The 67,543-nt window shown below is 38.3% G+C and overlaps 2 protein-coding genes and 2 long non-coding RNA genes across 4 annotated transcripts; 1 reads left to right on the top strand and 3 right to left on the bottom strand.

The window, feature by feature from the left end:
* Window positions 1-6,796: 6,796 nt before the first annotated feature.
* On the bottom strand, window positions 6,797-8,347 carry LOC135324281 (uncharacterized). The gene is made up of 3 exons (XR_010385646.1): window positions 8,187-8,347; window positions 7,616-7,767; window positions 6,797-6,896 (listed from the first exon to the last, which is right to left on the bottom strand). It is a non-coding gene; the product is annotated as an uncharacterized LOC135324281 (long non-coding RNA).
* Window positions 8,348-8,375: 28 nt separating this feature from the next.
* Window positions 8,376-17,882, bottom strand: LOC135324470 (centrosome-associated protein CEP250-like). The gene is made up of 7 exons (XM_064500965.1): window positions 17,874-17,882; window positions 16,251-16,373; window positions 15,506-15,598; window positions 11,563-11,623; window positions 10,909-11,057; window positions 8,759-8,962; window positions 8,376-8,432 (listed from the first exon to the last, which is right to left on the bottom strand). The coding sequence occupies exons 1-7, from the start codon at window positions 17,880-17,882 to the stop codon at window positions 8,376-8,378; spliced, it is 696 nt and encodes a 231-aa protein (XP_064357035.1).
* Window positions 17,883-28,077: 10,195 nt separating this feature from the next.
* On the bottom strand, window positions 28,078-36,865 carry LOC135324224 (uncharacterized). The gene is made up of 3 exons (XR_010385577.1): window positions 36,626-36,865; window positions 31,648-31,752; window positions 28,078-31,484 (listed from the first exon to the last, which is right to left on the bottom strand). It is a non-coding gene; the product is annotated as an uncharacterized LOC135324224 (long non-coding RNA).
* Window positions 36,866-44,654: 7,789 nt separating this feature from the next.
* Window positions 44,655-62,421, top strand: LOC112981876 (annexin A1). The gene is made up of 13 exons (XM_026097866.2): window positions 44,655-44,810; window positions 48,336-48,414; window positions 50,576-50,669; window positions 51,473-51,567; window positions 53,184-53,297; window positions 53,927-54,017; window positions 55,119-55,198; window positions 56,160-56,216; window positions 57,657-57,750; window positions 58,346-58,441; window positions 59,581-59,639; window positions 60,528-60,650; window positions 62,058-62,421. The coding sequence occupies exons 2-13, from the start codon at window positions 48,349-48,351 to the stop codon at window positions 62,115-62,117; spliced, it is 1,029 nt and encodes a 342-aa protein (XP_025953651.2). The 5' UTR covers window positions 44,655-44,810; window positions 48,336-48,348; the 3' UTR covers window positions 62,118-62,421.
* Window positions 62,422-67,543: the final 5,122 nt, after the last annotated feature.

The following is a 67,543-nucleotide window of genomic DNA, read 5'->3' as shown; positions in this document are numbered from 1 at the left end:
TCCACCAGGAATATAACAGAAAACCTATCCAGAGCCCACGTGCAATCTCCTCAGGCAGCGAACGGCACTTCCGAGAGCAGGTTTCTGCGACGGGAAGAGGGAGCAGGGAGCTTTTCCTATGCAGACCTCCGACTGCTTTCCAGGCTGCCAAAATCAATAGTAGCTCTGTGAAGCACAAGTCTCTCCAGAATTCTTCCTCTCATTCAATTATTATCTTAAAAAATGTGGACTCTCATGGTCATGGGTCAGAATTGTGCCAGTTCTTCCTTTCCTTTGTTACTCGTATTACTCTGTCTTATTCTGTATAGAAGGGGGACAAGGCCCCAGCAGACTGATGTATGGAAAATAGGGTCTTGTTACAGAAAACATTCAAGAACATATCTTAGGATTAACATTTTTTTCTGTTTTCAGTATCAAATTAGCAATATTCAATATACAATGCCCCACTTATCCTTTGCCCTGAGCAGAATTGTAGGGTTTAGGAGTTAGCTGATTGCTATTGTTAGTTCATTTTCCACTGCTATAACATAGCTATGGTCTCCAAGAAACCAAAAAAAAAAAACCTCAGAAAGAAAAATGTGTCCTGTTTTATTGCCAAATGAATTAGACATCAACAATAAGGTCCCTTTTAGAAGCCGCCTTCTCTTATAGTAGCATAAGTTATTTCTTTCAAATGATGACTATTCTCTTAACTATGGCATTCATTTTTGTTTCTATGCAATTAAAAAGGTGACATTAGACTGTACAAGCTGTTGGAAAGCTGGAGGTGCAAGTATTGCATGTACACTGCAAGCCATGAGCTGGAAGAGAAGATAAGGGGAAGTTAGGGCTGGAGAGAAGGCCCTCTTTCATTTCTTCCACCAGCATCAGGCCAAGTGGGGCCAGACTTAAGGGAATCCCATCTCAGTAAAAAGCATCCAAATGGAGGCATGTGTTTCCACTAATAATTGTGACCATTTCAGCTGTGGTGATATGTATTTTAGGCACAGAGAAATACATCTTACTTGGAGATGGACAGAGTTCAAAGGCATTTTCTTTAGAACATGGAAAGGGGTGAAAACTCTGCTAGAAATTTGCCATTAATGTTTGAAAAATCAGAAGCCAAAGCCTTTACTTATTCTTGACTATCTGAAAAGCCTGTACCTGTGAGTTTTAGCACCAAGACAAAAATCTTGAATGTTCTCAGACAGTCACAATTTGATCACGCTGGTATTGGTATCCATGCCATTGCTAATCTTGGTTTTGCCCTGTCCTTTTGCAAAAGGTAAGAGCACAATGGTAAAAAGACAATAATAAGAATTAAAAAAAAACCCTTCTAAATTAAAACTCAAAAAACCAACATATTCTGTCAATCTAGCTGACTTTGCATCATTCTGTCACTGTCTTGCATTCCTACTGTGAAGCATGTATTTTGCCTTATGATCTTTTCCATCACACAATATGTAGGATAATATTAAAACACATAAGAAAAGACAAAATTTCAAAACTATACCCCCATAAACAAGGAATAGTTTTACAATGTGTGTAGGCAGAGAGCTGTAAAAGTGGGACCTGGATTCAAAGCAGAATTTGAATGGTTCCATTAAAACAGAATTTTATTTTATGTTGGTTTTCATGAATAGAGCAATATTTTTTTACTTTTGCTTAAGTGAGCATAATTGAAATGAATTTGTGTAATGATCTTGAAATTTCCATATTAGCTGAAAGTTAATTCAGCAGCATACCTCGCATGAGGGAGAAAGCACCTTTGTGAGCCTGAGAAGGTTTAATGGGAGAGCTGTGGATACCTGAAAAACGTGAAAGCATTGAGAATTGCACATAGGAACACTGCTTTTATCTTGCATATAATCTGCCTTATGCTGAAAAGAGGTACCAATCATGTCTGTAAAACACCCATATGTTGTAATTGCATAGTGTATGCCAAATTTCCCCTGGAATAGTGATATCCAAAGAAATAGAAAATGGTAATACCAGAGTTTCATCACTGCCTAAGTTAAAGAAGAAAGCCATCGTCAACGCAGACAAGCTAACTGTCTTAGGAAATTGTGTGTTTCAGGCAGGTATCCTGGAGAGCTCAGCAGCAGCCCCTGAACATAGTCTAGAGCAATAAACACTATGCCTCTTAAAGTTGAGAAGGAGCAGAAAGAGGCTGGTAAAATTCAAACTCAGCCTTCTATTTCTTTCAACCTCTCTTTCTAGTAAGAGAGCTAATACTGGGCTGTTCTAATGAAGCTCACCTGGGTTCCCTCTACACGTCTAGTCAATAAATCATCTATCCAAAAAGTGAGGTTGACTAGTGTATAGATTAATTAAAACCTTTAAATCTCCTGCCTAAACCAATATAAAATTCAAACATGTTTGGGAGCCAATGCTTTTCTGATTCAGAACTTCTTTCTCCATACAACTACTTTCATCATTCAAACTATAAATAATCAGCAAGTTTTGCAAACCTTTGCTAATAGTCTTCCATTCTGAAAAGATAAAAGGTTTTTTTGTTTTCAAATTGCATATAGTGAAGGATTTGTGGCTGTAACTATTAGAGCTATTTTTTCTGTCCTTCCTACTTGTTTGAGATAGATAGGATCTCATTTTCTGAAGATTGGTAAAACCAGTGCATGTGAAGATGGAAGAAGACTTACGCCATTTGCTTCAGGTAACCAAGCATTCCTTATCCATTAATTTTTGGGGAAGATCTTGAATCTTTTCTCCTCTTGGGCCATCGTCTATGGAAATACAGTTCCAGGAACATTATTCTGATATTTTTCTGCAGACTCCATACAGAAACAGCAATGCTGGATATTCAGCAGAGTTTTGTTCCCAGCCCTCATGCCTCCATCCTGTCTTCCAGTTACACCTCTTCCTGCTTCCATACCAACAAACAAGAGATGTGCACATAGGATTTTGCCTTTATGACTTTTAAACCAGTAATTTTCAAAGGCATAGAAAAACAGTCAAGGTCCCTATCCTACTAAAATTCAAAAGGCAATAAACTCCTAACTTTCATTTGTGCTCCTGTAAATCTGCCCTGAATTAGAAAGGTCAGGTTGTTTCCTGAACAAGGAAAGAACATTTCTCTTTACATGGAGTCTCAGGAAATCTGCCAAAGTAAACACAGAAAAACTGTGACTGCCTTTTATTTTACCAAGTAGCTTTGTACGACACAATCTGCATGCAGCAACATATTAAAAAAATGTTCAGGCAGATTAAATTGCCTATGCCTCTTCATTTCAGCTGTGATCAAATGGCAGAACCATTTTATTTCTGTTAGTAAAAACCATCGCAGAAAATGATTCACAGAATGGTGCTTAGCTGTGATTTCTGATATAACACTGCATATCTGGTGCTACCCTGGAGTCAATGGCTTTACCGTACAGTTACGAAATGTAAATGAGATCAATCCTTAGACTGGGGATCTCAGAGTTTTCCTCTGAGAAGGGTATCGTCATTACTTTTGCAGAAATATATCAAGATTGATTCTTTTCTTATCTAACTGCCATGAGTCAGGGCATGTTGTTGAGAAAATATTAATTGCACTTGCAAGAATAATTTTAGCAGGAATGTCTAAGGTACTTGAAGACATAGGCCCCACGTGTCTCAGATTAGAGTCAAGCCTATTACATGTGACAAAATGTCATGTGAAAGCTTTTTCAGATGAAAATTTATCCAAGATTTTTGTTTCTTTTTGGAATCATCTCAGAGACATTACTAATGCTCTAATAAGTGTAAGCAATAAAAGAGAACTGATGGGAAAGCTCCAGACTTATCAAAAGATAATATAATAAGTACTGGTAATGGCATCTTTTGAGCTGGTGGGTATTAATAAAGTCAATCAAACTTTTCAACCGTTACTCTTGGGAAGTTTCAGAGTATTTTAGAACAGGAGATTGAAAATTATTGCAGGGCATGGTAATTCAACCTCATTGTCTTCCCCGGAAGACATTAGACAGCACACTTGCCTACACTATGAGAGTTTTATTTTACATTTTGCTGCTGATTTTTTGGGCCGGGAGGATTTTGTTTTTCTTTCTTCAGGATCAAATATTTTATTATTGTGCCTATAGTGAATCTTTGTCAGACATTCAAATAGAATTTCATGAAGAAATTGGTATTATGTTTTAATCAAAAAGAACTCATTATTTTCATGAACTACATTAAATATTCCCACTTGATTGTTTGCAGGTCAAAAGACTGGATTTGTTAAGTGAGAGTTACATTATATGGAAGCTTTCCTAAAGAGTACTTACTTATTTTCTACAGCAAAGGCTTCTTCTCTGACAAGAGATGAAGCATTTTAAAATGAAGTTTCTAAATAATGGAGGTTTTCTAAATAATTATCATTCTTTTTTTCAGGACACCTGCATTTATTTTGGTTACCTTCTAATTCCTTTCTTCTTCTTCTCCTCCTTCTTTTTTTTTTTTATTTTTGTTTCTATGTGCCAGGGGAAGAGTAAAATAAAATAATCAGGGATTTCCAATGCCACTGTGATGTATCATAATCACCCTTTAGAAGGCCGGCCCTAGAGAAGATTTACAGATGAGAGAAGTTGACAGATTTCCTCTGAAATAAATGAGGCTTTTTCATTTTTATCAGCTGAGGATGATGTAAGTACCCTTTTTTCAGCTTTGCTATTTAAGACTTGATTCTGATCTTGCTCAGACTAAAGTGAAATTTTTCTTTTCTTTTTTTTTTTGTATTAGTTTCTTCTAAAACAGGAAACAGATTTGGAGCTAGTAGTGGAGAAAGACTTTTTTTTCCTGTTTAGTTTAAAAATAAAAATAAAGTGGGAAAGTGGGATGTGAGAGAAGTGAGATTATTGAAAAGATTAGATATGAGAAATTAGTGTGATTGATTAGTAGGATTTTCATTTTCCAGTTATTCTGATAGGATCTAGATATTCTGACTATCTCAGTCCTTCTGATAGTCAGACATGTGCTTGCATTTTGATTTCCGAAATTCCTTTAAATATCCAAAATCGGAAACAAACTGTCAATTCACTAATTTCAGTTAGTACATATTTACTTAATAGAACAATTCTTACCAAAACCAAATCAAGCTTGGATCAACTGACATTGTTTTCGTATTCTTATTTTTCTTATTTATGATATACTGGATAATTCAATGGATTCTAAAGTATTTAACAGCTATTACTTTAAATACTGTTTTGTGAATTTTTGTAATTAAATTTCATTCCCACTTTAATGTTGACATTAATAGTAAGTTAAAATCTATCATCTAATAAAGAAATGAATCCTTTTCTATATTTACTGCAGCATTAAACAAAGACATAAATCTAGCAATCTGAACAATTGCATGTTAAGCCATGAAACTGCTTCAGTAAACTTGCATAGGCATAGGATTAAATGGAGGAAGGGGCTAAATTATGAGTTTTGGGGTTAGACACCCTGAAAGGGTAGATAGGCTCATGTCAAAGGGTAAGGCTCATGTCAAACATTGTTCACCAATACAACCCTTTCACATGATAACTTTGTTTAAATGGTTAACAAAGCTAACAAGTAAAGTTAATAAAGAAACTATCTCTTGTTGGACACTAATGTCTTAATACAATTGAATATATTTCATTTCATTTCATTTCATTTCACTGTATGTAAAATATTCGATTGCTGTACACTAGACGCATTGATTACTGCACCAGAGATCAAAAAGTTCCTTTGACTTACAACAGAGATCTGGCTTGTTGCACAATTTTCATTGTGTAAAGTGGATTTAAAACTGCCCTTAGCTGTCTCACCACCAAATACATCAAAACTGTATCACTTCCTACCTGCTACAGATCAGTCTGCAGTCTATATATATATATATACATTATATATATATACAATATATATATATTGTATATATACAATAAATATATATATTGTACAATATATATTGTAATTCTTCTTATGCAGTTTCCACTCCAGAAGTACAGTGGAAAGCAGTTCTCTGTTCCAGGCTATCTACCAAGTGTCCACCTCTAAAATGGGGACCTTGCTCCAGGGCTGGTATCTCTCTTACTCTTCCTTTGTTTCATGAGCAACCTAAAAATAGCAGTTATATTATTAATAATTGCCAATGTAAATATTTTACAGTTCATATTCATTACTTAGGAGTGCAGAGTTTCTGTGCATTAACTCAGCATGACAATTGTTGTGCTAATGTCTGTGTAGGGGAGATAAGAATTTCAGGCAATTTGGGGGCTATTTGCTCTGAGATCCAACAGCAACAATATGTTAGGGACCTCATTGCACTGTGGTTCTCATTGTGTTGCTGAAGTACTTCTTTGGGTCACTGTCAGCAGGGAAAACTCAAATCACCTAGCTATTTCTTGTCTGCCTTATTCTTTGATGCAAAGAGATGAGACAATATTTTGTTTCTGGCCTACTACTTAAGTAGGAAATCTATGCATCCCAAACCTTTAGATACATGAACACTTTACCTCTACTTGTAAAAGGCATCAAAGGCCATCATGTGTAAAAAGATTTGTATGTAAATGAAAAAAATGCTTATAAAGAGGTATAAATAGAACATTAGAACCTTTACATACAGAAAAAGATACAAATCTATAATTTGCTAGTTAGGAAGGCTCTATTATTCTTAATGTAAATACTCTTGCTGGATGGTATATTATATAACTGCAGATCTCTGTATGTAATTCCTATTCAGATCTGCTTTTTGGAAAAAGGCACACATTTAGACACATCATAGGATATAACCCAGAGCAAATCTCAAATCCCGTAAGAACAGTTAGGAAAAGAAAGGCATTTTTCAATAGCTTCCTTAAAAACATGTCAGATGTCATTTTAGTATATTACCTTGATTTGTGATTTAATCTTCTTCATGACTTCGTCTGGAAGGTGGCTTGTCTTCTCAGAGCATGTATCTTTTCCTGGGTCTGCTGGGGGGTTCCAGTAAGTGCATAGTTATATAAGGTAAGTACTGTGTTATAACACAGTAACCTTCCTAGACCGAAAATGATCATTATTTCAAACAGAAGTTCACAGCCCTCCTCCTTTCCCTGCACAGCCTACCAAAGCCACGTTCTGTGTTGCAGAATCAGAAAAAAGCAAGCCAAATATCTGAAAAGGATTTCATGCTAGTCCTCTCAGAAGTGCAGAATGATTAAATTAATTAATTGTTAAACTGATGCAATGTATATGTCAAATGACTTTTGTATACAGTTTGAGGTGGCCTCTCTCCAAATCCTGCAGACCTATTTACTGTCAGATCTGGTGCACTCTCTGCCAAACCTGGGGGTATTCTGGGTCTGTCTATCTTGGACACCCACTGAGGTGTCCAGAAACGAGGTACAAAACACACCTTCTGTTTTTGAAAATGACAAAGCTACCAAATAAAAAAGCACAGTGGGGAGTAAATGCGGAAGCCATGCGTTAACAAACCATGACTCAGTCTTAAAGTTCATATAGCAATTCATTAAAACGCACATAACTGTAGCTGTTTCATGGGGTACTTTGTGGCATGGCTGCATATTTTCTCAGTCAAAAGATAAGCATGAATCTAAATGCCTTTTTACTGCTACACTGTGTTTCCTACTATTCAAAAGTCAGCTGGTTCAGGATAATTAAGCATCTCTGAATTGACAAGAGGGTTTCTCACCTGTCAAGGCTACATAAAGACAATCCCTTTTAATCCAGTTGGGGATTTCCCCTGTCTGGATACAATCAAACACAATCTTCTCTGTTTCAGCATATTCTAATTCAGACTTTGCTCTCCCAAGATTTCTGAAAAGCTTTGTCAAGAGCTGTGTCCTGTCATTGTTCAAAAAATGAAGAGTTTGTTAGGAACAAGTTACTTAAACCACAAGAAAGATGCAATTAGCCTAGAGTATGAGGAAGAAGCATCCTGTAAAAATGTAGGAAGAAAGATATGGTGATGTTGTAGCACAGGCTTGCCAAATAAGCTTATTTCAGTATATTTTATAATACATTGGATAAAACTTGTATAAGCCAGTTAAGCTGAGATGGTTTTCTGCTCTCTTGTAGGTGGTTCTTCTAAGTTCCCTGATTTATTTTTTCGTTCAATAAAGGTAGACTCTACTTTGATTTTTACTCATAACTATGCATGGAAATTATAATAGCATTTATTAAAATGTATTTTCTCTGTGTGAAAACAACCCATTACTTCCCTGCATTATTTCTATCTTTGCTTTATTAACTATCCAATATACCTTTTGTCATCCATAGGTTCATTTCCATAAAATACTTCATAGGAGAGAATGTCAGCCTGAGCATTATTAAAGGCTTCTTTCCGATCAATGCTTTCATCCTCGTTCTTCCTGATATGCTGACTGATGTACTGCTGTGCCTCAGGGACATCACAGTATATGTTGTGAACCTACCAGGGATCAAAAATTAGATCATATTTCCTGCAAAGCTGGTACATCTGTTTGTAATTCATGCGGTTCAGAAATCAACTGTAAAGACAGCAAAACGTGTATTTTTTCACAATGCCACTCTCATGATTCACTAATTTGTCTTTTAAAATAATGTCAATTAAGGAATGTGATGATTGGTCTAAACAGTTTTGTGTAGGCTGAATTTCAGTGGAGATTTATTGTTCTTCAGTTCCATGAGGTACTCTGAAAATTTCAACTATAGCCTTTAAATGAATGTAAACAAACACATCCATCACAAGTGTTCCTATTTTTTAAGATAATAATAATGATAATAGTAAGTAAAAAATAGACTTTTAGAAAACCTGGCAAATCATTTTCCCTCTTTGTAATGACTGACTACTTACTCTCTGGACAAGAGTTTTCAAGAATATTAGCACCGTGATTTGAGGTTTCATTGCTTTGTTATATCTTCTCTCACTTTGTAGAAGCTCAGTGACTTCTTTCTCTCGTTTATCCAAAGATTCTTGTATCTTTTGCAGCATGGCCTGCGCTTGCCAAAGATGTCCTTTATCCAGCAAGCATTCAGGCTTCACCTCTTCATCAGCTACCTAGGAGATAACAAGGATATATTTTATATGTATGCTAGACTTTCATTTCTTTCATATGAAATTTCCAAGATTTTAATGAGCGAGCTAGAGCAAAAAGGAGAAAAGCAAAAGGAATGTTGAAAAAGGTTCCAACATTTGGCATGTAGGCTTATAATTCAGAGAAGGAGATTTTTTAAAAGATTCTTGAAGTAAACTTTTTACTATCTCATATTACAATGAGGACAATGTTGCAATATCAGTGGGAGAATCAGAATTCAGAAACCATTGTGCAAAATGCAGGGTGTAAAAAAAACCATACTAAACCATACCAGATTACAAACTACAAAACCACACTAAACTAAAACCATGCTAATTAAAACTAAAAACACTATGGAATTTCTTTTAATTTCATAAATGAAAGCTTATAACTATAGCTCTTAAACAACATTCTACAATACCTGAGGTTTTATTGCTATCTCTATAGTCTTTATTCTTTTCACACATGATTTCCTATTTCTGAAATGAAACTGAGAAATCAGACTTCTATTATTTCATTGAAAAGATGTAAACAGTACAGCCTACTAAATAATCTAAAAATGAAGACCATAAATTTGTAGATGGCTATGCCAGAATCTACTCTCTCTAAGTTATAGACAAAGTAAGAAAAAAAAAAGTAGCATTTACAGAATTATCTTCCAAATGGAATAACTCCAATAAAAATTACTGTTCTTCTGCATTATAATAATGGATATAATAACAGGTTTAAATATAAATATAATATATATATTTATTATAAAACCCCATAACTAGAGAAACAATCATAGCTTAAAATGTCATAAATAAATCTCATATAAATCTTTAGTAATACTCAATTTGGTTAATTTCTCATTCATTGTACACTTAACACAGATAAACTGTCCATTGAATAACATGAATTACTTTATTTAAGTTGGCCTGATGTTTTGAAAATCTGTAAGGCAGTGCTAGGGCCCCTCTGTATGTGTTTTCTATTATGCCTATTTTTCTTCACCCATTTCAAATAGTGAATAGGTTTTACCTATACTACAGAGGAGCTGTTCTTAGACTAGCATATCAAATCAAATATTAACAAATGCAAGCAGTGAAATATTTGAAAATTTAGTTCATTATGAGAGTGGAAAGCCAGCATATTTCAGAGGCACCCTCATGAGATGGATGCATTTCCTTTGCACGGGCTAGAGGCATGCCTGTGATTAGCTAAGGAGCCTGTCTGCACGGCGAAGCTCACCTTCCCAAAAGTGGTACGTACTCGGCACTGAGGGCTGTGAAAGACCAGAGCGATCAGCCACAGAAGAACTTTCTCAGGGGGCAATTAGAGAGGCTGTAGCCCTGTAGTGGTCCATCTCCTAGAAATCCCTGAACTCGGCAAGTAAATAAACTCTGGTTTAAAGACACACCAAAATGGAAAATACTAAAACAAGAGATATATACCATCGTATATTCTGTATACTATGGCTAAAAGCTAGGTACTCCTGAAACACTTGCATAAATAAACCTCTCAGTAAAGAGTCTGATTAAGATGAGAAACCCATAGCCCTTTCATGTTATAACTCAGTTCATAGTATCTGAACCATAAATATTGATCTTTGCAGGAAAACATGGGTTAGAGGAGGGTTGAGAGGAAAAAAAAAGAAGCCACATTTTCAGAGATAGTATATTCCTGAATAACAATTATATTCCAAAATACAAAGCTTTACACATAGATTATGTTTCTGGATACAGGATAATGCCACTCCTCTAACATTCATTACTGTGGTGTTTTAATCATTCATCACCACCATTCCCAAGCCCCATATATATTTGCAGAAACACAATTTTTACTATCAAGTAGTTCACTAGGTTTTGCTAGTGTGAGTCAGTCTGATTGCCTTTGAAACATCTAGGATATTTCTAAAAACTACCAGTTACATTCCCAGTTTTGTACTCACCTGTTCTACATTTAATTCTAAAACCACTGACACATCTGCCTTTTCTGTTTCTGTCTTTTCAGATTTTTTCTGAAGAATTTTTATCTGTAAATTCACAAGGTCATGTACTTTGTCCACATGTAGACTGATGTTTTGAAGTTGCTGCAAAGCTAAATTGAAAACAATAGAAAAAAACAGGTAAGAACAGCTTAAGCATTTCTAATATGTAGTTGCTAGAACTCCAGTTAACCAAAAATTTCTCCATTTAGAAATCAAGAATTTACAATCAAATTTATATATTTATGATTTATAATAATCAAGAATTGTATTTATTTATTGAAACTCAAAGAATTTTAAAGGGACCATTTTTTGTCTTGTTTTAAAATTCTGAAGGGAAAGCTGAAGGCGCTAAAATAAATCAACTCAAAACTGACACTGACTGTAATATGCCAGCTACTCTAAGGAGTTTGGAGTCATGACAGACATTATCTCCAGCTCCAATATTCTTCTATTATCTGATCTTAAAACACAGTATTGCAATGCAAAAGTTTATATTGACTTCAGCTGGTATGCACCAGAGCATAAGAAAAGCAAACAGAAAAGAAGATAGGCAGACCAAGAAAGTCTAAAATGTGTCTGAAAATACCAAAAAAGTGTCTGGAATACCAAACTCACTCAGTGTGTGCTGGGTGTAAAGATGATCTAGGTCTTTAGACAAATTTTCTAGAATCCAAGTCTGCAAGACAAGAAGAGAACACAGTAGGAAATCAGTGTCATTGGTTTTCATTGTATTACCTAGAGGAGAATACCTGCAATAATTAACAAGTTAATATTGTGTAAGTTATGCCTAAAAGTTGCAACAAATGGGCTGTTGTGCCATAATAGGCTGCTACTAGAAAAGGAGTAAAAATAGGAGTAAAATAGAGACCACTCAGACTTTACTGTTTTTACTAGATCCTCTTCCAAGACATCCTGTGCTTATATTTTCTATAGCATTTGTCCACATCATTAGAATGAAAGAAGAGATTAAAAAATTACATGGAGACAGTCCTGAAATAGTTGGGGAACAAAAGTGTTTAGACACAGAGTCCTAAGTCAGCCCTGAAGGAAAGCTCGTGTGCTCCAAATCCTGCCTGTATTACTTCCTATAAAAGAAATAAAATGTCTAATAAAAGAAACTCCCTCTTTCTACAAGCCTCAGAACAAAGTATCCTCATCATTTGTCACTCTTTGTTGAAATGATTTTTTATTTTTTGCTACATTTCCTTGTTCTATAACAATTAGGTCAAAGGATTTGTAAAAACTGGGATTTTTGACTGCTTGCCAATCAGGAATTGGGCGTTGTTGTGGTAGACATTGTTGAAAATGCATGAAAAAAGAAAATCTTAACTTTAAATACTGTTGCTGTGCAGAACTTAATCAAAAGGTGGTGCTACATCATTAAACAAATACTGTTTCCTGAGCCCTTGCCTCTGAAAGGCTATGGAAATCTGCATGCAATTTCATAAATGCAAAAGAGAATCTGTCTCCGAGTCTTTTTTTCGGTTGTTAGCTAAGATGTCACTGAATAAATGCCTTGGAATAGTGCAATGACAATTGGTTGCTATAAAATAACGCTGAAGATTTGCAGAGAGAGTTACATGGGAAATAAAACAATGCTCAGAAAAAAATAGACACAGATCAGGCCATGCTCTTAGATTCTATCTATAATAAACAGCAAATTTCTTTCTTTTGTCGCAGTCACAAGAAATTGAGGTGAACTTCAGCTGTTTCCTACCTCAGAAGACAGGCTGCATTTGTGAAATAAAATGCACCTCAGGATTTAAGGGGAGAGCAATTCCTACCCCAAACCATCACCCAGCAGGTCAAATTAACCAAAACTTTTGCAGTGTACCCACAAAAATGAGTTTCACTAGAGGCTAAGTTATTTCTAGAGGTAAATTTCAACAGGTAAATTTATACAGGACTACACACGGGAAGATTTGGAAGGTCATGCTTTTTCAGTGTACATATAGAGCCAAATCTACCACTGCATAGAACTTCACAGCGTACATATCACTGATTTCATGTTAAAGATAAAACAGGTCATTGATATAATTTCGAATATAAATAATTTGAATATGTCTTTGGGTAAAACACTGAGCGCATGCCAGGCATACCAGTAAAGGATTATTGATATTAATCCTAGCAATCTATTTTATTCTTTATAAACATAATCCTTACTGAATGTTGCATAACATTGAGCACTACATAACTGCTGAACAAAACATAACCTTGTTGTTCTGCTCGCTGAAGTAAAAATGAAGGCTTACTCTGTTAAACTCTGTGCAGTTATATTAATGTAGTGAAAAAAGAGTCAGGACCCTGGATCTCTGCAAGGGAATTAACTGCCTCCAGGATGCATGCCAGTGATCTGGATCTATTCAGACCAAATAGACCCTCCCCTCTCTTTTTAAGTGTAACAGAATTGTTACAATCATAAATAAGAGAGTGTAACAGAATTGTTATGATCTTGCAATATGTAAAAATATATTTTTTATTTGGACCTAACTGTCTTTCTTCCCCCCTTTTTTCTCCCCCTCCCTCCCCAACAGTTCCTTCATTTCTGTCATAAAGAGGAACATCTGATAATGGCTCAATAGAGAACAAAGTTTAAGAATTACTAAATCGGCTGAAAATGCGGCTGCAGCACAACTTAGCCAAAATGAAGTGGAGGATGGAAATAATTGTGTTTTTGACCCACTACTGTGGCTACTCATTTTTAACTCTTGCTGCTTTCTTTTGCCACTCCTGCAGTCAACTCAGATCTTTAGTAAACTAAAGTTTGAACATGAGGACAAACGTCTTTACTGTGAGGGTGACAGAGCACTGGAACAGGTTGCCCAGAGAGGTTGTGGAGTCTCCTTCCTTGGAGATATTCAAAAGCTGACTGGACAGGATCCTGGGCAACATGTTCTAGGAGACCCTGCTTGAGCAGAGGGTTGGACTAGATGATCTCCAGAGGTCCCTTCCAACCTCAACCATTCTGTGATTCTGTGAGTCTGTAAAGTTGCATTGTTAGAAAGAAATTTTGCAAGCCCTGAGGAATTTTAGGCACATCCTTTTTTCCTAGTGACTACCATGCCAGACATTTTTACTGGTTAGGTTAATCGGCTGCATTGCGGTGTTGTAGTAGTTCAGATCAGGTGAAATTTTTGTTTATTTCTAAAATAAACCATTGAATCAAGACTAAACAATGTGCTTTAGTGCAATTTTAAAACTATTTAAAAGAAAGGAAATGTGAAATGAGAAGGAAAAATTACACTCTTATGATTTTTATCAGAAAAAAAAATCTAGTATGACAAAAAAATGTGTGGTATTTTCACTGGTGTTTAAAGGCCTCAATCTTCAAAAACTATTTGGGTGCTCTGAAATTAGAAGACAGGTGCCTAAGCAGCACAGGTGTGGCGGACCGATGAATGAATTTTTTGCCTTAAACATTTCTTGGTGCATGGGGTGCAGGCAGGCCACAACCCCGAACAAGCCATCTGTCCCTGGCGGAAACAGGACTGGGCTGCTGCGACCCCCGAGATGGTCTCCCTGCGACCACCCAGGACACACCGAGCCTGCACTGAACGAGACCGCAATCGGGCAGAGACTTTGGGATCTGGACTGTAAATTATTGTCCGTTTTTAGCACAACTTCTATAAAACCTGCTTGGCATGAGTGGCTGAATTTGCTGGAGCCTTAGGCCGCACTCCCTAGTACAGTGAGAAAGGGCCCCAGAGCTGGCGCAGGCGGGAAGGATAAGGGAGTTACCAGCAGTTTGCATTCCTGTGCACTGCTGAAACAGTGCTAATTGCTGGAGTTACCACCTTCTTTGTCAGGACCTTGAGAGACAATAGCAGAACCCGAGGAATGGAGACACACCTGTGGAAGAAACTGCAGCAGAAAACAGCCTGCCTAGGAACGACGATGAGATCCAATAAGGAGCAGGAGACCCCAGACCCAGAAAATTACTATTGGTCCAAACTACCGCGTGAGGGGTGGAGAGCTTAGATTGGAAGGTATAATTGTCCAGGGATTTCTTTGTTCGGGGTCCCTCTTCGGAGGTACCCAGCTTGAGCTTTGTGAAGAGGACCCACCTACCACCAGACGGGAGCCCCCCCACTGCTGAGACTCCCAAAGGAAGAGGACCAACGGGACGCCGCTGGATCCACGGGTGGTGATATCTTTTCTCTCTCTCCCTCTCTCTCTCCTCTCTTCTTCCCTCTCCTTTGTTGAATCTTGTTTGAAACGTGTGGCACGGGACTTGTCTAGCTAGCTGATCCTATTTGACCACATGCCTTATCTTTGTGTTAATAAATCTTAAACTGGTTGGCTGGTGTCGTTTCACCTTAATTCAGTCCAAGGGCATCACGAACTTGGTCCTTGGTCCCAAGGGGAGGGAGGTCGTCCTGAACGACTCCCTTCGGGCTGCGACAACAGGCAGCTCACTCCTAGCTGATTCAGAAATACATATTTAAAGGCAAATAGTGCAATTCCCAGGTTGCCCAGGCTCTTGGGAACTGTACCCATCAGAAATGCAAATAAGAATGCTGCTTTACTTCAAAAAGAAAACCAAACTAGCTTTATGTACCTTTTCTTCTTCCCATTTCTCTGTTTGTTGATTTATTTGGTGAAGAAGGTCTTCCTTTTCTTGGCTCATTTGTCTGTTTCTTTCCCTCAGACTCTGAAAGTGGTAGAACATGGCAAAAGGATCAGAATTTCTAGGCCAGGGCTTCGTTTTGCAAAAAGGTCATTATATTTTTTTCTGTGCCATACATTTTGAGAAGTCATATTGAGTGGACCAGGCTGATAAGTCCTGAGGATCTGGCAGAGAAAACAATTGACCATCTTAAATATATAGATGGTGGTTTTATTCCAAAGACTTGAAAGGCTTGAATATGCAGAAACTTTTTTCTCCATAGAAAAGGAGGAGGAATGGGATAAACCTTGTTCACCACCAGCAAGCGTTGGCCATCCTAAATATTCAGTGAATATCTTTATGTATTTTTTGCATTAAAAAACCCAGCTATTTTCAAGTGTGCAAGCATGGACAGCAAGGCAGAACCCCTCACTGATTTCTCCTTGGAGCAGTGAAGATGCCTAAGCTGGGAAAAGTGTTCTGAAAACATATTGTTTAAGGTATTATTCATCTCTTGAAGGAGGAAAACCATCCCCAGAAAACTATCTACATGGTTCTGTAGTAATTTCACAAATTCTTTGTCTTCATTTGACTGTCCTTCCCAAAGAAGAAAAGATGACTTATACCGGCTGCTTCTGCAACCTCTGGAAGTACCTGTGATTCTTTTTCCCATGTAAAAACAGTACTTCTTGGGTACCTTAATAGTATCTTGCCAGTGTGTGCTCCTCTTGTTCATTAGCTCTTGGTAAGCTTCTAATTGGGCCTTCAGACTCCTCATTTTATCACCATAATGCTTCTTCATGGTAGTTATAGTCTGCTCCTGTATTACAAAAGATTGTTGAGAAAATGAAAAGTGAGTGAAAACAGGAAAGCCAAGGAAGATAAAAAGAGCAGTTTCCACTAACACTTGTTTTTCTTTTTTCCATTACTTTTTGTTGTCTGTAAACTTTCCATGTTGATCATATCAGCACAGAAGGTTTATGTCTTCCCAGGCTGCAGACTTTGAGCAAGAATTCTTGCTAAAGTATTTTCTCCCTCATTTTCTGAAGAAATAAAGACCAAGTACTTGCTGGGAGCTGACCAGAGTGAATTTTCTCTAAGCATAGCAAAAGTAACTTTAAAGAAATGTTTTTTTCTCGGAAAAGCAAAGTATGGCAGAATAAGATGCAAGCAGCACAGAACATAACTCTGTGCAACAGGCTCCATCTAAATAAGTCAGTAAAATTTTATTAGAAATACAAACAAATCAGAAATTTTTAAAAAGTGAATGATTTCAGTGCTTTTAGGAGTGATTCTGATTTTGAATATTTTAATTACTAACACATCAGAGCAGCCATAATGAAAGCAGTTCAGTGAAAAAAATCATTACAGTCCCTGTGTTTGTGTCCTTGTCCTGCAGGCGATTCTCTCTGACTCTGTGTCTGTGTTCTTTCTGTTCTCCCACTTTGTTTCCCTTTTTCTCTAGCTCTCTCTATAACCCTAATAGTCTACAGAGACATGTGAAAATTTAAGGTGTGACTGTGTGAGTGTTAAATTACTAGTGAAGCATGGAATCAGATTTACATAGGTATTGCAATCTTTGTGCAGGTGTAATAACTTGAGAATTCAATGAGATCTTGTTCCTTAGCCAAGAATAAAAGTCATTGTACACTACATGCAATGAACTCTCTCGAGTACGCTTTGTAATCTAAAGAGCTTGTTTTGTTTAATTCACTTCCCCTTGGAGGCTCCAGAAGACTTTCCGTATCTCTTCTCTGTGTGTGCCCTTTGGACAGAATCAAGTTTATTTGTATGGAAATCGTACATTTACAGGAGCTAACTGCCTGCCTTACTCTGGATTAGGAAAGAAAAATCACATGGTGAATAAGCACCAAGAGGCAGTGACTGAAGGAAAAGGTAGCCAAGGAAGATGTGGGCAACTTCTGATTTTGGGAGAATTACTGAAGAATGGGATGCAGAACTGTCCCCACCCTGGGTAAATGCGGTGGTGTGGGGTTACAGGTGCAGGCTGGCCCCTGTAGATCCTTACTGTAACCTTGGTGGGGCTTACTGGCAAGGAGATTCTGCTATTTTGCAAGAGAATATGTCAGCAAATGTTGGGTGACTAAACTCAGGTACGTAGAGATCTGTCTGGGCATGCTGACAGCAGGAATCATGTGGACATCACTTTGTGTGTCAGCCAGCCTGCAGTTTCAGGCTGGAGGCAACCATCTCATTTGTATTTGAGAAAGGACCATATTATTCCATTTGTATAATACTAGGCTTTCAGACACGGTTTCTTCATTGTCTTCATTAGGTTCATTAACTTCATTAACCTCACAGTAACCATTGCGACCCAAGTTAACCAAACAGTGGATTTACTCACTCAAGATGGAAGAGGAAAGGACTCCACATACAAGATATAGGAGAATATACCCACAGATGAAAAAAAAACATAAAACTTTCTAGTGCTCTCCACTTCGGCAATGAAGAGGTTAGTATAGCTCAGCACAGCCTTTTACAATACAATTGTTCCTAGGAGGCACAATCTATACCTTAAGAATAACCTTTGATTAAATGTGAATGTTTTAGCCATGTCAGTCACTAGAGGAATGTGACATTTAATAGGAAAATTTAGTGACAATAAAGTTTGAAAAATACCTGCCACTATCCCACCTTTAATACTGAGAAAGATGAAAGGAAGTAGAGGAAGTCAAAGAATGTAGTCACAGGTGACAAAAAGTAAGACCAGATTTCATGAAGTTGCAAAACCAAATACACTTAAGACACATTGATAATATCTCTGGTGACTTTGAATGGGTAGCTGAATGCAGATGTAAATGTAAATGAAGTGGATTTTATCCTTCAGAGTTGTTTTGACTAATGGTATAACCTAACAATGATGCTAATGCTTCAGTAGAATAACCTGGCTTTCTTTCCTTATGTTGTCTAGTTCTTTGATTATTTTCATGTGTTTGATTTTCATTTGCTGCATATCTTCTACAATCTGAAGAAGATGGAGGAAATGATCAACTCAGAGCACTAGCAACTAACTTCAATTATAATGCACCATCAAACAATGGTTATAATGTATGTTTCTCAAAATGCTAATGACAAATATAGTACAGTGAAGAATTTGGTCTTGAAAACAGATAAATAGCCAACAGGATTGCAGTCCAAAACCTTCAAGTTTCAGCAATTAAAACTTATTTTATATTACTGAGTATAAATCTGTATATTTATTGGCTTGACCTGGATTTTCTTTTCTGGTCATAGGATTGTACCTCTACATCTTTTTTGCTATGGTAGTAATCTGAATTGAGTACAGAAGACATAACCATTATAATCATTCTAAAGTTCTTGCAAAAGAGAAACAGCATTGTGAGACTTATTACAGGGAAAGAAGTAAAAAAAGACAGTGGACAGAGGAGAAGACAGCATTTAAGAGTTAGGTAACACGATTGGTTACTACAGACTTCAAATTTATTTTTATTTTTTATACTATTATAAATAATTTGAAAAACTACAAAATTGACTTTAAGGTTCACCACAGGCATTTCTCATGACCAATAAAAACAGATGTACACATAAAGGATTGGTAAAGTGACCTTTTCTTTTTTCCCTCTGAAAATGAGTCATTTAAGCTTAAAATTGCATCAGGATCCTTAGCGACTCAGGTTTATCCATTTTGTTCCTAATCCCATTCATAATAGTCACAAAAGGAAAATTCCACTATCTTCCATCCCAGTTCCTGCAGTCCAGTTTTCTTTTGACTTCCTCGTCTGTTAGGTGCAATGTCAAATTACACAAAACTGATACTTGTTGCATTTCAGATGAGACAAGCTGACACTGTGGAAGGAATTACAGCAATAACGAACATCATTATGTGCAAGTTATAAAAATACGGAGCCTTTTGGAGGCTTACTCGGTTTCAAGTCTTTGTTTAAGCTTAATATCATGCAGATTTGGCTAACAGTGAGCAGCTGAGATGAAATTACACTGACAAAGAAAACATCCCGGCTGCTGCATGATTTTAAAATGTCTGTGGTTGGTAACGTTGCTGTACGATGATAAATTAAATCTTTGTGGGTATTTGCAAGTTGTTAATTTGGGAGTGAAAAATCCCTGCAGTCTGACACTGACACAGCTCAAAGATATAAAAGTAGCAGAAGAAGCAAAGCAGTATTCAAATATACTGTCCTACTTCTCAGCGGAAATGATATTGCCAAAGTAGAGGAATTTTAAAGAGACACAATAAAAATGTTAACAGACATGAAAAGCCTCTTACTGGAAGAGACCGAAAAGATCCAGACAGGTTTATCATTCTTATCACCCACAGAGCTCTGAGCTGCCTTAACTAGATTGCTTCAGATATTTGAACTTGCTTCTTATGGCTAGCTCAGGAGTCTGTACCCTCTGCCACAGAAGTCACCACAGAAATTCTTGGTTGCATAATAAAAGAACAAGAGAACAAGGGCATATTTAATGAAATTGAAATGTAGCAAATTCAAATCACTAAAACAGGAATATATCTATATATATTGCTTGGTATAAAATTATGAAATTCATTAGCTCAGGGAATGATTGAACTAAAAAATTAGTTTTTAAGGAAAAATAGGCCACTTTCATGGTTAAGTGGAAAATACAAAGTTATGCTAGTTACTGCTATGAAAAATACTGAAATTGCAACAAAACTTCACACTAAAAGTCAAAAACCACTTCCAATAATCGAGGATTGTGATGAGAAATATATGAAAAAGTGAGGGTTTTCTCCATATCAGTTACAAGGGAGTTCCTTATACGTAGACAAATATCTGGAACGAGCAAATAAGCAACCTAGTATCTGATCTTAACTAAGCTAGCCATTTACATTTTAATGTTTTATTTCTGTGTTAATGTTCAAAATTTAAGAGCAACCTTCCAAATATCAAGAAGAAGCAGTAAGATGGTGTGAAGTGAATTTGTATGAAAAAATCCACTACGGAAATCACAGTTTTCTTAGTATACCTATGAGAAGAGAGAGTTCATTCAATGAGTAATTTTTTGTACATAATTCAGTCACTCAGCTTTTTTTTTTTTTTTTTTACCTTGGCAATATATAATTGAACTAATTTGTATGGAATATATGGCAGTTCTTCTTTCCTCCAGCATTCCTCCAGCTCAGTCACTTTGTGGTTGTCAGCAGAACAAACTCCAGATGTGTTTGGATGGTCTACTGCATAATAAAAATGCCTTTAACATCTTGAAATAAAGAATGAAAATGCACAGAAACTCCAGATGTACATTTTACAATTTTTTTCAAGACAGCAACTAGAGTTTTGAATCTTTCTCTTTGATAACAAAGGAGATTGACATTCGGGGGAGTTTTAGCACCATGGCTTTGACTTGTGGATACCATCGCACATAGTTATGCCGTAGGACATTTACTTGTCCATAACTACTTAGACTTTAAATACTTACATTTGTTTCTGCCACTAAAACTGCAAACTTAGATAAAAATCATGCATAAAGATGCTCCCTCTTAAGAAAACTGGCTTTTATGACAACTGAAAATTGGGCATTTTAAAGCCTCCTACACAACTACCTTTTGCAAGTGATTTTTGAAAGACCCATTTTATTTCAGGGTATTGTAGCAACTGCCATTATTAAATTCTTACTATTGTCTTTTTTAGTCATTAAAAACATATCATTACATTTTCACAGATCAGATCTCTTTGACTGGCCTTAACACCAGGTCACTTCCTGCAGAATCACATGAAAATTATTCTGAGTATCATAATTAACTATTGTAATTAATAATTACAAGATGTGTATGGTCAAAAGAGATTGAGCTGATCACTTAGAATGGTGACTTGTGCAAATCCAAGCCATACAACCTCACTCAGAAATTTCAGTTCACACAGGGAAAAAAAAGCAAAACTCCCCACATATGTAATGTAGCAAGTGTCCTGCAAAACAAGGATATTTAGTTTCTGCTCTTACCACTATACCTTTTTCTATAGCTCTGTTCTCACTCCACCCAATCAGGGAATTCAGAAACGACCACTTGTTTGTACTTATTCCAAGTTTGTGCAACCAAGAGTCTCTCTGCCCATCTGTTAACAAAATGCAGGTGCTGAAATCGGGGGGAAAATCATTGCAATTTTCTGAATTCTCTTGATTCCTTAAATTACTGGATTAAAATGTAATATGTAATTATACACTAACTCTCTTGGGCTCTACAGGGTATTTATATGAGTAAAAGTGATAGCAAAAGAGGAGGAGATTAGGAAATCACTGGGAGAGCTGCAGGAAGAACAAGGATGTATCTGAGACTTGAATGGTTCTGCCTGATCCTGAAAATAAAGATATACTGAAGCCAAAGGTTCTCCAAATTGTTTCTCATGGCATTCCTGGTTACCACCACTTATCATGCTTAGCAACTTTGGCGAGCTATTGACCATTTGCAACTAATATCAGTTCTGCTGCATACAGCAAAATCTAGTCTGTTTTTCAATTTAGCCTCCTTGAAATTAAATTTGTGTGTGGGGAAATCACATTCTTAGAGGAGATATAGCTGAGCCACGTTTCTTAGTGAGCACTCTGCATGCATGGAACACTTCTGCTGAGAGATATGTAAACCAAAACACCCAATACAAGCACTTTCTCCAAGTATTCTGGTATGAAAGTGGAACTGTATCTAAAAGAGCCCTCTAACTCTTTGAATCAGTCAAAACAATGATGAGAAACTAAGAATTTTTGGCCACTGGGGAAGTCTGGATCTAGAACCATCTTTGGTGGGATCCTGAAGCAATATTCATTTATTTCTACAGTGCAATGATTTTCTGCAGCCAAATATCGCTCTCATCACATTAATTTTACTGGACATTATAGCAAAATGTACTGTTTTTAAATATAGTCTACCTAGCTACTAGATAGAATCAGCAGATCCTATTCTCATATAACCAGAAGTATCTTGTTGTCCACAACCCAGTTCTGATGATTTGCAAAATATTTAACTGAATAAATAAATGTGGAGAAGAGTACCCTTAGTTCAAGTTATTATTCCTCTTGAATTCATTATTTACATCACTATACATACATGCATATATATATATAGTTAGATTTTTTTCTGTCAATTATATCAGTGAAGGATACGTGTCAAATTATATAGACAATAACTAATTCTCAGAGAACTTTGATATTTCAGTGTTTTGAACTACATTTATTTGGTTCATATTTGGCTTTCTTTCCACTTGGCTTTCTTTTTAGCCATGTCAACAGGATAATGTAGTAAATGCTGGCTCCAGTAATTTAATCCAAGCTAGCCTAGCCTATATGCCACAGACTAGCAGAAAAGTTGGACTGTGACATGTTGCTGTTTCTCACTAACTGCAACTATATTTTCAGACAGTTTTTAGCGAGTCTGGTAGGTTTCACACCTTGTTACAGAAATTAAAGATACAGAACATATAAGTTTATTTCTGTTCTCCTGCTAGCTTTGGTTTTAGTGGGCATAAGGCTGATACGCATCTCTTGCGCAGGAGGACCAGTTCTATTACCCATATGCTGAATCGTGGTGGGGACTTTCCCATGTAATCCATATTCATGTTCATCCATATTCAAGCTATTCAATGCTGATGATGAGATGTAGACTATAACGTTTATGCAGTTCTGCTGCATAATCTGGTACAATGCAGTCGTGGGCTACCAGTCTGCCCTTCTGTGGAAAATAAAGTACAGCGTCGTTCTGAATATCTGAGGCACAAAGTGGCTGCTTACTCTGATCAGGTTCCTCTTCAGTCATAACACTTTTAATCACACAGGAAGGCTGTTCCTGTATCTCATCTGAATAATCAATAACACTGCCTGGTAGAGGAACAGATGAGTGAATGGTGGTCTGTGATTTAGGTTCAGCATCACTCCTTACTGCATCTTCAGGGACTTGAGAGACTGAAGGTATGACTGTTTGCACCCATGCTTCTGGGGGGGGAAAAAAAGTGATTGTTGGTAATAAAATACTAGGACTGCTCCTGCTTGAATAAATCCAAGGATGTAGCACAAGTGGAACACATCCTGAAGGATATTGGACCCCAGAAGTTTGGGCAGTTTTTTAGCTGAAGAGTGTAGGAGACTGTTTATGTCCGGCAAAAGGATATTATTGTCATAAAAAAAACCTTTCATCAGCTTTTGCACTGATCTACTTGGGTAGGGATTGTGCTTTGTAAAGATAAATGATCTTCACTTGATCTTCTTCTGGGCTAGAATGGACCACAACACTCATGGCGAAGCTCAGTGTGCACCTGGCAATACTGTTTTTTCCTAATCTGCTCTTTAAAGTACTGCTAACTTCATTTCCCATAGATAAACTCATAAGGAACTGAGTTATCTTCTTACTTGCCTGGATGCTTTTCTTTCCAGAGTGGAGTCTATCAGGGGCAACTGCACCACGCTGAAATACAGCACGCCACAGCAGTTGTTAAAAACATCACCCACCACTCCGTCTCGCAAAGCGCTTCTCAGACTGCTGTTTCACAGCTAACCCTCATGCGCAGTGTATCCTCTAACGACTGCAGCTCTCCATCTTACACAGAAAGCGCAGCTTAAACTCAGATTCACCTCAGGCCTGCACAGCAGGCTCCAATACCAGTAGGCTCTTAATTTGATTTTTGATGCTTTATCACACTAAATATTTGTTTCCTTCTCTGTCTCTCTTTTCTGTAATCTCCACTTTTTCTTCTTCATGTGCAAACAGCAGAAGTGAAGACCTTTCTGAGACGTGATCACAGTATATTGCTGTAGGCCAAAATTCCTAGAGAGAAAACTTTAGTCACTCAGGGCATGATTACAGGATTTCATCACCTCCCCTAGACAGACTCGGATCGTCAGTGAATCTCTTGCCCTACTGCTGTTTCTTCTCCCTAATTATCCCCACACTTCTAGAGAAGCATAAGGGAAGATTTCCATTAATAATGAAAAGGAGACAGCCTTTGCTGTTTCTGTTGGAGATTATTTTGTCTGGTGATTTTGGGCCACCAAAAGCTTATTATAACTGTATAGTGTTTCCATGTAATAAATGTCATAAGAGTAATCACACTGTAACTAGGGTCAGACTGGTTTCACCGCTCCTTCCCTCCCACCATCACCACAGTCTGGAATATTTTTTTTTGTTTGCTCCATCAGTTTGCTCAGTAGCACTTGTCAAACAGACAATGCAGGAAGGTTCGCATTTAGATAATAGCTTCCAAGCAACCTGAAAGGCAGGTGATATTAGGCTGGGGGTTGGATGAAATCTTATTGAAACCATAACGATAACATTGTTTTTCACTCAAAATGAATATAAAAAGCATTTAAACTTATCTATGCAATAAAAAAGCTGAAGCATAAGAGCTCTGTCCAGAACCACAGACTTACGCAAGCTATAGTGTTAACTGAGTAGGAGGGTTTCATGAAGGTTAAATGCAAATACAGTATTGTTCAATAGTACCCTGAACAAGTGAGAGAAAGAAGCAGCAGAAACACTGTGGGAAGAGAAAGATGGAAGCGCTAGCAAAATACTTGTAAATAAGTTTTAAGGTAAGAATAAAGATGAGAGCAGCTTTTGAGTAGAGTATTTACTGGTAAGAGGCTTGTATCTGTAAAGAGAAAGCTGTCACCTGTTTGATTCCTACTGCGGTCAAGATACAAACAGGGCTTTTTCACATTCGTTTTTAATGAAAAGGGTTACACTATAAAATATCTTAATCTATCATCAGTTTCACTTCGGTACCCTAAATAACAGCGATTTAGAAGGAAAGAACTAAACATAATAAGCTTTGATAAGTTCTCATTCTTGCAGTCAGGTTGCTACCAGTTTTGACTGAGGCTAAAAGTCTACTTTGCTTTATGGCTAGGCTAACCAGCCTGCAATCTAGTGGCAGCAATTCGAAGGAAAGCTTATCTCATGATCACAACTTAGTCTGAATGAGAGCACTCTCACAGTTCAAGGTGAGACCTGGCACACTTCTCTCAGGCTGTAAGATCAGCATGGCGAGATCTGTGCATTCCTTGGTGCTTGGAAAGAGCCTCACTTTCTAACCTAAATATAAAAATATACAGTGTTAGTGACAATGGGTTCTCCCTCAACCTTCCCTTTGTAAGTAGGGAATTACATCAAAGACATCTGCAAAGAAATATCCATGCTTGATCTTTTAGAGTGGGAGGTTTAATAGTGGATACTTCTGAAGAACAAGGAGAAAAATACTTGATTCATCTATATAGTAAGGGTACACATAGTAATCAATAACAAAATATTGGAAGTAATTTGGAGCTTTACTTAACCTCTAATTGTTTCTATATAGCATTTTAGATAATAGCATGACTGGCTTTGGGATTTTGGGCGGGGGGATTAGCTTATCCTACAAAACTACATTTTGGCATCCTTTCCTTCCCTGAGATGTTATTTATTTCTGCCTACCCTTATTTAAGATGCAAAATGAGAGGCCTATAATTTTAGAAATGGAGGCGAACCGATTCCTTGGTGTGCAACCTGAATAGATTTGTTTTCTATTTAAAAGGTTAATTTTCATGTCACCCTCACTCCCAACAGTGAATCTCAACACATTATTTCTTTTCAGCTTTAGGTCCCTGATAGTATTGTTTCCATTTCTAAGACTATTTTGGAACTTTACAGGGGGTAACAATTTTAGATAAAAGCTTTAATTTTCATGTAGAGTCCTAGTTCCTCTGTCAGTGCAGGAACTTTCTGTACATCCTCCAAGGAAATGTAGCATGTAGCATTATTTTGTCACTCTTTCCCCTGAGTATTAGCTGGTGGTTGTCCTGTACATACATACAACTGCTAACTGCTTGTTGAGGAATGTAAAAGGTCCTCACATTAATAATTCTCACACTGAAAAGTAAAGATGCAGCTTGTGCAGGCTACATAGAAAACAAAATGCATGTAAATATATGCATTTGCAGGAAAGGGTTACTTATCTTTTTCTGTTTCATTAAAAAAACCAGAACTGATGATTAAAAAAAGGTATGAGCATATATCTATAGTTATGCATACTGGTTTCCTTTGCATTTATTTATCTAGCCATCCATCTGCTAATTCAGTCTTTTTTGTATTGTCTACAGCTTGTCTGCTGCAGGAATCAAGCTTTTAAGCCCTTAAATCAATAAATCCTGGAAACTTTTTTTAAGTCAGCTTGCTTCCCTCCAGTCCTGAGATAACATGGAAATCTGAAGCAAGAGGTTAAGTTTCTCTGGACGGCGCCAGGGGACAGAACTTCTCTCCCCGAGAGCAGGAGAGGGTTAAAGCCTGTGAGGCCTAATAAAGCTTCATGGGGCCAGGCTTATCAACCCAGCCAGAGCGAAAGGATAAACAGCTATTGGAAGGCAGGGAAACATCGGTCAGTCAGCTTTTTAGGGAACAGGTAGGGCATTTATAGCTGTTGTTTGAAAGCAATGAGACGTCGTTAAAAGGAACAGGAAACATTTCAGAGAATTAACCATCTTCTTACAGAATGAAAGAAATAGGGAGAGCTGTGATTCCAGTTCATCTCTTATAAAGATATATGGTCAAGGGATGAGACAGGAGCTGTGCTAGCCTGTATCTCCGCGATGAGGAAACCAAACTAACTTCCCGTGAAACATCAGTCTTCAGTGCTGCCCTGGGGACAGGGCTGCCACACGTCTCGCAGTGACTCTGCGAGGCTGTGTCTGAAATCGGCGTGCTCCGTGCGTCTCTTTTACACAGGTGCGAGCACATCTGAGTGCCAACTCTGGCATGGGAGGGGGTCTGCTGTCCTTAATGCAAGTTTTCAGTGCATAACCAGTTATCATAGCAAGGAGAGGGAGCAACAACTCTCTGCAGCTACACCCCCAGCTGTGATGGTTCAGGGATATGGACCACAGGCTATGCTGAGGAACCTGCTTGGTCTAGATGAAACCTTATTTTATATTAAAAACTGATGGCTGTGAAGCATAGCGGTTTTTTTCCCCTTTTAATTAAAAGTCATAATTTAAAATAGGAGCAGTCAGTCTTTGCATGCTCATTTTACAGCTAAGCCATTCCCCGCTGATATTTTGTGTGGAGAAAGAACTGCTTAAGAACGCACAGTGCGCTCCAGATGTAGCAGCCGCTGAAAACGGCTGTTTCCCTATCACGTGGTACTTCTGTGCTGTTTCATGCCAACTGCAATAAAATGTAGCACTCTAATGTCCAGGGGTTATGCAGCATATGTTCTGAGGTCTGCCTTGCAGCTTTATCACATGCCACATGTTTCTCTGTTTAGACACTTTTTTTTTTCTATAGTGAATTCTTTCTTATTCATTGCACCAACATAAACTGCTCCATGGGAAGAGGTTATTTTCTTTTTATAGGAGAGGCCAGTGGCAATTTTGAAAGAAGGACAGGAATACAAGTGCTGCTTGGAATACATAGTACTGCTTGAAACAGGTAAACAGATGGAAGAGGATCACTCAGTCCGGGGGATGAAATTCCAAAGTCTCATTGCCTTTATTTTTTGCTTCCTGGTACCAGAGAAGTTATTCTTTAAAAAAATCAAGACACCAAAGTATGCCGACATGGAAAAGCATTGTATTACCATATCATTATGTTACATTATCATTATTATTAATATTATTATCATATTGCAATTTTAAGGAAACATTTTCCTGGTGAAGTAAAAATATTTGCATATTTGAACGTGCATTTTTAAGTGATCAAAACAAAGTAAAACAGAAAAATTTTACTGCACTGCACTCTCAATTTCCTCCTTCCTCATAACAAATCCCTCCCAAAAGCAGATAAGAGAAAAGAAGCAGCAGATGTGCCATGTTATATGTTGTTATATAAAGGGAATTTTTCAGAGGATCTCAGAGCAAAGACAAATGGTCTGGCATGGCACTTGTTTTCTTTGCAAACATAAAATATTCAGCTTTTTTTCGCCAATAGCAACAATGCAATAATACTCAGCCATTAGAGAAAACATACAGGTTTAATACTCAAAAGCATGTTCTGTCAAACTTCTCATATAATAGCCATTGGTCCAAATGAAACACAAAATTGCAATCCTTTTCTTGTACCAAAAATACATCTTGGGCAAGGCATGCATGTGCACATTAAATCTATTTTCTTTTATTATAAGACCAAAATTTTAAACTTAGCAATGACTGGTATTCTGAGGAGGAGATCTATATGTTCTGTATCCCTTCTCACAACCAATTGCTTTTGTGAGATGGAAAAAGGGCTTGGTTTTGCAGTCAGCAAAGTCAGTGGAATAGCTCAGTTTTGCTGGCATTAGAAGTGATGTCAAACCTTCATTGACTTTAATGGGAATGTTATTAATCCAAAAAGCAGTGTAACATAAATAGGAAGTTATTTGCTCAGACTGAATCTGATCACTTGCAGCTATGGACTGAGGGAAGACAAAGGGCTCTGTAAGGAAATTCACATATCTCCAGAAAAGGCTAATTTCTATTAAAGGTAGTTATTTTATGAAGTTCCTTTTTTTTCTGTACAATAAATATCGAAATTAAGGATTTAGTACAGGTTGGTCAAAATGTCCAGATAGAATAATTAATATGATTTTATTTGTCCATATTAGCATCATCTATAAGATAAAAGATAAGACTGTTATTTTTGAATTTATTATTGTCCGTTTCATTTATTAGGAAGCTCTTTCCTTTCCAACCAGGAGAAATTAGTCTGTGACAAAAACTCTCATTCTCTGAGGGGAAGCTATTTCCACTGCTTGTTGAACTGTGTCTATATTTAGAGAGTTAAAGAATAGAGGTGGATGGAATCCAGTCTGTACATTTGCCTGCAGGTTTATCAGCGAGTTTACAGAACAGAAAAGGGCTGGAAGGAGTCTACCAATTCTGATATAATTATAAATATACTAGAGCAACTTGCTCAAAATGGTATTATGCTCAGGATCTCGATGGCAGTGGGGGTTTCACAGGATTAGGCCTTGTGAAATGGGAGCCACATGCCCAGAAGTACTGCACGCCAGCTTTACCACTGGTAGAAGCTCTGCTATAAAAGCACGGATGCCTGGGTTAGATAGTGTGCACAGAGCTAGGGAGGTCTGCAGTTTCCTTGAGGTATGAGTAGTTGTAATTCCAGCCAAAATGCACCCAGATAGGCTTCATGTGGTTACAGACAATGTTTATCTTTTTGTATTTTTAATGATCACAAGCAATCACAAAGCACTGGCAAGCCACACATCATCTGGCATGGTTGCCCACAATAAACATCTGAGGAGCAGCCATGAGAACATGCCTCAGGCCTGTCGATGTCTTGCATTATTGAATTGTGCTTCAGACAAATTCACAGAAAGGCCTGTGCCGCGGATGCTAAGGAAACCGGCTAAAGGCTCATGCCAGACTGCCTGAGCAGCACAGCACAGCATGGAAACTTTTAAACTCTTCAATTTTCTGCAGTGCAGAAAGGGGTGCCACGAGGCTGGGCTGTTCTGTGTGTGCGCTAATCTACTGAAACATAACCTGAGGTTCAACTTCCTCATCTTCAGTGGAGCAAGAACATAAGTGCTTGCCTTAAGTATTTCAGTACTGGACATTTTGGAGTGTATCTCTCTCTGGTGCCAATATGAATTTCCATTCTAGGTCCATACTGAAGGCTCTTCTGTCTATAATGTCCTGGTATCCCCATGAAAAGTTTTGATTTTGATAAGGTGACATTCTCCTTGGAAAACTTCCAGTGGAATATTTGTCAGAAGATTCAGTTCTACTTTCATATTTTTTCTTCCTTATTTCATTGCAGATCAGCTATCAGAAGTAACCAGAATAACAAGAATCACAGCTCCAACAGTCTAATGTGATTGTATCTTAATGGGGGAAAACTCACAAGCAGAACAATAGCAAAAAATTCTTTCGTGCCTGAGTTTGGATCACTGGGCCTTTTTACTTATATTTCCTAAAGAATTTCAAGTTCAGCAGTCAATATCCTGAATAAATTCAATCTTCATTGACTTCAGCAGGAGTTGAATTAACTCGGTTCTCTCCTGGCATCTCATCTCTGACATTTTTATGCAGTTGACCTTGTTAAGTTTATGGTTTGACTTCACAGAGTTCCAAAAAGGAAAAGCCCCATGGAAATTTCTCTGTACCCCAAACTGTAGCATGACTCTTCAACAGAGCTCCAATACTCTTTAACCTAATCTGATCCCTAACAGATCAGTCAGTCCTCTGCAGCTGAAATCACTGAATCGTTAGGTCTCAAACTAACTTCAGGGGAAGGTGAGGCCCGGTGTGTTATTTACGGTTGTAGGGCTACTGCAATGTTATTACCGATGTTCACGTAGATGGCAGGTATATTCATGTTTTGCTCCAAAGCCACTTCGGGACCCGCCTAGGTTGCAGCAATTAGAGCATTGGGGAATACAGACTTAGTCACTGCAGCGGATCCTATTTCATCCAGCACCGTAACTGTCCACTTAAGTGGTGCTGTGACTGCTAACACGCAATGGTCTGCCCATGACGTACAAGGGTGGTGCCAGCACACTGAGCCAACTCGGCCGAGGGCTATTGTAATACAAGCTAAAGTGCTGGATATGACAACAGTAAGTTACCTCATTAGTCTTTCAACCTCACAGATACTTGGTTATCACAAATGCCAGTGTGCCAGTTAATGTAGCTGTAGGGTCATATCTGAAACTAGCAATTAGTATGACTAAGCTGTATTCTGCTTTTCCAAATGTGCTCTTCTGCTTCCGTCTCCCCCACAAACTGAAATATAGAGGGAAAGTGGTTGAGACCGGACCTTGGGCTTACAACTGGACAGAACAGATTAGCTTTATAAACAGCTAGACTGGATCAGTAACATTGAAAAAATCACAAATGTGCTCAGTCACACCACCTTCGGTCTGGGATGAGAGACCCCAAGCCTGCAGTCCCACCTGTGTGGCCTGTCAAAGGTTTCCAGCCAGGCCTAAGACAGACATCTCCTCAGCACATGTGATACCTGCAATTAGAGTAAAAACACTATACCTGTGATTAGAGTAAACACTCTATTAAAAAAAAAAAAAAAAGTCAAACCTCTATTATAATGGTAACTTTTTTTTTGATGATGATTTCTAACCATTTGGTGTGTGCCACTGTTTGCAAATAAAAGAGGCTAACATCACCTGTTTTGCTTTGGCTTTTAGCAGCAGGAGAAACAAAATTCCTCTTCTTCCAGAGCCAGGATCGTGATGATAGGGGGATATTTTCTTCAGAAGTGAAATATTGCTCTAAGCAAAAGCAAAAAAAAAAAAAAAAAAAGGAAAGAAACAGAAAAAAACCCTCACCAAACTGCATATTCTGAAAATTTTCTTTTCTTCTTTTTTAATGAGATAATATGCACAGTACAAATAGAAATGCATCTTTTTTTCAGAAAGATCATCACGCTCTCCTACTTATCACATCCTATAATAAAAAGAGCGAGGCAAGGCAAACTCTATAGTATTTAGACTAGTTTATTTAAGGAAAATCTCCACATAGAGAGATTAAAATCAGTCATTTGATTCTGATAGAGCGTAATCATGATCTCCAATGTCAAGAAAAAATCAGTGTTGCAACCTGAAACACAGCTTTTATATTCTTGGACCACTTTTTAATATATTGCCTCAACGTTTAGTCTAGCATGTAGGATGTTTTACCCATGATATTGTCAGCAGTGGCATTAATTCATTTAATACCTTCTAGATAAAGAAAAAGCACTGCAGAAATTATTAGGCATTAGTGACCGAGAGTTATCTCATTGGTTGCTCCTCCAGAGGCCCCTTGCACAGGGGGTATTATATGTTAATATATATTATTTATTAATATTTTAATTTTAATGCTAATTGCTAAGTGTCATATAAGCTAAAGGCTAGCAGCTAAAACAACGCTACGGTCAGAGAGTCAGATGGAGCTTTCCTTGACTTCAGGTTATTTTCACAGACCATTAAGACCAGCACCTAATGGGGTTCTAACAGTTTCTGCAAATCATCAAATATGTAATTAATTCAAATTGCAATTCATACAAGTGTGTTACATGGCTGGGAACTGTTGGAACATGAGGCACAGCTTAACCTACAGTGAGCTGCTCCTGACATCTGAAAAAGGATGCTGTAAAGGGTTGTCCAGGATTATATGGTATCTTTCCTTGATTCTGCAAATTCAATATTTAAATTGATAATGCACAGATCTAAATATTCATACATCTTGATATGTTAATATAATAAACATCCTTCAGATTAATTTCTCTGTGCAATAAACTGGCATTTCAAGGCTATGCCAGAAAAAGAAGACTTAAACCAATAATACCTTTGCATCTGTTTCTTGTCGGTATTATTTAAGATTATATTGATTGCATGTTAAAGCACAAAACGCTGTGATTTTCATCAAAATGACAAAATTGCAAAGTGACTTAGCATTCAAAGCAATTTCTCAAACCTATCCAGGGCAGGAATTTGCTGAAGTTTGTGATTTGTGGGGTGTGGTTGGGGTAAATTAACCTGGAGCTCGGTCTGGGCCCCACCCTAATTTTACCCACTCGTCTTTAGGGAGGTAGCACTAGACCACAAAAAAGTTGCCTGCCGTGACAGAAGAATATATAATATATATAAAGTAGATGTTCTGATAACATTGTATAGAGGTCTGTCTGTGAGCAAGCTTTGTGCTAGCTCCTTGTTACAGGACCATTCCAGGGATGCACAGGCTCTCTGCTCTTGAATGTTATCCAGAACACAGGTGCACACATGAGCCTTCCTCATAAACACATCAAGAAGTTGCATGGGGTCTATCCTGCCCCCTGTGCTTGGATGCAGGATGGGGAAGGACAGGGAGAAGACTTTCAGGGGTCACTTTTAAGTATAGCTCAACAGAAGAGAGAGAAGGTGGCAAGACTGCTCCCTTGACTTGGACAGATGGACAAACTGTTTCCCCCTTCTTACTTGAAAAATGAGGTGTGAAACTTGATGCAGATAAAAATCAGCAGAGGCTTCTTAAAATGTCCTGACCAAATGGGTGCTGATCATCAAGACCACATTGTTTCTGTCATACGAAGAACTGGGAATTGTCATTTCTATTGCTGATCAGGATCGCTCTGCAACTAGTCAAGTGCTGGAATATAGCTGCAATATTCAGCATAGTTTGGTGGCTAGAAAGGGGCCGTTCAGGGCCTCTTCTCTTGTCTCTGGATGTAATAGTGGCTGCTATCCTATTACCTATGGATTGGATGGTCTTGCACACTAGTCTGGTCCTTGCTTCGAATTGAGCATTGCACCAGAGTAACAGCAGGTTGCTCTGTGATCCTTATGCCTGCAGTTATAGCGTATATGCCTGCAGTTATAGTATAGTTATAGGCAAGTCATTCTTTATGCAATGAATTCAGCCTTGGTATTGTTAAGTTGAGGATTTGTGCGTCACTAGGTTTTCATTTTTGGAGAAGGGTATCTCTTATAACCCCATCTCATCTCTTGAAAGTAATTTAACAATAAATTTCTGATGATATTTTACATGTAGAAATCTGTTTCTATTGTCACAAACTACTCCTCAGGTTAATCCAGACAAAAATACACTATGCAAAATGTTTTGCAGAAAACCCTCACCTTTTTCTACTTACCCACTCTGGTCAAACCGCATTTCTTCCCCTATCATTCTCAGGTTACACTGCCTTAAGCAACAGCCTTGCCCAATGGCATTGCCTAACAGATTTGACAATCAACAGTGTTGTTTAACTTGTTAGTCTTAACTTTCAGTTTATTGTGTGAGAAAAGGGCACACAAATAGGTCAATTGACTTGTCTTTTTAACACTAAAATCCTTTAATTATTCTATAAAAAAATACACTGTCATAAGGAAGAGGGTATATAGAAGTAGACGACTAATAAGTTGTTGATTTGGAACAAAACTTTGACATCAGCAGTTAATACTACGGCTTGTTATCCATGACAACTTGCATCACGGATAACATTTTCTTTCTTTTTTTTTCTTGTTGTCTTTTGGCAGTTATGGGTATTTTCCTCTTGGGAATCAAAGTGAAGGAATGTATTTCAGCCTATAAGCAGCAGTTACTGAAGCAAAGATGAGAATCTAGTCTTAGCTTTCCTTGGAAATTGATAATCTATTGTAGGTTTATCTGTAGACTTATCTATTTTATTCCTGTTGGTTAGAATTCATGTTTCCGTGTTCTCAGACTTTGCCCATTTATTAGTTAGCTGCCTGAGAATTCAAACAGAGTGCAACGCCTCACTACCAGAGCACTATGCATCTCTAAATCAGCCATGGCAATCTTTCCTTTTAAATCTTCAGTGAAGTATTTAACTTCTAAGCATAATGCTTGAGAAGTATATTTGATACCCGAGAGTAAAAATAATTATATTAATATGGGTAGGAAAGGTTCAAATATATTCATTAATATTAGGTCAGAGCAGACTGTTCCCTCATGACTTACAGACCAGATCTGCTGGTTGCACAGAAAGAGCCACAAATTTTCCTTCTCCTTCCTCACCCGGGGGTTCAGCAGCCTGTTCCCTAAAGGTGGGGCAAGGCAGTCTTGCTGTTATTATAGGTTTGCATAGCCATACATTTATTCTTCAGTTACACACCCCTGAAAAGCACTCACAGAATCTGGCCTTCTCCTTCCACTTATGTATTCCCCTAAATCCATTTGCAATAAAAGCCCCAGACTGAAAAATGACTGACTACTGATTCTGGATACTTTCATTTTTGAGGTCCCACTTAAAATACCTTAGTGACCTGAAATGTGGCCATCGAGGATGTGTGTCAAAAAAACTGATGGCCCAAAGTTACTAATAGTGTTGCACACTTAGAGGAGTATCTTGTAAGAGCTGTGTTCTGTAAACCAAAAATGATTTCAAGAGTACAGGTGGTATTTAATGTGAATTTTAATATGTCACACTTAGGATACATGTGATCCCTGTGGTATATTCTGTATGATAAAATTAGGATAGTAGATATTCTAAAAAAGAAAGGAAAATCTAGTAGGAGAAACTTTTAATAAGATTTGACAATGTTTTTTTTTTTTTCATTTTGTTGCTGCTTTATGTTCTCTTCTTTGAGGCATAATCCCCTGGTAAAAGTATTCGCTTTGCAAATGATTTTTTTAGTCAAACATGGAATTAAAATTTCAGGTAAGAAATAAGCAGCAGGAACAGGAAAATTTGAGCAAAGATCTAAGTTTACATGAAAATATTCCTAACAAAATGCATCACAGAAAACAAAGGACGACTATCTATACCTAAAACTTTTTTTTATCAGATATTTGTCTAATCTCCTATTAAAGCTCCTTTTAGTTAGCGTGGGGTTTTTTACTTCACGTCCACCTGAAATGCCTTTCCCTCAAATTTAAGCTCATTGCTTTTTGTCCTACAACCAAGTTACAGTTTTCTGAAGACTTCTGAATAAACTCTTTTGAGGAAGGGCTTAAAGGTTTTTGCGTTATTAGACTAACAAACCCACTTTTCAATCTTTCACTGGAAGGTACATTCATTAGCCTTAAGATCATTCCATTTTCTGTTTACTCTCTAACATGCTTCACGTATTTCTTAAAATGACATGCCTAAAGTGAGAGACTGTAAATAAGCATTGCAATACAGTCACTTGCTGTGGCTGAAGGTGAAGCTTGCTGAGCTGTGGAAACGCAATCCGGTTTTTCTAAAAATTCACAAAATACTTGTAAATCAAGGAGTGGCTTTACTTAGGAGAATTTCAATTATGCCACCATCCCCAATTTTTATGAAGACATGTACAGACTTCCCAAGTAGTCACTAGAATTAGAACATACATATTCCTAGGTTAGCAAAAAGCTTTTGAAAAATTATTAGGTGTATTCAAAACTATACTCGTCCACTTGTGGAAACAATATATATTCCATATTTTTGCTACATGCACAACTTAGCTTTTTGGTATGGCTTTCATATCAGTGAGATCTTTTTTTCCTTGACTTTTGTTTATAGCTAAGAAGCTGAAAAATAGATAATTATCTTTTCCAAACTCAGACTGTCAATACAGTATTTGCCTGGCTCCACCCTTCCACTCTCAACGACTGTGTTCTATAACATAACATAAACAAACACTCTGGGCTTTTTAAAATACACATTATGTCCTAAAAAGTTACCTTCATCCATTGCAATATTTCTGTTTCTCAGAGCCAGCGATTTCCACAGAGGTGAGAATTAAAGCCTGCTATTTTCTGTCAGCCTCCCACACTCTGTATATCAGTATTTATCTTTAAAAATGCAAGAGCTTTGCTAGGCAACAAGATACCTGTAGATAGTAAAATGGGAGATAAGGATCAGGTTTCTTCTTCTACTGTTTCCTGTGGCCAGCAATTCTGCTTTGTCAGGAAACTAAATCTTATTAGCTGAAACTCAAAATTGTAGAAGGCTTAGCTATAATTGAAAAGAAAACAGGCATATGCTATATACCTGAAAGCACAAATGATCACAAGAGTACAAGTATTTCATTAAAATATTTACAAATGTCCACGCTTCCTTGTTTCAGCTGCAGGAATGTGAAATCTGACACTCTTGCTGCATTTCCAGTAGTGATGAAACTGGTGAAGATCTCAGGAGTGTTTCAGGCAGTTTCAGCCCCAATTTCACATAAACGGGGTTATTAAATGCTTCCAGATGTGAAGCTAGTATTCCACTGGAACACAGTCTGTCCTGTTTGGGAGGACTGCTTTGTACAAGTGCATTGTACAAAATCCCCTCTCTGCTTTATGCAGGTAAAAACATATTTATCACTGCCAGTAGCCTTATGCTGAGATTAGTCTCAGCTAATGAAGCCGGCAGGTTGTTTTGAACTATAGGGCAAACACTGTGTTCTCTTGGAATAACCCAGGCATGTGCCTTATGATATGCCTATATAATCCTCTCGTGATATGAACAAGCCAGTAGCAGGAACTGGGAGAAGCAAGTCCTAGTCAGCAATTGCAAAAGCAAATAGAGAATAAACTGTTCCCAAGCTGATGTCATCCAGCTTCCCCGGGTGGGACCAGCAGCTCTGGATTTCTCCTTTGCTGCCATTGTTCTGGACCTCACCTTATGTCAAAAAGGATTAAAAATAGGAGCTTGCCTGTAGAAGGTAGCCCAAAAGTGAGCCTTTTGGTATCACTAACCCCACAAGCAGTTTCGCCATCAGTTTATAGGTGACAGCTTTGCGGGGAATCTCCTTCCAACTAATACTAACTCTTTTGCCTCTTGCTGCAGGGAAAAATACAGGAGGAGAAAATTGAAGAAGGGCAAAGGAGAAAAGGCAAAAGAAAAGTAAACCTCTGAACAGTTGAAAATGTTTCAAAAATTGCAAACTTATAAAAATGCAAACATATTTGACAGATCATGTTTCCAGAATTTTTTGATAGCAATAAAATGATATATGACATAGAATTAGCACTACAAGTAATGCTAAAACCAGAAACTGTTAGGTTTATGTCAGGTTTCAACTTCCATTTTTCAACATTCATTGTCATGTTTTTTGTTTCACTTAATCATTTTAGGAGTGAATAATAGCCCCAGTCCTGAACTAGCTCCAGACTGTGCTAGCTACTAAACAAAAATAATAGAACAGATTGACAGTGACATACATATCTTAAGCCCACTCCTTTCAGTATTCTTTTCTGACTCATATGTTCTTGCTAATACTATGCTAAAAAGAATATCTGCAAACCTTCTTTACATTTAAATCACCCTTCATAAAATGTCATTAATAACCAATTACAACACAGGCTTTTCTTTTTAAAACCACCACCATCTTGGGACTCAATATTTCACTCTTGCCTATGATGTTGTGTTATTGATAATAATATTTTATGTATAATTTTGAGAAGGTAAACTTCCAGGGCTGGGAACCTCTTCTTCCTCTATGTATATTGCCAATCACTATGATTCTTCAAACTTAGTAGCAGCTCCAGGGATAAATAATTTGAGAGGGTTGGTTTAGTTTAGAATTGGGCCACGTATGAAATATTACATCTGCATCTTTCCCCTTTGAGGAAATTCAGATGCAAATCAAGGTCTGAGTTATATACCTTTGGGCACTTCTATAATGGGACAAATTGCAACAAATACAAACATGCCTTGAAGTGTCTTCTCTTCCAAATAGAAGCAGGCCAAAGTCCTTTAAGGTTTCTCATGAATAGCTATGACTGAACTGTGTTGTCATCCGTTGTGCTCCGTGCAGTATTTTTCCCCGAGCAGCAATAGCCATGAAGCGATCCTCTCTAGAGTAAAACTGAAACATAACAACAGGAGATTTCTATTTTCTTAGCTGGAAACCCAACAAGCAATTGCCTTTCAACATCTGAATGTAGAAGTCTGGAACAAATATCCCTCATGCAAATTCTTTTGTTGAAGGTCAACAAAGGTCTTATATTTATATTGAGGAGAAAACACATAAAAAGGAGGAGGCCTGGAAAAGTACAATCTTCACATGGAATATATCTGTTTAGATTTTTTTTTTTGTAGCTATACCCTTTTTCTGTGAAGGTTTGAGGGAAAGCCCCACAAAGATCTACCTTTTGTCTGAGATGAAACTATTTTAATCTTCTCTAGAATATAATCAGTTTTGCAGTCACTGACTAATTGTGAAGATAGTTCTGTCTCCTCTGCACAGAACTAATTTTGGCAGGCCAATTAGTCAGTGAAATAATAATACCCAAGATAACTTTTCCTAACATTAACAGTCCCCTGTTAATAATGGTAACAACTAGGATCATGTATTTCCAGAGAAAATTGAATGTCTAGTTTTCTCAACCTTCTCTGACTGTTCTTATCACGCCCTGAATGTAGACAATAAGCAAAACATAATTTACTATTATTCATTGATCGTGTCATTCCTGTTTCTCTAATGGTAGCAGGAGCCAAGCCAGGGCTGTGCCACTCCAAACAGGTCTCAGCCTGACTGAAGTGATTCTGAAGCTCCAGCATGTGACACTTGTTCCTCACTGTATTTAGGGAGTAAGATATGTTTTATTATTTTAACCTGGATGGCTACCATCAATGTATGCAATTAGTGATACACATTTCAACATAGAGAAACAATCAAAGCAGAACAATTTGCTTACAAGATCTTTGGAAATGTTTTATACATTAATTTTCCTTAAAGGAAAGAAGAGAACCTAGAAATAGCAATAGAGCTGTGCAGCTAACTTGGAAGACAAAACCATTATGGTAACGCCAAGTAAGCTTTAAAATCCTAGATCGCTAAATTTAACCTACATATTGCAACATCATAGACTGTTCATCTGCTCATTAACTTTTTGCTAGTTAGTGTTGTCTTTAATTTCTCTGGGTTACAACAACACCCCCTGGTGAGATGTGGTGCACTATTCTCCTGTCTCCCTGGGCCCGGGGGAAGACATTGCCCAGCTACGCTCCTCCAAAGACCAGTTGTGGGCAGGCCAGCAGCTTACCTTTTTTGTCCACAAAAGCAGGTTTTTCTCCATGAAGGCTCTAAGCTCTTCAGGGCAGTCATTTATTGTTCTGTTGCTTAAAATGCCATTTGTGTTCCCTTTTCTTGAATGCCACTTCTGATGTGCCCCTCTGATTAGCATTGTAGGTACTCAGTACAGGCCAGTAAAAGGCTCATGCTCTCACATTTCCTTGTCTCGTCCATTCGGTATTCAGTTCTTCCCACTGCACGTGCACTGAGTTGTGCCTTCCTCAGTGAAGTACTACCTTCACCAAAACAAAAAGAGGAAAGAGAAAAGACCTGGGCCTGGAGTACATGTGCATAAACTACTGAGAGCTTCACCATCATATAGCTTTGTTTTGCTCTACTACAATTCAGAAGAGGATTTGTGTAACCAGGGTTTCCAAACCTTTTTTCCTAGAAGCTCCCTAGAAGGCTCAGATTTGTTTCCTATAAATTACTTTGGCACCCAACCACAGCGGAGTCCAGGCTTCTGCCTGGAAGGCAGTCTGACAAGTCAAGAAAGCTTCTGGAAACGTTCCTCAATCTGCATCCCTAAGATGAGTTCCTGGGTCCACTGGAATCAGCAGCAATGATCCAGTTTGTTTAAACAGAATGGGATTTCTAGTTCCACAGGTGATGCTGAGATGTCATCGCTTCACATATAGCTAAGCTGCCCATTCCTACTACAGCATGGGCTAATATTTCTTTACTATGTATGGGACAGTTTACTAACATTTCATGTTTTCTGAAAAGCCAAGCTATGGTTTACAATGAGACTCAGAAAATCCGTTTATACTTCTAGAAATCTCTTGAGCTACAGAAAGGTATTTACTGCAGCTAAGTGAACAGTAAGTATTAGAGCTAGTTATGGACAGAAGGTACATGTTTGATTAAAGTATAGAATTCCTCTTGCCAGAGGATCAATGCCAATTCATTATTTCATGAGGCACTAACAAAATATTGGCTAATCCAAGATGAAAGAGAGAGATGAATGATAAATATTTTGTGCAGTGCTAAAACAAATACAGCTAGAATCCCAGCTAGAAATAGTCCTCAAAAATATTTATGAAATAATTTGAAATACTATCAATATACAAATGCATGTTTTGCCTATTTTTCCCATCTTTTCCCTCTTTGTAAATTGGCAGAGGCCAGCAGCTGAAACATGAACTAAATGAGATGCATTAATGCATCAATGAAAGCAAATCCTTTAACACAGAAGCTACAGTTTTAATTGCCTGTCTTACACATAACTTTTTTTTTTTTTTTTTTTTTTGTGCATGGAAGTAAAAAGGAAAATCTGGATTTGAAGCTCTGTACTACCCAGGCAAATAGTTAGTAAAGTTGTATATTTTCGTGATCACAGCCCAGCTATATATGGACCTATCTAGAATCACATAGATTAGATGCAAATGAACAGATACTGTAGCTGTTTTTTCTAAAACTGAAATTTAATCTGCTGTAATGTCAAAGGAAGCAATGAAGATCTGAGAAGGCACCATACTTCAGTAAGCAGAAAAGATTTTTTTTCTGAATACCCTAACAGAGACATGCTTCCTAAACCAGGAATTTGTACCTTGCTAAATATGCATTAGTGGAGGAAGTCTTGGATTTGCCCTAGAAAGTCTTGCTGGAAGCATTACTGTCTTTGTCAGTACTGGTATTACTCATACAGTGGTGACATCATGTGTGTCTGTATCATCTATATCACTGTGTCTGTTACTTGAAACCTGAGTATAGCTGGTTGCCCTGCAGGCTCTCGCTACCTCAGGAAATGGAGTAATGCATTTCTCCTCAGTTTCATGAGGTGTGTATAAAAGCTAGTGAGGATGAATGAAGTGACAGGGTGCAAAAGACAAGAGAGGCAGCTTCCAGCTAGTTCTGGCTTGGTATCAGCTGGCTCTAAATGGATGGCTGACCTGGTGGGAAACAGGCAGAGCTCTATTTTATGCCTCTCTTTATTATCCAACTCAGTTCACTCAGGTGCTCCTGCAGGGCTATGCTACTTCAGAACAATGCAGTGTGTTAGCATCAATCTTCACTTAACATTTATCTCATGGGTAATCTAGGGTGATTAGTACCATGGGCTTCCTCAGCTGAAGGTAGGTGGAAGGACCTATTCCCAAACACAGGGCCTCTTTAAGGTATCCCTACTAAAATGCAAACAGAAGGGCATTTCTAGGGTAGGGGATATCAGCCTTTGAAATAGATGCAAGGGCTCCCATCTTTCTCCCAAACTCCAAGAAATTCCTGAGTTATTTTGCTTTTCCCAGTGCTCTGTAGGATGAATGGCTTGGGGAAACTCCATCTGCCCATTTGAGCTGTTATCACCAGCCTCAAGAGAAATATTTGTAAGGGCAAATTTGGCAGTTTACCAAGAGGTGCTATTTTTCCTCTTGCTCTATTTTTACTCTGAGTGAGTACTTTTCCATTTCTCACAGCAACAATTGTATTCTATACTAGGTGACTATTGTATCAAAATACTGATACTAGCAGTATCTGAGGCATATGGTTTTGAGTGTAGAAGTAAAAAAAAAAAAATTCTCTTTCATTTACATTATGACAGTAGCTCCATGCTTTGCAACTTTTTAATAAACAATACCAGATCCTGAAGCTCTGCACAAGTTATTACAGCTTTGTGAAACAAATAATGGAATTACTGTTAAACAGTTAACAATAAATGCTTAGGTTCCCCCCAATTAAATTGCAATTTTAAAGTGGGAGAGTACTATATAGTAAGGCTCTCTGATGATGACTCACTCTGGTTGCAGGAAGGTGATGAGTCAACATCTCCACCCATGAAAAAGGAGAAAAAGCAAACAGCTCCTGAAAAGAATTGTAGCGGACTGGTTTCATGTCAGATTGCTCTGAAAGTTGAAACACAGGCCTGAGAGATGAAATAAATAAAACAAGTAAATAAAATAAAGGTGGAAAAATACAATGATGAAAAGAGTACAATAGTCCCACTGTTGAGAAAGCAAATTAAGAAAAGAGTTAACTGGGAAGCATGTTTAAGTACTAAGTACTTCTAACATGCTGTTTCCTGCCCTTACAGGCCTGTAGTAAATGCTGCTGTATTATTTTCATTACTCAGAAAGCACCAGCAATTTATAAGGAAGCTCTGAGTCTGCATAACTTATCTTTCTAGGTTATTTCAGGACTTCAAAAGACTCAGCTGGGAACACCAGGATACACACATGTTCCCAGCTTTTCATTGTAAATGGATTGTAATTAGCCATGTTCATTAATAGGCAAGGGAAACAGTGCCAGAAAAAGTGCAAACAAAGTTTTTGGCCAACATTGGAAACCACTAAAATAAGAATGTTAACCTCATACTGACATGGAGAAGGTCAGGAGTAATCCAATTTTCACACAGAATAATTAAACAAACAAAACCCAGTGCACCCTGACAGCTTGCTGACAACATCACTATTAACTGGCAGACCCCTTGAATTATTCAGCTGACTGAAAGCACCTGAAATACCTTTGCTAAATAACCTGTGTAGTGTGGAGGAGAGAAGGAAAGCACTTCCAAGCAGGGGAAAGCAGTTGTCCTGGTGCAGTGGGGGCTCCCTGGGGTCAGGGGCTCCTGCTGGCACCCATCTCCCCACCCCAAGGAGTAGGGCACAGGGTATCGCTTTCTTGCTGTACCACACGCTCAGTTAAAGAGGAGAATAAAAAAAGAAAGGAAGCCTATTTCCAAAGTTGTAACAGCCCTTTTGTGAAGCAAATTATACATAGAGATGCTGCAATGAAGCATTTGCAGGTGTCCCCTTGAATGCTGCCCTCCCTCCTCATTTTATTAATTGCTAAATGGGGGGGGGGGGGCTGTAGGAGATACGGTATTTCATGCAGGTTTATCAGAGGGAGATCAGCCCTGCTTCCCCTTTCTACAGCTGCCAGCATTGTGCAGCAGGTCTGTATCAGCAGTAAACAAGACTGATGCTGGGCAGATATGCTAAGCCATTAGATGCAAATGGTTTGTTTCCCATTCTGGGACCAGTATTTCTTCACTGGGCACCGTGCACTGTGCCAGCCTGAGATGTGTGTGCTCGGTGCCATGCTGGATGTGCTCTGGAAGGGGCACTTGGCTGGTGTGACAAGGGAGCGCTCCCTGATCACCCCTTCTGCAAAGTGGGCTGGTGCCCTCTTGTCCTGTGCACCCTGCACACTTTGGGATTTCATCTGAATGGCTCAGCTTGTTTTTAATTATAGATGTATCTAATTCTTCTTCTCACTTCTGTTAAGCTTAGCAGGCTCCAAGTGTTGCCTTTCCAAAAACATCAATGCCCTTTTGGCATAGCATATGGAGACTCATTTTTGGAAGTGTCTCATTCCTGCTGTGAATTCATATGCAGAAGCAGAGATAATAGTTGCCAGAGCTCTATAAAGCCAAGAACCTGTGATAACTCTCTTCCATTCTTTTTTTTTTTTTAATTTTCATTGAGAAATGAGATGTCTTAATATGTTCACTTTTAACTGGTATAAGAGGTGTCAAAATGTCAAGGGAGTAATTAAACCTTAGCTTTTGTCTCATTAGCATTTTAATCCTATGACCCCAAAAGATTAATGGCAATTTACTGCAGCAAGGGCTCTGATCACAGAGGGTGGAAACCACCAAGGCATGCTCATGAGTTGTCTTTTCCCTTCTGAAATCTGCTCCTGCTTCCTTCCAGTGCCTGGTTTTGCAATGACCTTTTTGTGCGTTTCTGTGTTTGGACACTACCCAAATTTGGCCTCTAGCAAAGAGCAGCCAGTTGCTGGGGCTGAGGAAACACTGGTTGCTAGGTGGGGCCTCCTGCATGGGGCTATAAAACCATCGCAAGCGCACAGCTCTCTTCTTCCAGGCTGTACCGTCCTGAAAAGTAACGTTTGTGAGGCAGAAGGTAGGTTTTTGTAGTTCTTTACTGCTCTCTGTAGATCTGACAAACTTTAAGAGTTGTGCACTATATTTTTTTCAAGTGACCTGGTGCAATTTTCTGCAGGCTGGATTTGTTGGCACCAGAAAAGATGGGTGTGGGCAGAAGAAATTCTTTCCGTTTTAAAATATTTCATGTACATGGAAGGGCTCAGTTAATCACTCCTTTTATTTAATGCACATAAGGAATTGAAAAAATAGCTTAAATGATTGAAAGTAAACTTATTGGAGTCGACTGTTTCCTATGATTTTTTTTTCCCTTTGTAGTAGGCTGCTGTAAAAATCTGTATGCAGCAAAACTGGAGTCACTGGGAAACAAATGTGCCTTATATGTGAACTTAAAGTTTTTTACAAAGCAGTTGCTTCGACTTCAACAACAGTTCCCTGCTTTGGGACAGTAGATCAGTCTTTCTTCCTGAGAATGATGAAAGTGAGTCAAAAGAACCTTTAGGGAACATAACAGCAAAAATCTCCTTTATAGCTGAGAACTTGTGCAAAGCCACAGAAGTAAGGGCTGTATAGTCTGAGGTTTGTTCTGCTAACACTTTCCACTGAATTTTCCAAGGGTGAGGCTGTTTTCCTCTCTGGTGTTTCATTTTTATCCACTGAACTTTCCTGCTGTAAAAGAAATCGTTGTGTGCCTGCAGCTACTGCCTGCTTTTCTGATAGGTTTTTATGATCGTAATTTAAATCAAGATTCTGGTAACTAGCATGGGACTGTAGTCAGAGATGATGTATCTGATATGTAATTAAATGGTGGTAGAGAAATGGTGAGGATGAACTTGATTTGATTCAAACTCCTATAGCTGAGGAAGTAGTGTAAAAGTTTGAGTCTTTAAGTATTTATTTTCTGAATTTCTATTTTTTAGAATTTAAACATGTCCAGTTCAAGGGGGCTTCTTACAGGGAGTGGCATCCAGACTGAACCAAACTTTGCAGTAATTCTTGTAAAGGGACAGTTATGACTTTCAGTCCAAATCTCCCTTTGGTTTGTCATTCCAGCTGCAATACTGATAATTCCAATTTGGAATGATAAAATGCATGATAATCATAATATTTTTTCAAACTGAAAAACTTTAAATTCCTATTTCCTTTTAACTGGGATGTCTAAAGATTCCTGTTTGGGTAGTAGGACACACATTCCGGACAATATTTTGATAAACAGAATAACTTTGAAATAGCTACGTGGTATGGAATAACCAGAAAGAAACATCACCCTCTTTGATGGTGCCTTCTGTTTTCACCGCTCTGTAGATTTTTTTTTTTTCCCCTCCCTGTTCATAGACTTCGAGGAAAAAATATGGTAGAAAGCCAGTAGTTCTCCCCCCTCCTCTTCATAATAAATTATTTTTCTTGTCTGAATTTCTCTTTTAAATCTAGGCTTTGCTTACAGGAGCTGTTTGCATTCCAGAGTGGCAAGGGTCAAAGTATGGGGAAAGGCCTCTACCCTGCTAGGGGGCTGGCTCTTTCTCCCCAGATTCCTGCAATCTTTCTGTATTAGTCACAGTTTCTTACAAAGCAAGCAAACAACAATTTTACATCTAAGCTGGTCTCTTAACTTTCCAAGCCAGCATAAGCAAAGTCTTTAACCCTTCTCAAGAGCATTTGTCTACTTCAGCTTCATTTTAAATTATAATGTTACTTGTTTACTAGATGGAAGTAGATGGATCTACATGCCAAGGTGTCTTTATTTAAAAAGCAGAAGAAATAAGAGTTTTGTTTTTAAGACACAGTTCTTTCACTGTATCTCAGATTTGAATGGGCATAAAGGCTCGATGAACCCCATTTAGTGTAGGTTAGCAGCCCTCTGCTCCTGTCATCCCCGTGAGCAGCAAAATCTCGGGAGCTGGGTGAGGGCACGGGTGGGGAGAGGCGGGAGGGCTGGGGATGCAAGCGGCTCTCCCCGGGGCCAGCCCTGCCAGCTTCCTTCCCCACGAGCCAATGTTATGCTGCCAACCCAAATGCAATTTTGGCTCCCCCTCTCCGCAGATCCGGTGCTGTGAAACGGGATCTTGCTTATGAACTTTGGGTTGTAACCAAGGGTATGGTCTGCGACGGCTTCCGGTGGCAGCAGGGGCAGAGCTGAACTTTGTGCCTCGGCCGCGGGAAGGGCAGGGCGGCGGGAGCTTTCTGGGCGAGGGAGTGGAGCTGGGCCCTGCCTTGCGGAGGGGGGGAAAGGTGGAGCTGGGATGGAGAGCTGGCTGTGGGAGGTAGCCGCCTCTTTGCTGGCACCCGGACCTGGAAACGTGCTTTACAGTTTGCTACGGCCACGTTGCTTGGCCCTCGGAGTGAGTTGCTTTGGATGACTGGTCTTTTCCCAGGGCCACTCAGCACCGCATGGATCACAGGGCATAAATAAAGCAAGGGTGTTTGCAGCGTAGTCAGCGTCAGTTTTAATACTTCTGCATAAGGTCTGCATTATGTGATCTGCAACCCAGGACCTCCATTAGGCTGATATACACCTAGCTGCAAACAGCATTTGGTCTCATTATGCTGGATATGCGAGGTACTCTTCAAAGACATCCCAGATTAACAGGCAGCATTATCTTTAGTTTATTGTTTATATGTGTGCTTAAAACCAAGCTTCTCCAAGAGTCTTCTAGGGAAAAATGTGTTTTGATGAAAACTCCTTTTCGAGCAGACAACAAATACTTTATCTGATAAAACATAATTTTTTTTCTCTCTGTTCTCTCACTGTTTCTATTAGGAAACAGAATTTTCTCCACTCCAAGTCTGTTGCAAAGCAACCCATTCATCATTGAGTGCTTGGTTTCAAGTCACTTCCCCATTGCTCTTTTTCCCTATTCTGCATGACATCTTGTGGAAAAGCTGGCCTGATTTGCTTTTTTAATGGTGAAGAGCAAAAATTATTTTTTCTTTCCTGCATGGATATTGCTCTACTTTTCAGTAGAAATTGGAGAATGTATATGAGAAATAGGGAATGATATAGGTGAAGCTGTCTGCTTCTACTTATATTTCTTAAAAAGGGGCTATTCAAAGAAATTAAATGCGAGTATATTTAACAGGGGAATATCTTTTGTCTTAACCCAATACGCGAGCTCAGAACTCAGTAAACGATCATATGTAAATACTTATTTATCACCAACTTTGAACAGAATCAAATATTCAGTAAGGTATATGGACCTTTGATGATGGAGAAAGACAATTAATCTGTTTCTTGTAACTTTCCTTTGAAAGCCGGTGCTACCACTTAGGTATTACCGTACTAAATAAGCAAACGGTCCAACTAGTTTAGTGTTTTATTTCTAATCTAAAACTCGTGGAAATAGCTACGGGTGTGTGTATGAGCAGGCAATTGCAGAGCATTACCTCATCTGCTAAATATCATAATCAAAAGTTGCCACTTTCCAATAGCACAAACTGATTAATGCGTGGGAGGTTAGCTTCTATGTTTCATAGTTCAAGAGAAAAGACTTTGCAGTGGGAAAGCTTGAGGAAAAAATGTTTTGTAATTTGATGCATCTCTTCCCAGAGAGTCCATCAACATGGCTATGGTAGCAGAATTTCTGAAGCAGGCATGGTTCATGGACAATCAGGAGCAGGAATGTATTGTAAGTATTATAACCTTTTCAGAGCATCATGCTTATTTTCAAGTACTTTTAGAAGTGATTTAAAGGCATGGACCAACAAACATCTTTCATAGACTCAAAGGGGAGGAAAGATGATGGCAAAATTCTGCCGATTAGAATCGGAACAGGATTTTATTACAACATATAATCTAAAAAGGCTCTGATAGCACTCTGGTATCAGATGAAAAAATATTTTTATGTGCACATTTCAGTGCCTAGTTATTAGTTTCTAGGCAGAGCCAGTTATTGTAATAGAAGTGCTGTTCCCACCGGCCAGTCACTGATTGACTCAAGTTAAAGTAGTAATCTGCTGCACAGGAGTATGAATGTGTAAGAACATGTTCAGATGACATACGTGGGGAAGACGGAGATGCTTAGATTGAGGTACAGGAAGCCATGAGCTGGAGCCCAGGAATGTAAAGAAGAAACTAATGCCACCAGTATAAATACTAGTTTTCTCACCATATGGCATGCTTAGGGTGGGAAGAGTCACTGTATGTGATAAAACATCTCAAATGATCAGTGCTGATACTGATTGGAAGGGATTTCAAAGAAAGGCTGATGGTGATGAGAAATTACGAGTTAGTGCGCTGGGAGCATCCGGAGTGTCTTTGTGATAAGGAAGCTGATTAGGATACTGAAATGTCTGTCAGCACGGGAAAAGCGGCACACTGTGAAGTCACAGGAGATTCTGAAAGCAAATTTCATCTTGAAAAAATAGAGCAGAGGAGGGATTTTCAGTAAACAAACTTTTCTGCTGTCCTTTGTGGACTTTGTAATTTTTGTCCAGCAGCATTTTATGCATAATCCCTTGGCTCCACATCCCATCCCCGTTGCACTCCCAGGGTCCTGAGTCATTCTGGTTACAGCGGTTACAGGCAGTTTTTTATTTAGCTACTAGATAAATTTGTCATGGAAACTAGCACACAAATACTGATTTGGCTAGCCTGGGATCCAGGCACTGAATGAGACCCATTCCTCTGTTGGCTTAAATGAGTCACAGTGATGGTTTTTTTTTTTTTTTTTTTAAGTATGCAAGACACTTCAAGTATGCAGGCTCTCTGCTCTCTTCAATACAACTCCTAGTGATAAAATTGTGGAGGGCATTGACTGTGTAATTATTGGATATTACAAGTGTACAAAAAATCAGTACAGAATGCTGTATGTGAAACATGTATCCCTAAGACCTGACCATTTGTCTTGGGCTAATTAACTTTAGAGGCAAAGGATTTAAAAAAAAATTCTAATAGTGCATTGTTGAATATGAGACAAAGAGTACAGCTAAACTACTGTTGTGTTATAAAAGGTCTTACCACATTTCACACCAAGTGAGGTTTTCTTTAAATATTTCATCCAAGAATCTCAGAGCACTTTTTAGCTGCTGTCAAAGACGGTAATGAGGAGAACATTGGTTAGATAGTTCTGCTGGGTTGTAGGCCCTACCGGTAACTTGTTTTGTCATGTTGACTTAGGTCAAGGCATGTAATCCGTCATGTAGTGGAAATCATCATCCCCCAGTTATCCCGAGGTTCCTTTAAACATTGCCTGGGGACTGTCCAACACCTGAGGCTGGATTCACCAAAGGCAGCCAGTAGGCAATCTTTATGAAGAAAGTGTTGCTTATGTCTCATGTTTCAGAGAAGTTGGGTAACCAGTTCTCCATTGCTTCTTCCAAGGATCAGGCCTGAACTCTTCTCTGAGATCCAGATTGTGCATGCAGGAGGTGTTTGTAGTCTTAGTGGCTTCTCAGCTGACTCACATCTTAATGTGATGCACACTCAATTTGTGTAAGATGAATGGGGATATTAGTAGCACTTTACTGGCAGTGCTTGCAGGATTTAATTGTGGTTTTAGAGTCTTTAAAATTTGGACATAATTGCCTAAAGTGGCAGTTAGGAAGTAGTTTCCTGTGGAAGCTGAATATATGAGCTACTTTCTCTTTAATAGAAGAGGTGTGAAAGGAGGTAAAACCAATACATATATCATACTGGGACTGTTAAGCTATATGTAGTTACTAAACTCAGAGTTCGTTTCTTCATAGTGGTATAATAGGCAATCCTGAATACAGGGTTTATTTAGGCATGTAAAACTGCTTCTTTGCATAATTTTTCTTTGGAATGAGCATTTTTTTTTTCCCCTGCAGAAAAGTTCAAAAGGCGGCTCACCAGTCCAGTCGTACCCTAACTTCAATCCATCAGCTGATGCTGCTGCTTTGGACAAAGCTATTACCGTAAAGGGTAAAAGGAGTTAAATATTTAACTCACCACATTCAGATTCTTCCTTAGGAAAATTTGAGAATAGCCCTGAATAAAATATCATACTCAGATGCAATGGCAAGCAGGAGAGGTGCGACTGCTTTTGAAAACCTAGCAAGGCATCAAAATTTTGCCACCTGGGAAAGAATCTGAACTCTTTGATAACCTGACATTATATTACAATTTCAGACCTTAATACTGTAATAAGGTTCTTGCATTTGTTGAAGGATGTGTAGTAACAATTTAATTTCTAGAGAACCAAAAGAATATTATGACACATCAAGCTAATGCTTTTTGATTTGATTTCTATTAAAAAAAAACAAAACAAAACAAAACCTGCAAGTAGTCGTGGATATGCTGATACTGTAGTATATGCTTCTATTACGCTTCTCTCTTAAAATCACACTGGGCACTTTGGCTGTGATTTGAGACCTTTTTCGATTTGACTTGCTGAGGTTAAATGAGTATGCCATCTAATGCTGTTTATTTTATTTAGTTATGCTGTAGTGTAGGTTCAGCCTTCAGAACACTTTAAGGCTTTCTTATATAAAATTGTGGCAAATACAGGTTTCTGTTCTATGGAAACCTATTTATCAGCTTTCTCCCTACATCACTAAGTTGGTAGATGATTGCAGTCTTTCCTTTGGTTAAACTTCAGTGTGTCAAACAATCAAAATGAAACACATTCCGGATAATATACAAATGATGATTTGGTTAAATAACACATTAGAGACTGTGATAACATTTGCAATTGCATTGCATGCATTATGTTTGGTTACTCACAGGTGTGGATGAAGCCACCATCATTGATATCTTGACTAAAAGATCAAATGCCCAGCGCCAGCAGATCAAAGATGCCTATCAGCAGCTGAAAGGAAAGGTAAAGTATTTCCAAGTCCACCTCAAATGTATACCTGAAATGTCAATGTTTTCCATGGATCTGGTGGTGCATACAGCTTTAGCTTCCCAGAACAAAAGGCTACAGCAATTAATTTCTGTAGTTTATGAAAACTGTGACAGGGGTGATAGTACCCTAAAAGTACATTTCCAGTTATGAGTCTTTGGACATGGTGGCTATTATTTTTTTGGGGGAAAAAAAATAATCCCACATTCTCAGCCTCCAGGTTTTTGAATGCTCTAAAGGTCCTTAAAGTCATTCGATCACTGGGAATACAGAAAGCTCACTACCACCTGGCAGGCAGTCTGCTGGGAGAAAGGGAGGGAGAGAGAAGGGGACTTTGCAGCATCTCTCTGCGGATACTTAGCTGTTGATAGAATACAGAATGAGACAGGAAAGATGCAGGACCATAGTCCTGTTTTACACCCACAGATGCACAGGGAGCAGTTTGCTTATTTGTTCTAGTGGCAAAACTGCTAGTTCCTGGACCTGAGGAGCTTGGAAATTACTGGATATTTCTAAAGAGTTTAATTGCTCTGCACAAAGGTCCCTGTAACAATTTTTTTCCAGTTGAACTTGTAGCTCTAAATTGAAATTATAATTGTGCAGTTGGCATAGCAGAGTTACCGAGCCTTTGCTCATAGGACTCCCTGGAGTTCTTTGCTTTGTAACTCTAAGTGACTTCTAAGGGCCAACTTAGAAAACAAGTCTAATAATCTCATTTTACCCCAGATTTCCCGTGTTTCTGTTCAGAAAACCTTACTTGTGGTTTCACAGCTCTCCTCTCCCACAGAGGAAGCTCCAGCCTTGCAATTATATTTTATCAAGGCCTAAATTAAAATATAACTTCAAAGGCACAGGGAGCCTAATGCTGTTAGATTATTAGATACCCTTGTGCCTGGTGCACCATCAAAAGCAGAACAGAAATGACTATGGATACAGTGCTTGCTTCTGAAGTAACCTCATTGGCTTAGGTACCCTGACAAAGTTATTTATTGACCTTCTCACTCTTATAGCCACTGTCTACAGACACATTTGGTAGGGAAGAGAGCTGCAACTTCATGTAACAAAAAACAGTTTTGGGCATTCACTGATTGCAGGCAGAATAAAACAGATTTTTCTTTTTTTTTTAAAACTTAGATTTAGGTCAGATTGGAATACAGTCCCAATCTCTTCTTAACTTTAGGACTCTCGGTTTTGGATAGGATGAGATTATGCCCCAGTATTTTCACTACAATTTCCATATCCTTTAGGCAATAAACAGATGAACTAAAATATTCTCCAGATATGTGCATTTAAGCAACTCAATCACCATCATAACAGCAATATAGTAGTACCTTCTCTTAAAAAAACAAACTTCTAGTGCTGTAAATGGGTGAATGAAAACATGCTGAATATGTACTGAAAAAAACCCAACACTTTGAACAGAAAGATGACAATCTATAATTCTCACGTAGGTTTTTGCAATCCTGTCTAGTAGCTACAGGAATGATACAGACTAAGATTCTTCAGATGTTAAACTTGTTTTTATATTGTAGCTGAACAGCAGCTTTTAACCATTTGCTAGCTTAGTATGTTTTTCATTCTCCCTTTCACAGAGTCTGGAAGAAGCCTTGAAAAAAGTTCTGAAAAGTCACCTGGAAGATGTTGTTGTGGCTTTGCTGAAAACTCCAGCTCAGTTTGATGCTGAAGAATTAAGGGCCTCTATGAAGGTTGGACAAAGACTTTTTTAGAAAAACTTCCCTAAAGAAAAGTAAATAATTTTCGGGGCCTGTAAATGATACTGGACTTGCATTTTGAAGATTGCATGTTGTCTTCATTTTCCTCCCATTTTGTAAAATAAATCTGTACTGGTAATGCATGCTCTAAGAATGAGACATAGCAGTCTCTGCTGAATTTCAGAGTTGGAGGAGACTGACTGCAAATGCTGTTCTCTTATGAGAATGAACTCTTTGCCTTCTGAAAACTGGTTGCTACTGTGGTGGCAGGAAGCCATGGCATTTACTTAGGGGGTTTCTTAAAAGTAAAAGAAAACAAAAAGGGAATGGGGGGGGGGGGGATTTTTCTTCATAGATTACAAATTCCTATCTTCCGTGTACACTGCTCAGTCATTTTAGCACTTCTGTTGGGTACCAGTGATGTTCGATGTGATAAAAAATGAGTTCCAGGGGAGTTGAAATAAGACTATTATATGAAAGCAGGAATGTTTTTCATTTTTCTGTCTTCCTGAATGTGGGATCTTCAGATCCTTCTCCCTCATTTTCATGTTCTTTCTGTTCTTCTACATTTTAAGTTTGCTGTATTAAATAACATTGTTAAAAATTCAACCATTTTTCAACAGGGGCTTGGAACTGATGAGGATACCTTAATTGAGATTATGGCCTCAAGAAGCAACAAAGAGATCGGAGAAGCCAGCAGATACTACAAAGAAGGTAATTCAGAGAAGGAAAAAGTATTAATGGTATGCAGCATTGGGAGAAAATGGACAGGCTCTGTTCTGCCAGGTGACATTCTTTTTATCAATAACTTTTTTTAAGCAGCCATAACCAACAGATCCCTGCAACTTAATACCTGGCATTAAAAAATCTAGTGTGGGTCATGCAAGTCTTCTCACAACATTGTGGCAGACACATTACGCTCACAGCCTTACCCTCTCAATAGGAGAAACTGAGAAGACATTTTAGGTGGTAAGTAAAGCTACAAGTAAGGTTGGGTGCAGGAGAGGCCATACTGACTTTTTCTGATCCAAAGAGATCACACTACAAAAGGAAAAGGCTCATGATCCCAGCCAGAAGTGTGGATGTTTCATGGAACAGGAGGTGCATTAAATGTTTTCTAGAATGCAAGCAAAACCCAGCTGCTTTCTTCTCCCTAACTAAGCCCTGGCTGACCTCGTAGGGGCTCACTAGCCTTGACAAAATGCTTATTGAGTTAGTAACACGGATCACATTAGCTGCAGGAACTAGAAGGAGAAATTCTTTGAAGAAGTAACTAAAACATAATCTGGCATCTCTCACTTATGTAGAGTTTAATATAGTCAGTTTGTGTTGTCTAATTAAATCTCATGTTTTTGGAGATTATGGGCTAATGTTTCCAAGACATGTCCATTCCATGTGTCTCAGTTAGAAGCCCAAACTTATAGCTCAGTTTTTCAGAAGTGTTTTGAGTCCCATTGGATATAGTTCAGTGCTATTTAGAATAGTCAGAAATAAGAATGAAAGATAAATGGGATGCAAAAAGTTTCAAGCTTTTCTTGTATTTCACAAGCAAGAGCCCAAGACTGGCCTACCCTCAAGACCCTTCAGAATGACTGTTTCAGCAGATTGTGGGTCTAACCTCCAGTTTCACAGCACATCTCAGAAATGAGAGGGCATGTTACAAAAAATACTCATTCTATCAAAACTAAAGGAGAGAAAAGAGGAAAAATGCAGTTCCAACAGGCATATTTAAGTAAGAGACTAAAAAAAGAAGGGAAAAATTATAGGGATGATAACTTTAAAACAAACTGTGGATCCATTTTCATTTGATTTCAGTACTGAAGAGAGATCTGACACAAGACATTATCTCTGACACATCTGGAGACTTTCAGAAGGCTTTGGTTACTCTAGCCAAGGTATGCTGTGTTTAAACGTTTGCACTGACATTACCAATACTAACAATTAATGTTGTCAAGCCTATGTTAAGGAAAGACATATAATAAATAAGAATTTATTTATTAAACATTACTTAATAAATAAATTATTTATTTCCTTGCATTATTTTTTACTTACACATGTTAGACCATATAAAATTGTTCTTTAAAAAAGCTATAAGGAGATTTTATTCAAGAACATTAAAAAAATGTGGTATTTGTTACTATTTATCAAATCTGCTTTTAATTCTTTTTTCGTGGTAACTGTAAGCATTTGAAAAAATAATAGAAATAATGTCACATTGAGTGACTAGAAGTAGAAAAAAAGTGATGCTTATAAGTAGAGAAATAAACCTTTGATTAGCTGTTAAGATATATTTCTAGTAGTAAGTATAGTGGGATGGTAGGAGTGAACAAGTGGACAAAGTGTTCTGTGAATTGATGCTCAAAAGCAGTTCAGTTTAAATGCTAGAGCTGCTATAAAAAGACTCGTTGGAAATGCAATGAATATTGGATTCCATGATTGTTGAGTACGTGTGTGAAGTTTGTATGTGCATGCCAGATTGTTTGTTGATATGCTCATGTGTATAGTTTTGATTTGCAGTTATGCTTTTAAATGACTTTGAAAGAAGCTCATTGTAGAAGTTCATCAGGGAGCAAGTTGTAGCTTCTGAGACCTGTAACTTGACGCTGAGTAACACTAATTCCTATGGGTTTTAATGTACTGTTTCAGAAAATAGGTGCTAATGGCCTTAAAAATCTGAGCTCTAATTGATTAGCAAATGCTTCAGCTTCATTCACAGGACTGACAGAACTGTGCCTGTTAAAGTTCTGCGGTATTAAAGCATGTACCAGAATAGCAGGCCAGAACTCTAGAATACTGGTTTTTGGTTAACTGAATGATAATGAGAAATGCTGAATTATCATTTATTTATTTACTTAGGCTGACCGAAGTGAAGATCCTCATGTGAATGATGAGCTTGCTGACAACGATGCCAGGGTAAGATCATACTTGGGGCTCTGCAGTTTCTCTGTTCCCCTTACTTGCAATTACCAGCTGTGCCTGGCTGTGAATGTTCCCTTTCACCTACCTGCATCTGTTGCACTGCAGACTCTTAACAGAGAATTGTACATTATGTAGTATTTTTTTTCTGAGGGGATACCATTTTCCAAGGTTTGCATAGGCTTCGCCAGCTAAAGGAAATCTTTAACCCTCAAAATATCTAGCTTCAGAAAGGTTTCTGCAAGATATCTTCTAGTTCATGTAAAGGATGTAGATCGTAGGAAGCAGAGGTCAGCAGTGGGAGAAATTAGACACATTTTTCTTATGTATAACGTAAAAACAGTTCTCCAGTTGAGGGATAAAGTTGTACTCATGGAGGTGAAGAACCAGCTCCTGAAGACCTTGGCCAGTCTGAACTCTGCAGTATGTCAGCTGTAGCTATTGCTTTTCGGTGATGTACTTTTCAAGATTATCGGGTGCACATCACAGTAATGTTTTTAATGATTCTAAAATAAACAACTGTTTTTTCTCTTATTTCCTCCTACATTAGTGTGACTTTTTGTTGACATCTTGGTAAAACTTAGCCATCTATCCTAAGTTTTCACTTTAAAATCTTGCATCACTTTTACAATTCAAATCTATGTTGGTTTTAAATCAATTTTTTAAAATCCAACCACAAAAAGTGCTCATTGAGCAATATTGTTCTTGCTCCTGCTACATAAGAGGTTTAGTTTTTGTCGTCAGTCCTAGGTTTGAGAGACAGTAAATTAATGCCCCGTACAGGTGCTAAAGTTCAATAAAGTTTCTCTTGGTCCAAAGGGCTTCATTGCTGGTACTTAGAGTGTTGTTAAATCTTCTTTGCTTCAGTGTGGAGGTCTTTAATTATGACTTCTAGAGAGGTTTGAGGCGGTGGGGAAAATGAAGGAGATTGATTGATTGATTTGTTTTTTCTCACTTTTCATTAAAGTCACTCCTGGAAGGACAAGGAGTACTTGGTGCGTAGGCTTCTCTTTCACATTTGTCCAGTTAATATCAGAGCTAATTTTGTTTGTCTGCAGAAAGGCTGCCAGTCCTACACACCCACACAGAGCATGGCATATCATGATGCATGAAAAATATCTTCACTCAAGGAAGTAATATACCCAAGAAAGCTGGATGGTGATTCTAAAAAAAAGTCTGAAAATATGATTTGTAGGTGTATGGTGCTCTCTAGGTACTATTATGCCATAAGTGAAATATGAAGTATTTCTTGATAGAGCTAGAGTTAGTCTGAGGCTGTGTAGAGTTTTGTATCTTGTTATGGATCGTATCAAGGACTATAGTTCACTGCAGAAAAGCAATTGCCTACCTTTGGCTGGTAGCCTCAGAAGTACAGTATTTCTGTTTAGTTTTCCCTGTATTAACGTTAACTTTACTACCTTCTTTTCTTTATGACAGGCCTTATATGAAGCTGGAGAAAAAAGAAAGGGAACTGATGTTAACGTGTTTGTTACTGTTCTTACAGCAAGAAGCTACCCCCATCTTCGAAGGGGTAGGTTGGATGAAACTTTGTGCCTAAGGAATTGTATTTTGAACATGGCCTGCTCATTCATTGAGAGATTATATAGATTCCCAAGATGCAACTCTGACTGCTGCAAAGCTCTGTGTAGTTGGAAATGTGCTTGTTGATCTAAGGATACGGTTGGCAGCTTGGCTGTCCTCTCCATACCAGTGATGAGCAACATCACTTAAGTTGTTAACAAATCTATTCCTGCAAACTATCACAAGGCCAAGGGATCCGAGTTCTTCAGGCTAGAGTCATGAATGCTCCCCAGACAGTTTGTCCTGGGTGGGAGGATACCACCTTATGACACGGGCTCCAGTGGAGTCACTGGACCGTCGCCCCTTCCGCTACCAATGGGAATATGAATCCAACCATCCTTCCACGGTCCCATTTCTCATGCTGACTCCAAGTATACAGTAACACTGCTCTTAGCATTCTGCTTGCTGAGGAAAATGAGAAATATGGACTACATCCAATCCTCTGTAGGTAGAGCTGCAGCAGTGAGGGCAGAAAGAGGCAGAGGCATAGCAGGGCAAATACTACATATTCATCATTATTCACTGAATTTTCTTCCTGTATTTAGTCTTTCAGAAGTACACGAAATACAGCCAGCATGACATGAACAAGGTACTGGACTTGGAGCTGAAGGGTGATATTGAGAACTGCCTTACTGCCCTTGGTAAGTGGTTCTGCAGATAGTAACCCAGAATATATATTGACCATACACTTTTGTATACTCTAATAGGAAGCCATCCTGGTTTTATCCAGCTTCATTGAGAAGCTTGTTAGATAAAATCTAGTCTGGGAAAATCTGGTCTGAACACAGTGATTTAACTTAAAGTCAGTTAAAGTGGACAAATGAATAGAATTATCTCTCCTGACATGTAAAAGGTCTTACAAGGAGAATAGGCATGTCATGGACAAAGGAAGACTTCTGCAGGAAGTGACCATGCGAAAAAGACCTGCCAGAACAGGGACTGTTTGCATCAAATCTATAGTTTTGGACATGTCCCCAAGAAATTAGACCAAAACAAGTCTTTCTCTAAATCTTGTTTTTCAAAAACACTTACGATACGTGATGAATAAAAGTATGACGGTTTCCCTCCTGAGGTTTTGTTCAAGAAGGTATTCTTGTAAAGGTTCATGATAAACCTATATATTAAGATCTTTAACATTACTGTTGCCCATGAACAATATAAATAATGATAAAGTGAGATACATGGTATTATTTAGGGGAAGGACAAGGGGCAGAGGGCAAGGATAATACCTTGATCTAGCCCAGTGACAGGATGATGTTGTAGCCCTCCTCTGAGGTATTATGAACTTGGTCTGTTGTCTGAACACTGGTGACACCTGGAAGCATTGGTATTTATGTATGATGCTCTCCAGCTAAACTTTGGTAGGCATACTTTGGATACAAAAATGAGTCCTATCGGATCTCTTTTAATATAGGTAGATGAGAAGTAGTTAATATAATCTGGTTTACAAAACATCAGATCATAACCCCCAGCTCTGCTGTAGAGAAAACAAATGCTTTCACATTCTTATCCTTGCAGCATCTTTCTCAGCTTTGTGGCTGTGGAGTACAGTCCTGTCTTTACTGTAACAGGAGTAACTATTGCTCTCTGAATGAACAGAGCAGGCAAAGGAACTGTCACTTCTCTCATATTTTGAAGATAGGTGAAAAGAAGTAGAAAAATAGGAGGTGCTGCTAGGTGCACAGAGACTGCTTTTAAAGTGTTCTCTTTCCAGACTTCTGCTTTTTCTTACTTGTTGCATATGTGTCAGATGTAACCTTATCTCACTGTTCCATTACAGTGAAGTGTGCCACGAGCAAGCCAGCTTTCTTTGCTGAAAAACTCCACTTGGCAATGAAGGTAACCTAGACCAAGAACTTTTGTTTGTGGGCAAGGGGTGCTTTGTAAACTGAAAAATAACAACCTGGGAGAGAACTCTCCTGACTACTTTGTGTGAGGGGAAAAAAAGGACTACAGAAAGAAATTCAGTATATTTATCTTACTCTTTTTCTTCTTTTATTTGAAACCTCTGAGTCTTCTTCCATGGGAGGAGCTGTTTGCGATAGTGTATTCAGGAAGGCATCTGCGCTTCCATGCATGTACCCGTTACTCTAGACAGTGACTGGAAGCTAATTGAAACTTTTCTTTTTTCTTTATGAAACCACAAAAGTATTAATGATAAATAAACAGTAAATTAATTCCAGAACTGGGGTGGGGGAGACCCCAAATGAGCCTAGTCTTTGACTAGAGATTTGAGCTTTCTGTGACAAATTGGGAACACGAATTGAGTGATGCCGTCTGAGCTCATGAAACTGGAACATTTTCCAATTCTAGTATGTATGAACTTACGTAACTCCCGTGACTTGGTTAGGAGCAGGACATGAAAAACTGAACATATCATTATGAAACTGGAGTTCATTGCACTCTTAACCCAAAAAAAAAAAAAACACCTCAGTGAAGTCTAGGTCATCTTTGGTGTCAGGCAAGCACAGTGAAGGACTTACCTCTTTTCTGGAAGCAGATGTTGTAAAAGGAAATCCTAGGTCCGCAGTTGGTAGAGGTAACTTGTGATCAGTGAATTTGTGTTGGTTGGGTACAGAAAGGGGGATATGAGAGGAGTAGAGATGGCAAAGGTATAGGGTCTGGACCCTGTACTCCCACAGATAGGGGTGATGGATTAACATACGAAACCTTGATTTAAGAAGACATTTCAGTCATGTAAGTTGTCTCCTTTTTTGCTTTTAACAGGGCTCTGGGACACGGCACAAAACTCTCATCAGAATCATGGTTTCACGCTCTGAGGTGGACATGAATGAGATCAAAGGCTACTACAAGAGACTGTACGGCATCTCTCTCCGCCAAGCCATTATGGTAGGTTTCCTCTCAGGTGAACTATGGAGGAAAACAACTGGATGATGCAGGAGGGCCAGTAAGGGGTTTGTTACCTCTTCCCCTCCTCAGTCACCAGTTCATCCTGAGTACCTCATTGTAGCTATAATGTTCTCAGTGATCCATGTGATGGTAGAACTAATTCATTTTCTGGGGAGAATGTTTTCGTCACAAAACCTATAGCAATTAGCTATCTGTGGTACATGTCTCGGGATGTCATCTTACAGTAGGAGCCAAGCATTGATTGGAGACCATGCTGTGCCCTAATGCCTATGTTTGTATAGGCATAAGGTACATTGGCAGGAGGGTGGCTATCATTGCACTGACAGCTCTGTGGGAGATATTTGGTGTCTCTGGCTCTCTGAAGTACTCATGAAAATACCTTTTTAATTTGACACTTATTTGTCCTGCTTTCCAGGTCATTTAAATGAATGAGTTATACCAACAAAAATAGCTTCTAAAAGGGTGCAGGCCACCCAATATATTTTCTGGAAAATGTAAACCAGTCATATACAATTAGAAAGCTAAACTTGTAAAGCAGCTTTGTGGAAACTAGTAGACAACACTAAAGAAAAAGTCTTGATTGGAGCAGAAACATGCTCCCTATGTGCACTAAAGCACCCTACTGATTTTTGGTAATGTTTGCTACTTTTCCAGTTAAGTAGAAAAGGTAATTTATATTCTTCCCTCACGACTGTAGGCGAGCTGTCATTTAGGATGCAATTATATCACATCATCTTGGTCCAAAGTGATGATTGTGTCCAAATGGCTTGAAGCCTTACTTGGCTACACTATGTCTCTGCAAGGTAGATTCAAATTTGAGCAAACATTCAACTGAATAAGAGACTCTGTGATGAATCCAATATCATTTGATGATTCTTAACCTCTGTTTGAGATAATCTTAGATATAACGTGTATGTGTTAGCCTGCTTGGGAAGGGGGTTGGACCAGATGATCTCTGCAGGTCCCTTCCAACCCCACCTGTTCTTTGATTCTGTATAGTGTTTTAATATTAATGAACTTTGGACATCATAGGTCAAGGGAGGCATTTTCATTTTACTGAAGGAGAGCTTAAGCTCCTGGACAGAAGTCTTCTGTGCTTCACTTCTTTATACAATAAGGCCTATCAGTTCTTTTTGTTGGCCTTGTCTACCTTGGCTCCAATCTGGAAATGTATGTGTTTATTTCTATGTGGCATGAATAGTTCAACTTTAGTGAAAGTACTCAGTTCAAGGTCAGCCTATGAATAACATTTGTGTTATCAAGTGGTTAACTTATTTAGGTAAAGGATTGATGTTTAGCATATGTGTACTGAATGCTTAGAGAAATTGTTTTCACTTGAGACCATTACCCTAACAGTTGTATTTCTTTTTTTACTTAAACTGACAGGATGAACTCAAAGGAGATTATGAAAACATCCTCGTGGCACTATGTGGAAGTGATAACTAACAAGCCCTATTACTGATGATCTTTATCTTTGCTGCAGCTGTCTATAAATAAAATATGGGCTATACACATTGAGGTTTCTCTGGAGTGGTACTTAGTCCATATGTGTTATCTGGAAAACCTGTAACCTGGAATGTTGTTTTTTTTGATATCTTTATTCCGTATGGCATGAATATCTCTTTTTACCATTATTTATCCAAAGCCAAAGAATGCTCTCAAGTTTGTTTGCTTGATTAATCATGAAAATGCAAAGTTTTCATCTAAATAAAGCAAATGAAATCTTAAAAATAAATTAACCTGTGTGAGACTTAATGTGTCCTTTGTCACTTTTCTGCATTTAATATTGTTGTCTGCATACAGTACATGAGAGAAACATCAGAGAATGATTTAAATAATCAACAAAGACTAACAACTTCATGCAGTATGGCTGAACCTTTCCATTTCATTTCAGCTAAGGTGCATGTAAACCAGATGTTAGAAACATAACTGAAGATGACTTGTTAATAAATACTATCTTTACAAAAAAACTAATGCTACCTCTGGCTTTGTTGTTGTTGTTTAAATTTCAGAATAAAGAGACTTGCTATGCTCTGTACATAGTTATAATATGAATTGAAAAATCTCTTTATAGACCATGTAAGACCTTATCTTTTTTTCTGGTGAGTTGCATGACTTTTTTTATAGTATCTCCAAAGTGAAAAAAACTATTTTTACTGCTACTGTTTTGGACAGGGTTCGTGCATGGGGTTATTGTTCCCATTGTGCCAGACCATGTACAAATGAGCTAAATAAAGCCCCCAAGTGCACTGGTGGGATTCAGCATTTCTCGTCAGCTCTTTATGTGCAAATGTTGCTGGTCTTTATAATGGTGTCCAGCAGCTGCTCGTTTGAGCAATAGCATGCTAAACCATTGGGAAATCGGAGCTTACCATGGCTTATTTGTGTTAAAGTTTGCAGACCCTCTGCATTTCATATTGTCATGGCCTAGCATAATGGAACTATGTCTTTGGAAAAAGTGATGTCCTATTCTAGAAGAAACATGGGATTGTATCTCGGTCTTGCTGGAGCTGGAGGGAAAACTCCCCGTTGTCTCCCACAGGGCCAGTACTATATACTGAAGAGCTATATGCCCAGACTACCATAGTTTACTCTGTTGATAATCCATATTGTCCTCATAGGGTAAGTGGAAGAGAGAGATTCAGGTCAAAGTAGATTTTGGGACAAATACATGATAATCATCAATTAAAAAGGAAAAACAAAACAACAAACATGCACAAGGATTGTGTGCTGGGAGGTTTATTTGATCAAATGACAAGCTTCAGATAGAACAAAACAAATGAACACCCAGCATGTTTCGAGTGTGGCACTAGCAATAGAAAAAATTTCTCAAAAGGCAGATGGCTGGAGAATTCACTACCCAAATACTGCAGCCCATGATGAGTAGGAAAGTTTGGTTGTGACAGTCAGGTAAACGTTAATTGAAAAGAATGTCTCAAAATGAATACGGAATGAAAATAGCATCTTTTTTTTCCAGAATCCTCTTGCTTCCTTTCTCACTAAACAGCAAAATGTATAGTGGGGGGTGATTAATTGCAACTGTGGTTTCCTTTTGATCTTGTACCAATAATCACAAGTATTATGTGTGCATTGCTAACATCTTTGACATGGGTCACAGCCTATTAAAAGTGAAGAAACTTTAATCAATGGTTTTTGCAGTATCACCTATGTTGCTGGCTGACTCTTGGACAAGTGGAAAAACACAGCAGACCTGTACTCTTTGCATGAGTTATAACTAGTTAACTTGTAACAAGCACTGTATGAGGCCTAATAGGGAAATACTTCTTGCTTCAACTTTTGTAGTCATTGTGAAATCCAGTGGTGCTGTAGTTATGTAAAGGGAAAGAATCTGGTTTCATCAACATAGGAAAGAACTGTATTTCAAAGTTGTGTTCACTGGGGAAGCCAGAAGTTGAAAGAATCCACCTTCCCTTCCCCCTCAGGAAAAAGCTATTGTAGATCTTTAAAAATGATTTCTAATTAAAGTTTTAGGAATGTTAGGAAATTTGTATTTAGTTGAAGTGGACTCTTTTCTGACTTTTTTTGCTGACTTCAAGAGCAACTCAGTAGCCTTGTGTTCTCTTTGAGAGCTCTCCTTAACTATTTAACTTTGAAATGCAAACAAGTGAGTATCTGGATTTCTCATTTACAGTAAATGAGATGATAAGAAGTAAAATAGCCTAATAATAGGAAAAATGTTTTTTTTGCAGGACTGAGCAACAGAAGAAAATGAGTACAGTACATTACTGCATGCCTAACAGCTCTTCTAATTTTAAGATGTCTTACTAGAATTTCAGGTCTCCTTGCTAGAGGCAAGAGTAGCTCCATCTTGACTGTAATGTTTGTCTCTATTTCCGCTTATGACAATCACTGTTCCATTACAAATGTGCTTGCACACAAGAGGAGGGATTGCTGGAGGTCTGTGCAGAGGTGTGCCGATGGAGAGCCACAGGTTTACTGCCACCACAGTCCAGCCAAGTCCTCCTAGGCCTTCACTGCTGTCTGAGAAGCACATGGTGCTGTAAAGAGAGGGTACAACTTTCAGGTAAACGTATGTTCTAGTAAAGACTGATAATTTTCAACATATTTTAAGAGCAAACAAGGTCTGCCCACATGGCCATTTCACAAGTGTTTTCAATGTTATGATGTGTTTATGCCTCTCCTTATTTCCAGGGGAGATTTGCAGCCAACTATTACGGTCCAGAAACTTCTTGAAGTACTATGAAAAACAGGACTTAGGACCATCTGTTTCACCTCCAGAGAGCTCCCTGGTGGTGTGGGTGGAAGGGAAGGCTATTTCTAAACTTACAATTTATGGGTTTCAGTTGTAGCAACAGCTACTGGCTGGGTGGTTTCCTGGCATTAAGAAGGACAATCCTTGTCCAAAGGGGCTACGCTGCAGGATCAAGTGGAGAGAGAGAGAGAGACAGAGAGAAGTAAACAGACAAGCACAAATATGGCAGAGTTTTCTATTCAAATTAATAAGAGCATCAACAGAGCAGTGTAAGTGAAGCTCAAAACATAAGCTACTCCAGTCAGAATATTTGTAAGAGCAGCTGAATTACTGCTGATGTCAAGCAAACAAAAGCCATTTGGAGCCTATTTGGTTTTATCTTCCTGCTTAGCAAAGGACAGAACTCACTGCAAGTGATTTTGAGATGTAAGTTTCTAAGGACTCACTTCAATAGGATGCTTTTTTCTGTGTTAAACTTTAGGCATGAGGTTAGTCTCCAGAAGTCTACCAAAGAGGCGTATTTACACATTTTCTGCAGCTATTTCCCTAATCAATATTAGGAACTAAGTGCTAGTGCAAGGAAAAATGATAGAAAGAAAAAGATCTTTAAAATCTTTCTAAATTTCTCTCTCTCAAAAAAAAAAAAACACAAATGAAAAATGCACCACACCAATGCAAATGTATTTAGGCTGTCAATAACTACACAGTATTGAGGTTCTCAGGGTGGAGTCTTGCTCAGGCATTGTCAGCATACTGGAATTTTCACCACTATTTTAGTGAAATACAATATATGTATTTCATAATCCCTCTTCTGAGGTGGGGAACAGCCTATAAAACTAATGAAGCCTTTAATCAAGTTTGAACAGGTATAGAAAGAAAGCGGAGGCTGCCATGTTTTGGAGGCAGTCAGATATGCTCTCTTGAAAGTAAATATATTAGGATTGCAGTATGGTGACTTATTTTTTATCAGCTAAGTCTGCTGAGGGAGTGATAGCCCAGCTATCTTCTATCTTGGAGGAAGAATTTGGGCCATCCAGCCACTTAAAACTTATGAAGGAGAGGTGAGGGAAGTCAAGAGAAAAGGAAAGGTCAGGAAAAATGTTACAGTAAAGTCTGTAGTGAAATTTATCCAAAGGCTTCCTTGCTTCTGTGTAATTTCAAAGTGTGAGAGGAGGGGGACCAAGGAATGAGAAGAAAAACAAGAGGATTGAAAGGTGGGTTTTTTTTCATCATTGTAGATTTCTAGCCTATAAGCATGAAAGTACTCTGAGGATACAGCTTCAAAGCAACCATGGAAATGAGGGAGGGACTCACCCTCCACCTCCAGTGATGCAGGATGGTAAAAGTTTTGTTAATGGACTGGGATTTTTGATCAGCTAGAAAACATTGGAAAACCATTTTTTCAAATAGCACTAATTCTTTCATTATTGCTTGGTAAATGGCTCTGGAAATGAAAAATACATCATATTTAGGTTATTTCTACTTTCCATTCAGCCATATACTGCACTGGTGGAGACAGGTTCTCCTGTTTCCCTATCACTGTGAATGTTCTCGTGATCCTTTTGGCTTTGTCCTGATGAAACAAATGATAAGTATACAGGAGGCTACAAAAAGGCCGCTGGAGTTTCCAGATGGTGTTTCCTATCTTTTGAGCTCTGGTGCCACCTCGTGAGTAAGTTAAGAACAAGCACAAGGAAATGGCATATTACAACTGAAATTGAACCTCAGTCAGACAGAGATCTTATTCATACATTTCTTTCCAGGCAGTCTACGTGGTAAGAACTGAAATAGTTGAGCTTATTATGGAAAATGAAACTTCACTTTTTCGGTATCTCCTTTTTAGAGTTCTAGCTTCAGAAGGAAAGAAGGGGGAAAAGCAAACTAGGACTAAGTGATGAATTCTTAATAGAAATACAGACAGAGGTTTCTCAGAGCACCGAGGCAGAGAGCTACTGTGGAATACACGAAAAGTTGTGTGCCCAATGTACATCGGTGTCATTCTACTTCTGTAGTTGAAAAGTGCTCGCTTCTGTCAAACCCCACTCTTGAAAGAGAGACTCACCAACCTGATGGTCTGTCTTTCTGTCTCGTGTGATATGAAGGAGTTTCTGAGCAGAGGGGATCAGGAGATTATTTTTCAGCACATTTGGGCAACAGTGGGAATAAGAGAGCCAGAGCAGGCTTCTAATAGTTACCATAACAGAAGGTGTTATGGCAAGGTGATGCAGCTAACCAGCCCTGTACATTTGCTGAGGTTAAGGAGAAGAGAGGCCAAGCTGGTTTTGGAAATGAAACTCATTCATTTCATCTTCATTCCAAAGGTGGCTTGGGCTAGATGTTTTCAATTGCTTTTTGCCATCATTATATGCTTCTATTTTGGTAATATGATTGGAATAAGGTGCCCCAAAAAGTCTTTGAAAATCTGGGCTTTGATTTTTCAGTTTCTTGCCTCTCCATCTATTAGGGTAATTCCATACCAATGTAGATAGACTAAACACACTCACTGTAAGGAATTCAGATATTACAAAACTGGTCATCACTCACCATAGCTAGAAAGGTGACCATCTCCATATTTAGTGTTATTTTCAATGCTATTCTTTACATGATGATGGATCAGGATGTTTCTGGATTTGTCTGA

The sequence above is a fragment of the Dromaius novaehollandiae genome, chromosome W, assembly GCF_036370855.1.
Source record: "Dromaius novaehollandiae isolate bDroNov1 chromosome W, bDroNov1.hap1, whole genome shotgun sequence".
Lineage (NCBI taxonomy): Eukaryota > Metazoa > Chordata > Aves > Casuariiformes > Dromaiidae > Dromaius > Dromaius novaehollandiae.
Note: the sequence above shows the minus strand (reverse complement) of the source record. Positions and strands in the feature narration are given on the sequence as shown.

Coding starts and splice junctions, on each gene's coding strand:
- LOC112981876 (XM_026097866.2), top strand. CDS start 48,349: ATGGCTATGGTAGCAGAATTTCTGAAGCAGGCATGGTTCATGGACAAT. Junction 48,415..50,575: donor ATCAGGAGCAGGAATGTATT/GTAAGTATTATA, acceptor TTTCCCCTGCAG/AAAAGTTCAAAAGGCGGCTC. Junction 57,751..58,345: donor CTACCCCCATCTTCGAAGGG/GTAGGTTGGATG, acceptor TCCTGTATTTAG/TCTTTCAGAAGTACACGAAA.
- LOC135324470 (XM_064500965.1), bottom strand. Junction 11,624..15,505: donor AGAAATGGGAAGAAGAAAAG/GTACATAAAGCT, acceptor CTTGTCTTGCAG/ACTTGGATTCTAGAAAATTT. Junction 8,963..10,908: donor TAGAATTAAATGTAGAACAG/GTGAGTACAAAA, acceptor GTTATCTCCTAG/GTAGCTGATGAAGAGGTGAA.